The sequence below is a fragment of the Netta rufina genome (genome assembly GCF_964035555.1).
Source record: "Netta rufina genome assembly, chromosome: 8".
NCBI classification, from domain to species: Eukaryota; Metazoa; Chordata; class Aves; order Anseriformes; family Anatidae; genus Netta; species Netta rufina.
Window position 1 is genome coordinate 12,412,186 of NC_140131.1, and position 72,089 is coordinate 12,484,274.

The 72,089-nt window shown below is 36.8% G+C and overlaps 1 protein-coding gene across 1 annotated transcript; it reads left to right on the top strand.

Moving 5' to 3' along the window:
* Nucleotides 1-40,334: 40,334 nt before the first annotated feature.
* Nucleotides 40,335-56,431, top strand: PTGFR (prostaglandin F receptor; the record flags this gene model as incomplete). The annotated part of the gene is made up of 2 exons (XM_084291421.1): nucleotides 40,335-41,123; nucleotides 56,126-56,431. 2 exons carry the CDS (start codon nucleotides 40,335-40,337, stop codon nucleotides 56,429-56,431), a joined length of 1,095 nt encoding a protein of 364 aa, XP_084147547.1.
* Nucleotides 56,432-72,089: the final 15,658 nt, after the last annotated feature.

Here is a 72,089-nt window from a genome sequence, read left to right on the forward strand (position 1 = left end):
TATTTCCCAGGTGCTTGCAGTGAGGATATTGTGAGAAGCTGTATATACTATGATGTTTGCCTGGTGGAATGAATTCTTCTACCACTACAAGGCATGGAAGTGAGCAGCAAAAGGTGAAGCAAATGAACTGTGATCTGGCTTCTCCTCTGCTACAGGTGCCTTTCTGAAGAAACATCAACATGCTCTTTCTAAGTTTTGCACCTGATATTTGAATTACTTTTACATAATATTGTGTCCACTCCCTCCCGCCCACCCCCCTTTTACTTTTTTCTTTTCTAGCAGATATCAGAATGGAAAGGTCATAAGCCTAGTTCACTAGCTCATTTTGTTGTAAGAGAAATGCAAAGAAAAAGTGTAACAGTTTAAAGTTATAATTTCTATTGGTCTGTACTTCTTCATGGCCATGTATTTTGAGTGGATTATAGATGTCCATTTCCTGCTACATGCTCTTGTTGTTGAGTACTTGTTGCTTTCAATCCTTTTCTCTGTTCAAGTTTAGCTCTAAACTTTTCAGCACACAAGAGTATAAAGCTAGCAACCACCTTCAGTTCTGTTTCAAAACTTATTTGAGAAAGTTACAGTTCATTTACTAGAGGCACAGACTGAAAAATGGCTCGCCTGGTAGCAAACTTACACAACTGGTTATTCTGACCAGCAGCTGAAAACTTGAGGTGTTCTGATTTCTTCTGTCTGGGAGGATTCGAGGGTAAGGTTCTATGATGTAAAAGAAAGTTTTCACACAGACATGTTGCATTGTTTAAAATCTCTTATTTTTCTCCTTTTATTACAGCCTGACAATTGTGATTAGAAGCAAATGTCTGGTTTGAGAAAGCCAATTCAGGAATACAATTGCTGTCTGGCACTGTCTTCTGTTTTGCACAAACCTACACAAACATGAACATCCAGCTTCAGCCTTGTGCAGTGTGGCATCCAGACGGATGTTTCTGCTGAGTCTGAGATTTTGTTTACAAATGCTTCCACTCTAAAAAATAAATTAAAAAAATCCACATACAGTCAATTAGTAAAAAACATTCATAAAATTAATGCATTTTAATATTATATATATTTAATAGATACTATAAAGGTAGGGATGCTATATTTTCTTGTTAGGTTTTAATTTCATTCTAACCTTTTCTGTTTCTCAGTTTTATTTAGACTTTGAAAAGGAGTTTTGACTATGCTGTCTGAATGACTACTTTTTTTTCAGCTGAAATTTTTTCCAAGTATCCTAATTAAAAGGGCCTCCTTCTGCTTCACCAGTTTCATTTGTGCATTGCAACAAAACAGCACGGGAGGATTACATTTGTCAAACAAAATGAAAACATATTTAAGGGACAGATATTTTTTCCAAACACTAATGGGGTTCTTTGCCTAAGTCTACAATAAGAGATTTTAACCAATGTCAGTTCAGAAGCTCTGTAAATATCTAAAAGTTGGGCAATATAATAATGCTTAGTACTTTTTTACTGCCTTTCAGTTCAACTGCTTTATCACTATCAGCCAAAACATCTCAAGATTCTTCATAGGGAGTCTCAGTGTGTACCATCACCTCCAGCATATAGGTAAAGCTACCAACATTATTTGTTCACCCTTCCCTCCTACTTCCTGCTGCCTTGGCCACCAGGTTTCTAAGCAATGTAGTCAGCTGCAGCTGGCTGCTTTGCAAGCAGACATGGTGTAACTGAGGTCCATGGAAATACAGCAACTGCCTGCAGCAAACACTGTCTCAGCTCTCAGGTGACTTCTGTGCTCTGTAGGCTTTTGGAGTAAAACTTGTGATACAGTATGGAGACAGCAGGTGTTTCCAGACATTTAGTACTTGGTAGTATGTAGCATGCTTTTGACTAAACTTTTGACTAAGCAGAAACTATTTGTTGCCTACTCAGGATGCTCAGGTTGCTGAGTTAGGAAACGAGTGTAATTCCTGCTGCATACAGGTGGGTGTTTTCAAAGAAAAAATATTCACTAGCTTTTAACAACATATTGTGTGCATTTCTGTCTTTGCCACTTATATCCAGAAGCCATAAATCGTGTTAACATTTATTTTGGATTAGATTAATTTAAATTTGAACTTTCTCTTGTTTTTGTCTCCTTTTTCATCCTGTGATTTGGAATAACTATTTTCTCCATTGTTCCTGAAGAAATTCCAAAAGATTTATTCTTCTCAAGACAAACATGCCAGCCATATATTCTACTTTAATGTGGCTCAGATTGCCAGGTAATATCCCAAACTCAGAAATATCATATTTAAAGGGGAATGTTTTTATCAGATCTGCTAAAAATACTACATCTGAGCATGAGAAATGTTAAAATTTCTGTCTGCAAACCAGAATTAAAAGGGTCTATCTGAAATTCCCAGAATGACCTGGAAATATATGACTCCATATTTCCTAACTGCTAAATAGTACTAAGAATAGTTTGCAATACTTCATACATTGCTCAGCATGACATGCTGACATTGCTGTAGGACTGTGAACAGGTATCCAGAAGATTCTGTACCTGACACACCATAAGTAAAATTGAGAATCATCACACTTCCTCTGTCAATATTGCTGTCTATACAAGAAATGTAGCAAAGTGCACCCAGGTATAATCCAAGATCGTCTCTTGATATAAATTTGACTCAAAGGGAGTCACACATCTAAGTTATCTGAGGCCTAAAGACTTAGCTCATAATAAAAAACATTCATAGGAAAGATTGTCCTGTCAGAAAGGTTAATTCTAAAAGGTGTTGAAAATTTTTTATTCCCTCTCAAGTTGTGTTTGGATGAGGCATTTACTGTTTTGTAAGTGGCATTGTGTAGCATGTTTTTATGTGATGCAAGACAAAACACAGGAGGAGAACAGAAAGAGGAAATCAAAAGCTTATCAATGGTGAATAGAAGTAAAAAAATTAATTATATGGAAAATGAATTATAAAAAAAAGCTTAAAAGTGAAATTACTGGAGATATGGTAGTCAGAAAAGGAGAAAGTGTTTGAATAGAAAGGAATAAGCATTAAAGTAATTTTATATTTCATATGGGTAACGGTCATTCTGAATTGATGTGTGATGATCTGGGAATGGGTATGTTAAAACATGGACATTTATTTTTGTCATTAATGATTTCCTGCATGCATTTACAGTGAGACTTACTAACCATACTTTGATGATTTTGGGGGGTATTTTCACCACTGTTAGCTAATGATATTTACACAGGATGTCTACCCATGCTTCTGCTTGAAGAATGCATCCAAGTGTCTGTTGGAGACATCCCAACAGCCCCTTCAAGTGGCATATATTTTGACTAAACATGCTTTAGTTTTAGGTCATGAGATTTATGAGTAGATTGAGTGAGACTAATGCAATGCTTATGTTCAATTTTTGTCAGTGGACAAATGGGACAAATGATTCTTGATATAAAGCAGAGTCTGCCTGAGGTCTTATTTTACTTCACAGTTATAAATATCACTCTTGCCAACTCCTGTTCATTTCCTAGAATGGTCACTTCATTTGCAATTTTGAGTTTACTTTTGCAATGAAGAATTTTGCTGTGTGTTTTGTGATCTGTCTTTTGCATTTCCATCATCAAACTCTTAAAAGCAGAATTTCAGTTTGGAAAGCTGTGCCTATAGAATGAGAAGCTAAAGACCTATTGCCACAAGAGTATACACAAATGGACAGTTATCAAAGTTGTTAGGTAGCTACACATTCAGTAATCTTCTGTATAGCATAAGACAAATGCAAACTCTTTTTCTCATGTTTGTTTCTCTGATGTCTCTGACAAATATTTTTGAAATACTTCTTTTGACTTGGAAGTTCTTCACAGTTATTAGATGTGCAAACTATGTGATTCAAAGTCACAGTGTTTACAGTCAGTTGATATTATATTTCTTTATGCTGTGTTTCTTGAATACATTCATAAGTCTACAAACTATTGCATGATTTCTTAACTAGTTGTTGGCAGTACTTACTGAAATCTGGACAGGAAGGTCCTCTGGTCAAAAGACATAGTCTGTACCCTTTGACTTGATCCAGCCCACTGACTTCTGTAAATATAGGCAGCCCCTCCAAAAAATAGTTATGCTTGCTTTTCAGCTTTTTCAGCTGAGATTTGGAGAAAGGGGCCAGTACAGAATTAGATATCCATGCCAGTTGTTTTTTGGAAATGTATGAGAACATTCTTGGTTTGGTAATAGTTCCTAGTTGAGTGACTTCCTAATTTAAATTTATTTGTATTTCATTTCTCATTGATCTCCATTTGCTCAACTACAAAGTTTCTTGGTGTGCCATGTATCCACAGCTTGGCTAATTTGTAGCTCTGCCGTTTGATAGCCGACAACAACATGAACCGTCTTTCTGGGTCCTTGATGTGTCACAACATTGAATTTAGAAAATAGGAAAATGATTTTTATATCCAGGAGTGGATGACATATGATCTGTGTCTTTTTTATTCTGCCTTCAGGGAAAGTGATGAAGAAATGGCTGTATCTCATAGAGAATGAGAGGAGTTTTGCAGAAAATGGCTGGAGAAAGGTCAAATTTGTGAGTATTGTATATTGTGAAATGTACATTGTGAAACTAATGAAAAACTTGTGAAATTGGCTTTTACTGAGTAGAGCAAAAACAGAATCTGGCCTATAGGGAGAAGCAATGAGTATGGAATCAGAACAGTACAATAGCTTTATTTACATAAAAACTTAGTAAAACAAGCTGTGTTATTTTAGCTAAGTCTGCCCGATTTACTATCCAAACACAATAGTTAATGATACATAATTGGCATCTGATCAGTACCACAGAAGTGGAATGTTGTGCAATGTTCTGCGTTAGGAGCACTCCCAGTGCATTACCAGTGAAGCCTGCTGCACAATGCTGACAGAGAGTGCACACGAGGGAGCAGTAGCCCCAAATGTGCTTTTGGAAGATATGGGATAATCCTGTGTTGTAACAGTAAAATCATTGTGTTTATGACCGTCAATACTCTGCTCCAGAGGCTGCTGCCTCTGAGTTAGATTAAGGCCAGGGAGCAGTCTAATCTAAGGCAGCCCGGGGTTGCTCACAGGCATTGGATTGTCATAGTGCAGGATGCTCGGTCAGCTGCCATTCCCCTCCCTTCTCCTGCTGTTGCATCGTGTTCCCACCCAAAATAATGAACAGCACCAAGGAGCCTGGCTCTGACAGAGGCACTGCAGTTCTGCAGGCACTGCTGCCAAGAAGTAGAAAAGACCTTGCTTTGCTCAGAAAAAGTGGGAACAAACATCATATACAAAATACTTCATCTTCTGACCGTAATTTTCTTCCTTACTCCCTTGTTTACTTTGCAGTTTCATTTCTGTATCTTCATTTTATTTCTTTTCCCTTTCCCTCATAGTCCCATATTAATGCCATCCTTTTGATGCAGTAGAATTCACTGTGATTTTGAAATTGTCAGAATAGTTTGTTTATAGGTTTATATAAAAAAAAATCCTGTTCAGTAAAGCTGACACAAGAAACAACCCTGTCTTTGTGGAAGGACTACGTGCTGTTCTGACTAACACACTCAGAGCTTCATTTGCTTTTTTTTTTTTTTTTTTTTTTTTTTTTCCTGACACAACTGGTTTCTAGAAGTTGGCAGGCCCTCATATTTTAAAAGATGGAGAAATAGAAGGTGGTAGGTATAATTCAGCTCATGGCTGAAATTCTGTTTTTGAAAGCAGAACGCTTCAGTTTAAAATATCTTAAAATAAATAAGGTCAGAACTAATTTGTTCATGACTGGGATACCTTACAAAAGCAGTTCCAGGAGATGCTAGGAAAGTGTTGCGAGATGAGACAAAGCACTTTGAGGCACCATGGAACTAGTGCACAGGGTAAAGGACTAAATAACAGCTTGTAGTCCTCCCAAGCTTATTTAATTATTTATTTATAAAATATTTTTTTGTTTTCTTTCTTTCTTTCTGGACAGTTTTTGTTCTTAGATAATTGTATATCATTGTGAATTCATAGCAAAAAACTCTGTGTTCATGTTTCTGGGTTACTCTCAGCAAATCTGCAGAAGAAGGTGTCTATGTAGGAAGAGGTTTCCACAAAACCAATATTCTCTGAGGGGCATAGGTGGAGCAATGTTAATTTTCTTTTAATTCTCAGACACCAACCAACATGAGCAGTTTTGCTCTTCAGTAGTACAAATTTATGGTTTAGCTGAGATTCTGAAGCTATCTCTTCCCTGTCTCAGGTCAGGGGGAAAAGAGTGAAACTAAAAGCAACAATTTCAAGTGCCCTAGTCTATGAACAGTCAAATCTTGTTCTTACTTTATTTAAGAAGAGAGTTTCCACTTGGAACACAAATTTTACAGGTTCAAATGCCCTTTGTACATACAATTCTTCTATGAAATACATATAACTGATGTACAGAAGAGGATGCTGTCTTTGTTCTGTTACAAATGCAAGCAAATGAGCCAAAATCTTCTAGGCACCTGAATCATAGATGTAAAGGGAGGGAAGTATATGGCAAAGGAGATGAACTAATGCTTATGTGCCAGCTGTACAGATTATATTAAACCAGTAACTGACAGGAAAACCATGAGTAATATTTGTCCAAAAACTGTCTACATGCATCAGTGTATGTGTTATCGAAACCTTTACTTTTGGTCAAGCTGATGTAAGACAGATCACAAATAGGGGAGATCTTGAGAAGCATAATGAGGTATATTTGTATGTTTTGCTTTGCTTTTGTTTGTTTGCTTGTTTGTTTGAATAAATAATGTTGGGATAAGCTTGGAAGCCCCAGTCAATCCTTTTGTATCAGTGATGGCTGGAGGGTTGATAGGCCCTCTCAGCTGAGGTAACAGGTAGTAAACACAATAATAGCAAAAGTAATTTGCCTAGACCATGTCTTGGGGCTCTGGTTAAGGGAGAGGATTCGAACTGGGCTGTAGACTGCTTTAAAGGTTTGACAGCTGCAAATGGGTCTTTTGTTTTCCCCATTTTATCCTAAGCTGTGTTTAGCATTTCCTGGAGCTGTGTACCTGGGAGGCTTTTACTCCATGTTTATGACAGTTCAGCAATGTCAGCTGTGGTTACCTGAGACACAGTGGTTAAACCTGACATAGTCTGGGATGTGCCACAAACTCCAAAGCCAATAAGTTTTTTTTTTCTTTCTTTTTTTTTTTTTTTTTTTTCAGTGATATATTATAGACCTGTGGAGGGAGACTGTAGGCAATGCTTGAGCACTTGGAAGTACAGTTTGCTTGAGCAGTTAGAAGCTTGAAGGTACAGTCCATTGCATCAGTGGTAACCAGCATGCGCCTCATTGGTGTGCAGAATGGCATTTTGAGGAAATCTGCAGAATAATCTAGCGAATTCACACACACTTGTATATTAAAGCAAATATCAGTGCTGTCTGAATAATACCATTATTATTATATCATTATAATAACATAACAAAAGTTCTTCTGACCTTTGTGTCACAGCTTCCTCATCAGTGACAAAAATGTTTAGTTAATATATTGCATTCTATAATTTTGTGAAGGAAATAAAAATGTCCTGATCAAAAGGATTATAAGCCTGGCAGGTAATTGTGTTTATGCACCATCCAACAAAAAGATCTCCACTACTGATTAGTGCCTTTTGGCACTAACTTAACATATGTTTTTGATAACAGTAATAAACTCAATTCCATCATATTCCAGGCACAGTAAAAAGGTACCCTTGAGATGTCTTGGCTTGGACTGGCATACACTTCATTGGGTTAGAAACTGGCTGGGTAGCCAGGCCCAAAGAGTCGTGGTGAATGGAGTTAAATCCAGTTGGAGGCTGGTCACTAGTGGAGTACCCCAGGGTTCAGTACCAGGGCCAATTCTCTTTAATATTGATGATCTGGATGAGGGGATCGAGTGCACCCTCAGTAAGTTCGCAGATGACACCAAGTTAGGTGTGTGTGTCGATCTGCTTGAGGGTAGGAAGGCTCTGCAGGATGACCTGGATAGGCTGAATCGATGGGCTGAGGCCAACTGTATGAAGTTCAACAAGACCAAGTGCCAGGTCCTGCACCTGGGGCGCAACAACCTCAAGCAGAGCTACAGGCTGGGAGATGAGTGGTTGGAGAGCTGCCTGGCAGAGAAGGACCTGGTATTGGTGGATAGTTGGCTGAATATGAGCCAGCAGTGTGCTTAGATGTCCAAGAAGGCCAACGGCATCCTGGCTTGCATAAGAAGCAGTGTGGCCAGCAGGCCTAGGGAAGTGATTGTTCCCCTGTACTCGGCTCTGGTGAGGCCACACCTCGAGTACTGTGTTCAGTTTTGGGCCCCTCGCTACAAGAAGGACATCGAGGTGCTCGAGCAAGTCCAGAGAAGGGCAATGAAGCTGGTGAGGGGTCTGGAGAACAAGTCTTATGAGGAGTGGCTGGGGGAGCTGGGATTGCTCAGCCTGAAGAAGAGGAGGCTCAGGGGCGACCTTATTGCACTCTACAGGTACCTTAACGGAGGCTGTAGCGAGGTGGGGGTTGGTCTATTCTCCCACGTGCCTGATGACAGGACAAGGGGGAATGGGCTAAAGTTGCGCTAGGGGTGTTTTAGGTTGGATATTAGGAAGAACTTCTTTACTGAGAGGGTTGTGAGGTATTGGAATGGGTTGCCCAGGGAAGTGGTGGAGTCACCATCCTTGGAAGTCTTTAAAAAGACGTTTAGATGTAGAGCTTAGGGATATGGTTTAGTGAAGGACTTGTTAGTGTTAGGTCAGAGATTGGACTAAATGATCTTGGAGGTCTCTTCCAACCTAGATGATTCTGTGATTCTGTCTTTTGGCATTGGTCAGTTCTTTTGAATGGCCCTGCAATGATTTAAATGGTTTTATGCACTGAACGTTTCCTAACTAGCTAACCAGGATGTATGTACTATACACTTCTTCTCTAAGTGAATCAGGGCTACCTGATGGGTACATTGTGGACTCCGTATTGGTAAGGGCTAAGTGGAAATAAGTATTCTGCACCTTGAGCAGGAAAGGATATTTCTCTATATTGTGAAATTCTACCTGTAGATAGCATGAACTAGAGCAATGATCACAGAATCCCATGTGACTTCAGCTTCGTTGTAATAATTTTTTTTTTTTTAATCTCTTCTGCTGCTTATCAAGAGGATGCCAAGAAATAGAATGCTCTAATCTTGGTTTCTCACTAAAATTAAGAAATAGTTTTCTGTACGTCTTCCTGATCACTTTCTGAAACATTCCAGCTGGCACGATAGTTTTGGAGATATGCTCATTCAGCCACTAAATTGTTTGTAAACTGTGCTCTTTGCATAAATTGTGTTATGGTTTCCCAACTGGAACAGCTGTGGATGTATTTACACTCTGAGAAAGCTGGAGCAGTGGCAGAAGCTTGCAGTTTTAGTAGTTGCTCATCAGCTGATTTAAAGGCAAAGCCAATGTGGAGCATGTGCTTATTCCCTCTCCCTCTCATCTTTAACTCTACCCATGTGTTGCATTTAACTTGCATGGATCAGAGAACTCACCATTCAAGGCTTTTAGTAGTATAGGTCTGTGAGCACATGTTAAATCCCAAACAGCTTAAGGATAGACTGTTAAAGACTTCAGAAAATAAAACTCTTTATGGGAATGGTAAAATATAAAATATTTTTATATGGTGAAGAATTAAATGCAAAACCAAGGATCAAAAATTATCTAGTGGTGAGTCTGTAATTAAAAAAAAATAATCCACTATGTATTTGCAAGGGCCCTATGATTCTGTTGCCTAGAGCATTCCTTTCCATATATCCTTATACAAATACACTAAAGTTGCTTCTGAAATTTAGTGACTACAGAGAAAATGTTCATGGATTTGTATTTATATATATTTTATATTGCCTTTTATAGCAATAAACTCATGAATATCTAGAGAACACTTTACTCCTGTCTTCACTTTAGAAAGCAACTTCTAATTGATGGTGATTATGGTAGAGTGTAACCAAAAGATTGCAGAACTGCATTTTTTTTTCTAAGTAGGCAAGAGTTTTATTTACTGTTTTATCAGTTACACTTTCATTTGGAAAGGAAAGATGCTATAGGAACAGAGGTGATGGAAACAATTTGAGAAGTCAAAAGTGTTTCACAGTTTTTGTATAAAAATAGCTGCCAACTTACTGTCATTATTAAATTGCCATTAATTAGACACTAAGATGTGGTAAGCAGAGAATAAACCACATTGAGAGGAGACACTTGTCAGACCAAATGGAAGTGTGTTCTTTTAAACACTTTCATGCTGGATGATTCTCAGAAATAGATTTGCTTTATAATACACTCCCCCCCTAATATATATATATATAAATACATGCGTATGTATATATATATATAAATAAAATTAGTTTCCAAAAAGAAGGTGAACTGGAAAGAGGACAAGAAAGGCTGGTTGAGGTGTTCTTCCTTACCCTTCAGTTTGTTAGCTGTTTTAACAGTGAACCTGTCATTATTTCTGGTATCCTTATGAAATGAAATGTGCAATCTTAATACCTGTATGCTTGCATTTTCCTGATGACTTTCACAGGAGAGTTTACTAGATTAATAAAATAATCCTTACAGGCCTTCCCAAACCCCCCTGAGGGCAGGGAAAAGGTTCCCAGTGACTTCATTTACTTCTGAATCAGCTACAATATGGTGGCATCCCAAAAGTGCCTGAAATTGTGCAATGCACAAATACAAACCTTATGCTGGGTTTTGGATTATCAGTGCAGCCAAGGAGGAAATAAGAAAACAGGAACTACCTCTCTTTGGGGGAAAAAAATGGGGAAATAACTATTTATTGGGCTTACAGTGCAGAAAGATTACCAAAAAACAAAAACAAAACAATGTAGCACTCAAACAAAATAGTCTTAAATCCCACCTCCAAGCATTAAATTCAAACACCTCACAAACATCACGACATCTTCCAAAACACAGAAAATCTCTTAGGAAAAGTTTTCTCATAATCGGGAATTTTCTTACAGGAGATTGCTCAACAACTCTTAAGCAACATTTCCATTATGTGCAAAGCAAAACCAAAAGCTCATGGTGTTCCAGCATACATTCACTTGCTGCCTGAAACGGTGTGTCCACTAAGACTAAGGTCTATCCTCAGATCCTTTGTAAGGTGAACATGAATTAGGAATGTAATCCAGGAAGCTGAGCTTCACAGCTGTGAGGTGCTGTTATCACCTTGATAACCTCATTTGTATGTGTCATCAGGAATAATGCTTAATATTCAACCAGTGCAGAAATACTGAGGAGAGTTGAAGGCTTTCCCAGTCATGGACCAATTTATTAATTTATTTTAAATGATGAAAATCCATTTCACATTTTCATTTGACTTAGTATTTATTTTTTGTGGCTCAAGGTTCCCAGCTGAAGAAACAAATAAAGAAACAAGTTCAATGCACCATTCATATATTTCTGGCCTCAGAACAGAAGCAATTATTGCAAAGGAAGCAGAGTAGCTAGGACCTGCTTTTTCCTACAATGATTTGCAGTAAGACTTTAAAAGGAAAAGCTACAGGAGAAAAGAGTCACAAAGATTCCAATAGGGGAAATATCATGGCAAATTTGTCTGCCTTTTTACGGCTCTCACCTTTTTTGAGCCTTTTTACTTACTTTGATATTGGATAATTCTACTTATATAACTTGGAATTGCTACAGAATTTTATTTTGGAAGCAGAAAAAAGAATTTTTGCTTTGTAGCAGCAAAAGAAGTTTTAACCTCCTGCAAAGCTTCTAGTTCTTTCTTTCATCTGCCTGCTGTTATTTCTTAGGCAAGTGCTGTGTGTGAATGTGAAGGCATGTTTTGTCTTATTCGTAGTCCCACAACCTCACAATCCTTCTCAGAGTTAGTGCAGCGCAGTTAGTGGCACGCCAAATTTACAAGCCAGGAGAGTTTGACATCAGTGGGAGTCGTCTCATAAAGGAGCGTACAACGTGACTCCAGAAGGGAGATGTGAATTCCTCAGCTCTTTGTAAAATAAACAAAATGTTGATGTTTGTGGTAAGTTGAACATCTGCATTTCTCTTTGAGAAATAAGCGAACTTTGAAAATGCCATTTTCCCCCAGTTTTATTAAATTCAACAGTTGAGAAAACTTGGCCGCCAAAAGTATTTCTAAAAGGAGTGACCAATAAAGAGTGGTGCCTTTTATTGTATTGAGAAAACAGATGCACTAACCCTTTCCTTTATTTTACTTGATTTATTTATTTATTGTGGCTTGCACTTGTATGCCTCTTGCAGATGGTGGTTCCATTTCTGGTCTCACTGTGTTTACTTTTTGTCTCTGTGGGTGTTAATTCACTTATTACAATTTGAGACTTTTCTTCTCAAGGAAAAGTTGTATAGGATGAGCAAAAAAGAGGATCAATTTTGTATTTATATTTAAACTAAAAGATTGTTTTATAGAGTGTTTGTTTATTTTTTCTCAGGGGAGTTTCAGCAAGACCATAAGCCTTAAAAAAACCAACAAAAACAAACACCTAAAATATTATGGATTATATGTAAATTTAAATATCTTCTGAAAAGTATTTCTGCAAACCTGGACTATCACATTTGTTTACACCAAATCTGAGCAAAATTAAACATTAGTGTGATTTTTTATTATGTTTTTAATAGCTTTGACTTTACTTTTTTTTTTTTTTTTTTTTTTTTGAGAACATTTTACTTTTCAAAATGTACTATTTAATGCAATATAGGATGAGGAAAAAATATGTCCTGGGTAAATATTTTGATATATCCAAAGAGAAACATTTTTTTTCATAACTTGATTAACAAAGTGATTTGTATGCCTTTGATAAAACTAAAGTCCTCTGAACAGAATTTGGTCTCACAATGTCCTGGTCTGCTTGTGAGATGAAGACCTAAGCTTCATGGGGTGAACAGGGCAGTGTTAACACTCAAGTCACCTGTATTTTGGATGGCTTTCCCAACATATAGAGTGGTGAAACTTGCTTTTGTTGTGAGCTACGTTCCATATTTCACATAATCAAGGACAAGCACTGTAACTCAAAAGCTGAGGAGAGGAAACTCTGAAAGAAGTTCACAGGAAGGATCTGACAACAGTTCCCTGAGGCTGAACATGTCACTTGTCACTGATCCAGGCAAGAAGTGTTGGCCACAGCTGGCTCCTTTCTTCTCCTTGTGAAGGGTCCAACACTATTCCTACAAAAGCCAGCTCTGCTCCCTCACGTACCCAGGGCTGGCATGGGAGCAGTCCTTGGATTGCCTGCAAGTCAGTTCTGATCCAAGCGCAACAGGATTACCACCTTTAGTACATGGGGTCAAGGACATGAAATATATATTTTTTTCTTGTTTGCTTTTTGACTCTGGCCTGCTGACATTACTAAGTATGTCTGATTTGTTTCTGTTTGAATTAAATGTTTTGTTCAATCTCAAATGATCTGTTTTAATTGGCTGAGTATGTGGAAACATTTCAGCTTGGGATGAATCCAAAACAATAACCACTAACTTTTTTTTTTTTTTTCCTGTTGCTTACTGAACCAAAAAAATCAATTATTCAAATGATTTCATTTTTAACATTAGCTGCAGAGGAACTTGGTAAGATTCTGCATTTGTTTGAATCGGACAACCAATCTGAAATGTGAAGCTATGGATCAAAACAAAAGCAAGCTCAGAGAAGCTCCTAGGATAGAGAAGTGAAGATAGTTTACTCTTTTAGTTTTATTTCTTTCTTTCTGATACACCCAATTCAATCTGAATTAATATCAGAGTCTCTTAAAAGTCAATATTATTTGGGACTTAGGGTTTCCTTTCGTCTTGTATAGAAATAAAACTACATCAGTTCTCAATAATGAAACTAGTCTTTTTAGGTGATGCACCTATTCTAGCTCTGGACAGTACTTATTAAATAATGTCAGCAGTAGGTTTAGATCCAAATTTTGTGGCAAATTTTTAAACTTCTGATTTGTCAGCATAGCTTTTTGGATTTGGACTTCACATTTTAAGTCAGAATCAGACTTACAACTTCCATCCAGTGCAAGCTTTGGTAACTTCAGCTGCGATTTCCAGAACAGGTACAGCTATAGTTGTGAGGGAAGGTAAGGTATAAGGTGGAGGAGGAGACAGGCTGAAGGAATCACAAACATTTTTTCATGCTTGTCTTACGATAGTGTAGCACAGAATAGGAATGGAAGTGGCACTGTTAGAAACTATCCAACACAAATATGATTTAGGGAGTTGGATGAGAACTGAGAACTTTGGCTGTATTTTGTTGCAGAAAGGAGTCAGGCACATGATGGAAAGAACCAGTGTTGCCTTTCCTGTAGAGCCAAAAAGAAGATGTGGTTTCTTGTGCCCCTTATGGTGCATTTCCTTCTGACATGGTTGATTCTCAGATCAAGAAAAAATTTCCATTCTCCTCTGTCCAAGCATAGATTAAGTAACTGCAATTTGCTTGTCTGCAGCAGTAGAAAAGTGATGGAAATATCTTGCTTAGGTGCTAGCTATGGATGTGTGCTTCCTTCTTTCTTCTCTTCTTCAAGCCCGCCACTATCACAAGATGTTACTTGATATGTTGACCATCCACATAAATGTGTACAAATACATTATTTGCCCTTACAATCTTAAGAACAGTGTTAAAAAGTTTAACTGCTAAATTCAGTTTAGTTTACGTGGAGTTCATCTGCCAAAACAAACTTGGCTTATATGAAGAAAAGAGTGAAGAATATGAAATAAAGATAACAGGTGATGTTTCATGTGGGCTGGATGTATCTTCTTTATGTTAAGTCATCAGAGGTAGTACAGTGGCTGCTTCTGATAAATCACCAGTATTATTATTTTAATAGATTTTATTTATTTATTTATTTATTTATTTAGTATACAGGAATTACAGATTTCATAATTGGATGCTGCACATCTTAGAAAAGCCTGTATTGAAAAATTCACAGCCTTCCCATGAGATCAGTTTATGGCTGTCCCCAAGCCTATAATATGGCAGAAAGTCAGATCACACTCAGGTTTTCTTAATAGCAAGGAGGTATTGGGATGTCTCTTAAAGAAAACAAAACCTTATGCGCAAGTTCTGTGGAAAACAAGTGAGTCAATACCCACACTTTCTGGGAAACCTTTTATTAAAAAAAATAAAAAGTAAAAAGGAGAGATTAGTCAGCTAACAAGATCTTATTTGGAGAAATTTCATTTCTCTACAATATAATTGGGTCTTTGTGATGTTGAACATATTGAAATGTTTGAATGTACTTCTAGTGCAAATATTTCCTCCCAGTGCTGGATCATGGCCTCTTGCCCTTCACTGGCTTCATTGATGGTTTTGCCACAGAGATGCAAATCTTTTGCAAGAGTTGGTTTCACATCATTAATTCCAACTTTGTATAGGCTTCATAGTCTCTCAGATGTGAGGTTCTGGAACTGCATTATCCACTTTCCATTTGCCTTCCCATTCCCATAATTTTGTTGCACAGAGGTGCTGCAACTAGAGGCCTGGGGACTGCGATTTCTCTTGCTTCTCTGAAAATACCTGTTAGCTGATTCCCTCTTAAGCTTTATTACAGGCTATTTACAAGCTAATTTACAGGAGAAAGATTGTATTAAGAGTTTGAGTGGTAGTTTTTCTCTGTTATGCAAACTCATCTATTAGCTTCTTGCATGTAAATGGTTTTATAAAAAAAAAAAAAAAAAAAGCTAAGTCACCAACTTACTTCACGTACTTCACTCTGCACGTACTGTATAGATTATTTTCTCTGAGTTTTGGTACATGTAACATCACCATGTAAAGAGAATCAAAGAAAATAAATCTCTGGGAAAAAGCTGTGTTGAGTATCTGTGAAGATGTGTTTTCCTTCTCCTGTGAATAGTTAAACTGAGTTTATAATGGTAATGCCAATAACAATTGGGATATGAGCACAACATAATGACTTCCATTTGATTGTTGTACTCTGGTTTCAGTTGCCACTATTCTTCACTAGTATTAGTTGTATCTAGCATCTTTATTATTATTTCTGCAAAACATAACAATGATTGGAGTTGTAGAAGTGGACCACCAGCAACCTGTGCAGGTGGTCAGATCACGATTAGAATACACTTTCAGGGTAATGTGGTTATACCAGCTCATCCGCTTTTACTTGGTTATGATTTGCTCAGTACTAATTCCCAAAGTTTGCTGCCCTCAAATTACAAGATTAGTTTCCCTCTCTCTCTCTCTCCTTTTTTTTTTCTTTTTTTTTTTTTTTTTCCTTACAGTTGTGCTGCTCATTCAGATGAAGACTACCACTCTGCTTTATTTCCTATTTTCGTTGTCTAACAAAAGTAAGTTTATGACTAGAAGGCCAAACATGATGCAGCGGTAATAAACGTATGGGATATTTTTTTTTTTTCAACACTTGCAATATCTTTAAGTGCTCTGGTGTTATTTTTTCACACACACACAAAAAAGTAATAATAATTTGACAACTCAAGCATAACTTGTTCATCTTGTAAGTGGATTTTATTCTTAGTGAACAGAGAACAGAGTAACTTTCTAGCTTCATAGTTTCTCTAATATGAGACTGGTAGTATCTTGGAGGACAATTGGTATAAATAATTGCCTAATACTTTTAATTGAATTTGGACAGTTTTTTTTTTTTTTTTTCCTAAAATCTTTGCCTCTTGCAGCAAAGTTTTAATCCTGCATTAAAGTATAAACTGAATATAAATTTTGCTTTGAGTGAAATCATGCGGAACCAAATATAACCCTCCTGCCTACTAAAGTGAGTCCTGCAAAATATGGACAGTGGGATTTTGGTCAGAAAAATGGGAGATTAAGAATAGAACCAACATATTTTTGCAGAGGGAATAATTAGATTTTGTTGTTGTTGTTGCTTTTGTTTGTGTGGGTGTTTAATTGCTCCAGATAAGGAAGCTGAAGTTGTTCTTTTTAATATTGATTTAATGAAACATCTTAATTTAGGAACCTTTGGGGTTTCTTTTGGTTGGCATTGTACTCTGAATCACATTATCAAAAAAAAATGAGTGATATACGGTTGGTTAGTACCTATGCCTTGAAAATGGAAATGCAGTATTATATATATGCATCTCTTGTGGTAAATGTTACATGAAAACTCTGTGTGACCTTGCACACATTGCAAGCAAATGAGAATGGTAATACTCTAGCAATATATAGTTTTTATATTTTATAAATATAAAAACTATATATTTTTATATTTAAATATAAAAATATATTTTTATATTTATATTTTTATAAATATAAAAACTATATATTTTATATTTTATACTTTTATAAAAAGTATATTTTATATACTTTTTAGTAAACTATATTTATTTATGTTCACACCTCAAAACGTAACTGTTGAAATTCTGGAAGGTGATATCCTTAAACTCTCCTGGATTTTTCTTATAAAAAATATATTGAAAAAATAATCTGACCATCCTGAGGCAGAGTCTGAATGTGTTAATCTAATGTGGCAGGATTGCTTGAAAAGTTAACCATTCGTCTGAATCATCACTTTCCACAATAATTCTGAACTCCATTGGCATTAACCATACATACAGCCTTTGAATACTTGGCTAACAGATCTAACAGATAGAACAGCTTTGAAGCTGGGATTGGGAATGTGAAAAAACACCCGAAAACCTAGTCATACATGGACATAGATCAAAGTCTACAATGGAACAAATACGCCTCTTTTGAGACTGGATTTCTATTTGGCTTTTACAAAAAGGTGTTGAAGAATCTGTTTTGTTTCCCTTGTTGACTCAGAATGAAAACTAGTTGAGTTTATGAAGAATAGCGTCATATTTGGTTACAATATAAAAATTACTTTTTCTTAAAATCACCAGTCTGTTTTTTAATAGTTTGAATTATCAAAGCTTATTTCATTTTTCTTAAAAAAAATACTTTTAAAAATGCTAATTGCTCTGGGCATCTGTTCAATTTTGTCACTGTGGGGACACTTCATATGAATTCCCTTTATATTATATTATGAAATATATTTATTAGTAGCATATATAAAGTTAGTAATATTTAAAAGGATTCACTGTAGAGTGCAGCAAAGTGCAGCAGTTCTGTGGTTTACATTTTATGATGGCTTACAACTGCTTGTTGCATATTCTAACCATCTATTATGAATCATTTTTTGCCTTTTGTAAATGCACTCAATGTAAACTGTTATGTATTTATTTTTTAAAACTATGTTTTTTCTCCTATGTAACAGTCTGGAATCTTGTCTGGACTTTAAATTATCATTAAACTCAAAATAATTTTGAGTTTTAAATGGAAAGAAAATGCTGATGTTTAAAATACCTGAATTCTTCCATTTCTTTTACAAAACTACTTCATTACTTTTCTAAGACAGAAGTCACCAGGCAAACTGCAGTTCCGCCTATAGCCAAGGGGTGAGGAAGCATGTTGTAAGATGCAGATATCTGTGCTCAGGGCTGTCTTTGAAAGAATGTCTGGGTCCTAACATCCATAATGAAATGTGTGTTAAGTTGAATTTATGAGAGCGGTTTAAAAGACATATGTATATCATAATTCCCAGAAGCTTGTGAAGACAAACACATTGAATCATTTGTGTTGATTTGACTATAAAATCACCTGCTTTTGTACCTGAAAACAGTCGTCAGTGACAGGTGGTGTTTCAGAGAAGACACATGCAATGGGCAGGGATGAGGCAGTCAAAGATGTATAGTGAATAGAGGAAGACATGAAAAGGCTACTGGGAGAAATAAGGCAGGAAAGGCATTTGCTAAATGGTTAAAGATCAGTTCATAGAGGGAAGCTGAAGATGAGGTGACTGCATGAGCAAATACAGAATCCGAATAAGATTGAGTCAACTGAGCTGACAAATATTGAGCTCTTTACAGCTGTACTTCATTTTCCTCCATCTGCTAACCAGAGAACAGGTATTACTTCATTTTATATATGGGGATCAGAGGCAGAGAGAGATTTATTTAAGGTCACCCGGGAAGTCTACAGCAGAACAGGGAACTAGACCAGAAATTTCTGAGTTCCAGACCAATATGCTAACTATGGGACAACTCATTTCCCTTCTGCGTGTTTCTACTGCCAAATTGCATTGGATGAGCAGAAGTCCCCTTTGTTTATGTTTCTTTAAAACAAAAGTTCATTAAGACCAAATTCAATACATCACAAATACATTACCAAGATTACCATGAAATGTTTAATAAATCTCTAAATCCTAATGACAGGATTGGCTGGTGATGCAAATGAAAATGAGGTCACAAGATTCAGGAAAAAGACAAATAAGAGTTATCTGAAGAGATAAGTTAGGTTGTTTTATGTTGCAAGAAAAAAAGAATTAATAAAACTATAAGAAGTTTTTCTGAACTGGGAAAAACATCTTTGTTTGATTGAATATACCAGAATAATTTAAAAGTTTATTTATTATGAAATCAATTTTTCTGTTTGAATACTCTTGTCTCATCAAATCTCTGGGGCTTTTTACATAAAAGAAAACAATCTGCCAGTGTTAAAAATTTTACTCATTTCCCTCATTTCCAGTTCTTTCTTAAATGTATCCTCTGAAAAGGATGTTGCTCAAGTCACTAGTGGGAAAGACCTGTGCTTTAAAAACAAAGAAAAAAAACTTTTTGCTGAGTGTTATGGATCCGTATTAGATTATAAATATTGTTTAACCGCTTCCAAGCACTGATCTTTGTTTTCAGAGAGACAGTGCATTCTGCACTTCAGCTTTGGGACAAATAACTCTGTGTTTATGTGTCTGTTTCTAGTCCTGAGACATAAGCTAGGTTATGATTTAAACATGGTAGCTGCATAGCTACCAAGCTATCTTCTTTTTTCCTAGGTACTTATATAATCCGGTTATCATCATATCTCTGCACCCTTTAAAAATGTTTTCTACCTTTTTCCTCATTTTAAATAAAGCTTTTTTTTTTTTTTTTTCCCTACTTGCATTTAGGTGCACATATGACAGCCTTCCATAGCTTTTGCTCTAATGACAGCCACGCAGTCTGCTCTGTACTTCTACTATAAATGAACAGCCTTTCACTGATTTCAGCCTGGCCCTGCTGAAGTTGATGGAGGCTCCCTTGACTTCCCACGACATTTGAGTGTCAACCTGTTCCTCAAATGAGTGTCAGAAAGTTCCTAGTAACAGCAGCTAAAGCCTAGACATTTGGCTAAATGTGTGTGCAAAGCTGGCACTGCTGATGATGCAGCCAGCTCTACTTACATGATGAGGTGGGCGAATATGCCTTATGGTAGTCACATATACTTGTCTCTAAAAGCAGGATTTAATTATAAACTGACTACAGTGAAAGATAATACCTTTCATTTAAATGTTTTACAAATTTTCTTGTCTTTTTTTTTTTTTTTTTTTTTTTTTTTTTTTTTTAATCACAGGTTTAATATTCAGCAGCACATAGGATAGAGGAATGGGTGAATATACTTCATCTCAGTACTGTATTGCACTTTTATGTAGTCATGACAACATGTGAATTTTATAAAATAGAAGTCTGAGTTTCTCTTGCCGCTCGAAAGAACTTTAAGTGTTTGCTAAAGTCTATCAGGAAAATACAGACATAAAACTTTATTTACATGTTCCTTTCTATCCAACACAGCAAAGTGGTGTGCCATTTTGAATCTATATTAGGAAGGGAAGGCACAGTATTTTTAATCATCTTCGGGTTTAATGAGCTTGAGCAGGCAAAGAGTGTAGCTGTGGTGAGCCCCCAGAATAGGCTCTTTCATCTCCCCCCCAAATGAAACTGGTTCATCCCTGACCTAACTGGACTGCAATCAGCTTCCTAGCAGCTGTATTTTCAGTTTGATTGAAGCTCACTATTTTGCTTCCAGAAGCTCAGTAACTCATAAAAATTTATTTGTGTAAATATATGTATAAATTCTATTGTCTTCTCCCCCTAAGCCTAACAGTTTCTAACCATTTTTATTTAGTGGTACCAAGTGCTGATACTTAGGTTTCCTGAAGAAGCAATCTCCTTTTCTTTAACCTTTCACTTCATAGCACATGGTATATGGAGTGTGCTGTTTGTTTACTGCCTTTATGTTCCAAAACATTTCTGCATTCTTCCTGGTCCCTGTTACTCTTCAATTCAATAAAAGGCAATAGGATACCTTCTATCCTATTAGTGTATGCACTAGCTCTACTCTTTACTTCCTCATCTGTTTTACTTGGCAATGATTTTCTTGTCTTTGCCAGGCTTTTCATTCCATATGCAATTCTTCTTCTTTTAATAATTGATAAATTGTATTAATAAGTAATTAATTATAAACTGTAAATTTAATATTTTTATTTAATAATATTAATCATTAAATTATGTTTAATAATTAATTGTAAGTTATTTTTAATGTGTCCCCAAAGGGCATGTCACAGGGGAATAGTATCTGAAAGCTTTTCTCACAAATCCTTTGGGAAAGACAGGATGATGCATCAGGCCAACATATATACTGTTTTATCTTCTATCAGGTAAGTGGTAGTTATTCTAGGTCAGCTGTTTTTCCTTGTTTCCTTATCTACAATTTTGGTACTTGCACAATTTTTCTCTCTCAGCACTTTAACAAAGAATATGAATTCTAGCCTTGCGTCATCAATCTTCAAGAATAAAATAGGCTCCAATACTCAAATGTAATTTCTGAGTTTTCTGAGTTATATACATCATCTTGTTTTATATCAATCTTTTCAACATTTTGTAGAGCTGCTGTGTCTGTTGATAGTAGTCTTCTGCTGTGTTTAAAGGTGATAATTTTATTATCTGAGTGGGAATGTTGTTTCTTTGTCAGTGGGGGAAAAAAGGAAAAGCAAAAATATATCCAGTCTTGACCCTCCTTCTTATATCAGATCTTTCTGTAGATTGGTCAGGGCAAAACAGGTGCTCATTGCAATGATCAATTATCAACTAAGATGCTGATGTAGTAACACTTTTTTTAGTTGTGTTAGGAAATGTCATCTCATACAAGGGTTCTTCTGTATAGCAGGAAAAGCTGTGAAACAACACTGGCTGCGAACAGGTTGGGCAGGAACTGAATACCTGCATTTTTGATTGGAAAGCAAACTATCTTCCACTGATAATCTGTCTTGTGCTCTTTAGCTCTGTGAACTCCCATGCAGTGTATTGTAATTTGGCTTCTCAGAATTAGGGATAGAGTGGATATGGGCACATACTGCAAACTTCACTTGATAGAAAGGTATGATTAAGCTTCCTGGAGTGGGGCTGGAAAAACAGTAGGATTTTTCAAGTATTTAACTGATTTCACTGCTTCATTGATATTAGTTATGATGAAAGTCAGGTCCTTCGTCTACTCAAGCACTTTTGAAAATTAGCCTGCTCTTTTCTGCTAAGACTGGTATGGAGATTTTGTATCTTTTCTTTGGTGCTGTGATGTTGATGGAAAAGTGGAGATTCTGCTCAGGTGTAATCAAAGTTAGACTGAGATCATGGCTAATCTTTCAGGATGTCCTAGTGCACAGGTTTTGGCTAAGTGGTGAATAGTCACTTCAGATTATCTCCTCCTAGAAGAACCAGTTTAATACATCAGGAGTCTAGCAATGATCTCCAGAGAGCCACTAGAAAGCCACACTGCCACACAAGCAGTTTGAAGGTGAGGTCTCAGTAGATGCGTTTTCTATTTTGGAGTTTAAAGAAACTTCTAGGGAAAAGAGGTTCTACTGAGGCTATCATTAAAGATTTTCTTCTCTAATCCCTTTTTGTTAAGGAACTTTTCCCTATCAGAAATAATTTCACAGGAGATACACTTCTCATTAACTCTTAGTAGAATTAGGTTCTCACTTGTGTACACAGAAAATTAATGGTAGAATGAGATAAACAAGGAAGAAAAACAACAGTAGCTCTTACTGCTGTTTCTCTGATCATCCAAGAAAACACATTTTTTATTAAAAAAGGTTTCGTTGAAAGCAAGACTATTTTGAGGCTTGTTGGGGAAATCTCTAAGAGGTATCTATTATTTTAAAGCAATAATTTAACTTCCATAGGATTCAAGGAGCCATGCTAGATCCAGTGATGATGGTTAGCACTTCTGTAGGCAGGTGGTGATGAGAACCATTTAATATCTCTTGAAATAATATTTGAGGAATTGTTTCATGTGTCACAATTTCATTGTTAATACTATGGAGGGGAGAAATTTCTAAAGAAAAAAATTTAATTGGGTAGAGATGAATACGGTTGCCTGGTGCCTGTTACTAGACTGTAACAATTCTGTAAATGGGAAGCACAGTGTTAATTCAGAAGCTGTCTCAATATCACTGAAATTGGATTGCAAGGAGGCAATATAGATATTTAAACCCAGAAACAAATGAACATGGGCCAGATGACCAATGGAAACTGCAATTTGTTAGTCTGCAGCCAAGGCAAAGCAATGGATGTAACTTCTTTCCCTCCAGAAGGGACAGAACCAGACAACTGTATTTAATCCAGAGGACCTCTAGTTCCCTTGATAGAAGGTTTAAAAGTAACACATAAGCACCATTTTTATGTTTATAGAAACTCAAGTTTTGAAGAAGAGCAAAGGCAAGCACATTAAACAACTTTAACTTCTCAATTTATGGTAACCACCTCTCACATTTTTGGGATAAATTTAAACTTTGACTACACTTGATTAAAACTGTGGGCCTAAGCACAACAGAGATACGTTTGCATTTAGCTTTTTGTGAAGGAGACCTAAGACTGCCACATACTTTGGTAATCAAATGTTTATTACACAGTGGTGCAAGAATACCAGTTACTCACATGGAAGTCCTTTGGTTTTAACAAAAATAATGTCTGGCAGGCTATGCTGAATTGGTTCTGGCTGCAAAAGTTATAGCCTGCTACACTGTGAACTCCCGTGGAGGTTAATTTTATTATCAGTAGAGAACACCAAAGACCATGCACTTTTTGACATTTAATCAAAATTTAGTGTAATAGGATGAGATGTAGACTATTGCTGCTCAAAGCTCTTGGAAATACACTTTTTCAAATTCAGTAATGGTTCTCTGATGAACACCTGGTTCATGATACATTGAATTTGATTCAAGTGTTTAGGTTCTTTGCAGTCTCTGGGCTAGGTCTCATCTGAAAACATGAGAAAAATTTGCATAAAGGAAAAAAAATGAGCATGAAATATAAATTCGTAGCAGTGACTGGTTGCAGCAATATTAAGACTGTGTTAGAACTTTAATTCCTTCATTCCTGAGTGAATTACTCATTCAAATTCAGGACCACTGGAAATCAAAAACAACAACAACAACAAAAAACATACAGAAATTCAATTTCTGATGCAGATATGCTCCTGTCAACATTAAACACATGGGAAAAATATGTAGTACCATGAATCTGAGCTTGAGTTAATTACATTTCAGAATAATTGCAAATAGTATGATCTCATTTAGGTATAATCTTTCATGAAGACTTGCCATTTATAGTTTACTAAAGCAGGTAACATTATTTACAATTTCCCCAACTATTTTTAGATAGATTTTCTGACCAGGAAGGATTTTTGGTATGCAGCTTCTTATACGTGATTTAAAAATTTTTCTTTTTCTTCTGAGCTTCACGCTTGAACTCTCTCACTTTGCTAAGAAATTGTTTCTCAGTGTTATAATAGTTACAGGCTTGGTAGCTTGCAGTTCTACTTTGGTCACCCAGGAGAATGTGAACTACTACATAAGTAGTATTTCAGCTTGCATGAATTTAGGATCTATGGAAACAGATGTGGGCCATTTTATAGCTAAATGCAATAGAGGTGTTCTAGGTACAGAGCCTGCACAGAATTGTGTTTCACTGTGGGCAGTCAAATCAAACAGGAACATGTGGTTCCCTTGCTTATATTATTCCTGATTTTCTCTTCGTGCAGTCTTCTGCCTTAAGAAATATTTCTAAGTATTCTTATACTGCAAAGCAGGTAGAGGAGTTTTATTTTTCTAGTCATAAAAGAACATATTTAACAAATGCTCTCATTAATAAAGGAGGGTCAGAACTGTTTTTGGAACTGGTGGCAGAGTGAAACCTATCTGATGCTGGGAGAAGTGTTGGCTGGAGCCTGGGATAAAGCCAAGGAAAAGGTCATTTGAACGGCAGGGCTGGAACACTGTCTTTGGGGAAACCCTGGTCCAAAATCTAGCCAATAAAATCCTGCTGCAATCCTGTAATTTATCAGGGCACTGCAATCATAGACACCTCATTGTGTTATGCGTGAAAGTGTGAAAAACTGCGACAAAGTATTTGCTGCATTACTGAATCATTGTAATTAGACAGGACAAACCTAGTTATGAGTAGGATTTTCTAGAGGATAGACAATTAAATTCCAAGCAATTCAATATGCCAAGCATTTTTTGCCTTTAAAAATAAATAAATAAATAAAGTGGAATGGAACATTTAAATGAGAAAATTTGGACAGATAGATGAATTTTATACAGCCCATAAACTTTATTTTTCTTTGTTGATTTACTGCTTTACCTAAAGGAATGGTGTTATAAAATGGTATTTGATATCCTGTATTGTGAAACTCAATTATTTCTGCAAGCATCACTTAATTGTCTACATCACACTTGAAAGGCTTAGCAAGGCTGAACTCCTTGCAAATGTTTCAACAAAGAAAGTACAGATTCTCTCTTTTACCTTCTGCACCAGCAAAACACTTGAGTACACTTCATCACCACATGAAATGAACAGTGATTTTCCTCTGTTTCAGGGAGGGATGAATTGTGCAACAACAAATAACTTAGTGGCTTGGTTGACAAAACTTAAATCAGTGCTTAAATCAATTGTTATACTGTTGCATTGGAATATTCTATGTTCCAATCTCTTGTTTTTCTCTGAATCAGAGAGGCACTAATTCTGAGGAAATTGATTCTTTAACAGATCTTCATATTTTTAATATTTCTCCTTTTTTTTTTTTTAACTTTTTCTTTCTTTCCTATTTTCATTGTTAAAAATGCAGCAATTAACCTGAAAACATGAGTCAGCTGTGTAATAGTGTGATGGTTTGTTAACAAGAGGGCTGTGCCATCCACAAAACAAGCTTATTGCTACTTGGATGAATGCTGTGTCCTGTTGTGGGCATTGTTTATTAGAAAGTGCAGACTAATTCGCTGTTTGCAAAATATGATGAAGCAAGAACATGGACAGTATGCTTTGTGATCATTAGTTTTTTCTTAACTTTTTTTTTAAAAACCTTTTTTTTTTTTTTTCTTTCTGTCCGAATTCTTTTGCACGAGGGTTGTCCTATAACCAGTTAGAAAAACTTCCCTCTCTTTTAGGATTCCATTACAATTTAGGTATTCTCGAGAAAGATAACAAACGTCTTACAGAGATAATAATAGCTCACAGATTCAGATGCATTGCATTCACAAATAAATGTGAGTATAATTAAATTACTATATTTTAGTTAACTATATTAGTTAACTATATTAGTTAAATTAGTTAAAAACTATTACTATATATACAGCAAAATAAGGCCTCAGTGATTTACCTCCAGTTAGTTATTCTATTGGCAGTATACCTCAGCAAAAAAAGGACAGAGAACTTGAGCAAAACTTTAAATACCACTCATTGTACACAGGCAATGAAAAATATCAGATCACCCTGAATGTCATCAAAGGATACTGGCGAGAAAGGATACTGTGCTCAGTGCTCTTACCAAACTCCGAGACACTTTGACCTATTCTTTCCTAATATTGTATATTGCTTATGATATGTACTGTGACGTTTACTTCAGTCAATAGGGTTGCTGGGATATGCTGTTTTCACATTCACACTATTAAAAGAAATACTTTCAAAATGAAACATGGAAATATGAGATTGGAATACTGCAACTTTTCCTGGACCTTTCACACTGAAGGTGTCATGAAACACGGAGTGATTTAACACAGCTGTAGTTCTTTGTTTTATTTTTTTAAATTCAGGTATGGAATTTTTAAAAATAATTATTGAACATAGGTCTGTATAAAGTATGATGTTTGATGTTATCAGTATGGGGTATGCTGTCCCATATTAATCTGGGACTTAATAGTACACAAAAAAACATAGCTTAATTCAATCAATACATTTGAAAAGTATAGCTGCTAAGGAAAAATATTACATGCACTATAGTTTATAAAATTGGTTATTTACTATTTGTTTTGATACTCTCTCAGAAAAATGTACCAGTCTGGTAATCAGTCTAACAGAGTTCTATTGTTGTTGGTGACTTCTATATTTCAAACTGAACTCTGTTTACACTTGTGCACTGTGTATTTTACATTTAGGATGTAGTCGTTACTGTTTAATATGTAGATCCTTAAAAAATCAATAGTTTAGCATTAGAAAAATAGCAATGTTAAGTAAAAATCTAAGACACTCATCCTTTTTTGAAGCACTGAAAATTCTTGTCTTGTCTTTCATAGCTTGCTAGAATCTTTCCATAAAATGCACTGGCATGAGTTATTGTCACAAATCATGCTGTTTTTCTATAAATGTTACCTAGACATTCTCTTATGAAGAAAAATCTATGCTTTCAAACCTTGCCTGCAATGACTCACTATTTTTTTTTTCCTTTATCCACAAGAAGTTTTGGAGATTCGATACTATTTTGTTGATTATGAATAAATCTATTGTATATCAAATGGTCAAAGCCTAGATTTTGTTCTAGACCTTGCTGAATACGATAAATATGAGCTGGAGATCTGTCCTTTAATATGAAAACAATGATGTAATGGAGAAAACAAAGCAAATAAAAACAAACTCTTAAAACTTGGTAAAGAAAAATTCTACTAAATAAACTTTGTGGTTGACCCAGGCTATCAGACTTGGCGATCCTATTCAAGGTTGCATCAGTGCCCTTACCAGAACACTTCACAAGCAGTCGCCTCTCACCTTTAATGCATTCTTCTGATATTTTCCATTGTTCAATTTAGTCCAGATAGCACTGGCTATGTTTCCTTGGGATTCACCCTAAACAGTTTCTTTTCCTCTTTTTTTTTTTTTTTTTTTTTTTTTTTGGTGCTTATGCTTGTGTAGAAGATAATCACATCTCCTACTGAAATTTTCTTGGCCAAACCACGTTGATTATAGCATTTCCTCAAAACTACGTTACTCATTCCAAACCTTTAATCATTTCATCTGTTTAATTCATTCCACACTATTGGTCATCTTTATGGTAGCAAGGTACAGCAATATACACTTTTCTAGCCACAGTGTCATTAGTGAGGAAACAGTAACATATTTTCCTAGATAATTCCTCTACCAGTCAGCTTTTATTAGATATCATGGATGATCTTCAGAGGGTTTCAGAAATGTGTGGATAATTAACTATGAAAGCTAACAAAAGATAGCTGCTAAGACAGACCCTTTTGAAAAAGACATCAAAGAACTCTGAACTATTCAAAATGGAAACATGGAAATGCACTGGCAGCTTTTATTCCTTAAGTACAGCTCAAGTGCACTAAGACCTGATGTGACAAGAGCTAGAAGTTTGGCCTTCATCCTAAGGGCTAAGTACTTCTCAGAAGGGAATACATCTGACATCAGACCGGCCAATTACTTAATGTTCAAAATGAAAATAAAAGAATTAAAGCCATTACACTGATGAGATGAAATGTTCTCTCATAGATGTTCTGATATTAAATCAGAGTTAGTCAAAGTTCTAGAGTAACTGTATAGACTCATCCATGTTCAGCACTCTTCAAACTTGAATCAGGCTATGCAAAAGCTGTCTTGTTTTTGCTGCTGTGCTGCATAGTGCTAGTATTCATTTTGTACCTGTTTTTCCATTTCCTACATTTCTCATCTGTTTTACTTCTACTGGGTAAACAGCTTTATGTCTACTGCAGTTTCCCAGGCTAGAAAGTAGAGATCTCAATCATAATTTCTGGGTTTACCATTAACTATTTATGACCTCAGGCAATCAGAATGTTAAAATGCTACTAATTGCTTTGTTACTAATTAATGCAAAAATTAAAACCCTCCAAAATTTAGTATGTTTTAATTTGTGTGCATTTTACATTTCTAAGCACATTCAACTTTTCTTTCACTAGCTGTATGCCAGGTGTTTTCTCCTGTATGTGAATCTAATTCAGCCCATTTTAAAGTCAGTTGCTGTTCCTTGCATGTACAGATTAGTTTCTGAATTACTCTATCCTGAGGTAAAAGCTGATCAAATTCAATCTTAAGCAGTCACAAGGTGAGGCTGATTTTTTTTTTTTTTTTTTTTTTTTACAACCTGCAGTGTTACTAATGGAGTCACAAGCTGCAAGAGAAAACACAAAATTGTTTTGTCTTTAAACACCAGAAGTCAGACTAGCTTTTTGTGCTTGTGCTCATATATATACTGGGCCTCATATACATGTGGCTAGCCTCCAAGATCCTTTATGACTTCTGCACATGCTTCTTCTTTGAATATGCAATGCTAAACTTCCTGCGTAAGCACAAATATGTGGAGAGTGTGGTTGCAAAACTAATTGACAGATGTTTTGTCTCTACTACTGTGTCTTAAGATACACATGCACCCATCTGGTTATTAAATCCTTGCATCTGAGATTTGTTTGGTCAATCAAGTCATGCAGAAGTCTGTTACCAAAGTTGAATGCTTTCTTTGTTTCTCTAACAAATCCAGCCCTCTACTTTTCAACACACAAAGCCACAGAAAATCAGTGTACAGACATACAGTATATGTAATTCTTCTTTGCTCCCGTCCTTCATAATACACTCTCAAATCTTGATGGTCTGCTCCCTCTCCAAACACCTTTTTTTCCTTCTCTCGTCTCTTCTCTGAAACTCTATAAATGCTATTACTGGAAATATCATTATCTTTCATTAGCTCACTGTTTATCAAACCCTGCTGTTTTCAAAATTGACTGGCTTATTCAGATTTCAGAGGTAAATTTTCTGCTTGGCTTATGTCTATATTTATACAGATTCTATTAATTTAGTAAGAGCTGTATGGCCACATGGCTGTCCATCATGATGAAAATGAAATTTCTTCTAATTAAGGATATAAACTTGTTTGACACCTTTCTTTAGCACAGGCTTACTTGAAGTAAGCCAACACTGTGAGAATTACTTATAATAAAATTAGATCACTCTTAATTAAATATCTCCACAGAGAGACCTCTTCACATCATAACTGAGTGCTTTTCATTTTCATTAAGATGAATCTATTTCTCCATCAAAAATTATTTTCTGCCAGGAAGTCTAACCACTTTCATTTAGTTGGAAACCTTGAGGCTGAGTTCCTGCTTACAATTGCGGTTTTTTGTTGAGTCTAAATTTTAAAAAACACTCTGCTTTAAGATACTAGCAATTCTAGGGAAAACATTGCAGAAATACGAAGCCCTTTCTGAAATTAATTTTCCTTACCTTTTCCTTATTGCTTTACTTTAATTTCATTTTGTTTACTTTGGTATATATGAACCAAAATTTATTTCTCCTCACTTTTAGATAATAAAATACAGGGATAACTTTTTATCATTTGTCCATAGCAATCACAAGCTCCTGCATCTCTGTTGATCTCTATCTGTGTTGGTACAGCTCAGGGAAGGAACTGTATTCTGTGATGTAATATTTGGCCATTCTAAGACTGATTTTTGTGCTAATCAGGTTGCATTTATATTGCTTGTAATCCAAAGCCCCTCTGAAGTTAATGGAATCCATCCTATTGCTTTTTAATGGACTTTGAATTTGTATTTGATGATATACTTAAAAATAACACTGAAGTATTTTTACTTAAAAATATGAAAAATGATAAGAGGAGAATCTGGTATAGAAAATCAAAATGAAGTTGCCTACTTGCTAGTATATATTCTGGTTTAGGGAAATTTCATCCATAATTAAGAGCTCCTTTGAAATATTTTTCCATTTGTAGGAAGTGCACAATTTACAACACGTTGCAATAGAGCAACAGGGTTATGAATATTCCACTACATGGTGTATGTTAAATAACAGCATCCAGACTTTACTGAGTTGAGTTTATAACTGAAAGCACTTAGTAATATCTTTAGTAAAAAGGCACAAAAATACTGCTGCATAATTCAATGAGAATTGCCTTGGTGATTATGTACATTAGGTACAAGATCATATTTTTGGGGTTCTTACCATCATTCTGTTTTCTTAAGGAAAACAATGTTGTCTAAGTTTCTTTGACTAAAGCTTGCAGAAACTACAGAGTATTGCCAGGCTTGTGCTGCCAGGAAGCTCAGTGCTGTGCACTGTAAAGCAGATGGGTAATAATTACTTTTATAGATTCTTTTTTTCCTGTTATTAAAACATAAATAACTTCTCTACCACTCAGAACATTTATTACATTTGAATTTTGGAAGAAAGAGGATAAAAAAAAATATCTAATGGTATAAAAATGTAAAGGTTACAATGGTGATTGATTTCAAGTTACTCTCTTCCATTATTTTTTACCACCTTTTATAGAAATTTTCCTGTTATGATCTCAATTTTATTTTCTCTATCTGGAAAGTAACTTTAGAAGTGGATGACCATTTTCAGAAATGCTTGTTTCATACTGATTTATTTTAACCAATTATATTACTGCCTAAACAGTTAAAAAATAAAATAATAGAAAATTGGCAGTATTAGATTTGCAAATATTAGCATTTCCCATTTCAGAAATGAAAAACCATTAATTCATGGATAAATGATTACAATAATTCTTTAACTCTTTTCTATATATGGTGTGTTAAATGCTATTTCTGCCAAAAGTTTGACTTCTCTGTTTTTTGATGTGGAAGAAATGGTAACTTATTGTAGAGCACAAATACAAAGGTGAAAACAGTGGATACAAGATTCCAGGATCACAAAGATGTAAAAGTTAGAAAATCTTAATAATCTAGGAAATATATGATTAGAAAAAGTAATTTAAATTATTAACCCATAGAACTCATTCGGTTTGTCACCTTTCACATCTGCAAATGCAAGGAGGTTGTATGCAACAAAAGAAAAGATGCTTTTGTTTTTGTTATTAAAGGCAGCTGTGTTCTGTTTCCTGAGACTTTTGATAATGGAGAGCTACTGATAATAATCTGACCATGGTTTTGTAACAGAACCAGAATCTGGAAAAGCATGCACGTTTTGCAAACAGCAGCATTAATTATGGGTTATTAAACGGAAAGGAAGAATTTCTCTCAGTCATGGCTTTGATTGCCCTGTCAATATCTGCTCAGAATAAACAAGAGATCGCATTCTTCATTTCTCCATGAGTTATTAGTTTCAAATATCTTTTTATTCTTGTATGAATTACAATAGATACATCTGAAAATGAGAGCATTGTATTTCATCCTAATTGCCTGAGAGCTACACTTGTCCAGGGCTGGCATGGCATATTGGATGATGACACTCGACAGTGAGTCAAGTGCAAGGGCTGCTTTTATGTTTCTGGGAAGAAGATCACTTCAGCCTCTTCTATCTGTTTATTTATGTAGATTGTAAACTCATCAGGAGCAAGGCCAGTTCTGTTACTATTATTACTGTCCTCAGAGTAAACTGGCTGTGAAATAAGATTATTGTAAAGCTGACAATCTTTCTCCTGTTATCTGCATCCCTCTCATATATTCTCCGTCATACCCTTCAGCTTTTCCTAAACTAGCAATGAGTAACAAACTTTAGATGGATTATTACGTAGGCTGCAATATACAAACTACTTCATGTGCAAGTTGGCATGGAGCAGGATTAGGAATCCTATTATGACCTTCAGCTGTACCATTTGCAGGTCTGAGGCTGCTAAAATCTCTGCCAAATTGCTGCAGGCCACTGAACCTGCCTAGCAGTAGGTGTTGAGATTCTTCTTCCACCCTTCTGCCAGAGTTAATGGTCCACTCTTCTGATAAATAGTAAGAAAAATAGGATATGAGTCCTTCTCTGTGGTGGATTGGGGAGATATTTCACCAATAGCATGAAGCTAATTAGCTCTTTTGAAGGAAAAACAAAACAAAACAAACAAACAAAACAAACAAACAAACAAAAACACTCAAGTGTTTTTTTCATAAGTTCTCATCAGTAAATGATGAGTAAATCATCCCTGTTAGGGATAGAATTGGCTCTTGGAGAAGCAGAAAAAAGAATCCAGCCCTCCAGGTAATGAAATTTTAATTTCTGTGGTATGTTGGTTAGGTATCCATTATAGTTAGTCAGTGGAGAAAATTTTTCAAACAAAAATGATTTACAATTCCCCCTTTTAAAAAATAAAATGAAATAGTGAAATAGTATCTCAAACGTGATTTGCTTCTCTCCTTAACTAACTTTTAAATTAGAAGTTTGCTGGATTAGTAACTGATTTCCTGAACTACTTTTATCGATATCACCCTTTACCATATGCCTGAGATGAAAACTTGTTCCATTTAAAAAGAATTTCACCTTTCATCTGAGCTACAATTAAAATTACCATGTAGACCACATCTCCCAAACAAAGGTATTCAGAATCACATGTAGAAAGAGGTTAAAGTTTCTGTAAAGCAGCTGATCATAACTATGCATTTAGTGTGTGGTGTTTTAAATCTGCAACTATTTAAATTTTGAGAAAATGTGATCTTTTCAAACTCTTTCTTCTGAAACTGATAAAGTCTGAAGACATAGTTCTCTATCTGTTGCCTAGACCAGAGACTACATGTATATGGTAGGTAATATAGCACGACTACTAGACCTCTTAAAGAACTCAATGAACTGTGCATCATTTGTTTTAAGTAATTTAATTCTTTGAAGTCACTATGGAAATTCTGTTCACAACTCATAGCATAATGAGTTAGTTTCAAAATATTCTTTAAAAGTGTTTAAGCTGTCAAAACTTCACCTATTACATCCTTGAACATGTGTGCAAGCAAAAAAATCAAATAAATAGAACCACAAAACTGGAAGGCATAAAACAGGCATATCCCTAATGAGATTTTTTCATGTAATGGACTTATTTTGACCATTATGTCACGTGGCGTAAATACAATAGGTTAGGACAATTCAAAGGAAATGATTTCTTTATTTCATTTGACCTGAGCAGAATGATTGAAAAGAATAGTTGATGAAAGATGTCTTCTGACTTGGTTTTGTATTGTCTCCATTCTGGAAAAAGGAAGAGGAGAAAAGGAGTTAATATGGCTCAGTATTTAGTATCACTTTGTAGATTGTTTGTTCTTATGTGTCAGAATATTAAAGAGGTGACTCATAAGAGAGAACATTTTGTCCCACATATTTAAAATGAACAAAAGAATATTATGCTGTTGTTGTTATGAGTAGAACAGTACTATGAGTCTTGATTAAGCCAACTCACTACAAATTACCCCAGCCTGAACAGGCAAGATTCATGTCAGCAGTGGTGATGTGTCTGTCCTCTGGCCATGTAAGGATCTGGGTCTGTGGTAGAACAAAAAATAGATACTCCATATAATCATAAAGGAGACATCCTTTGATTATGAACTCTGAAACATCATATTAGACTTTAAAAAATACCTTTTTTAATTGGTAAATCTAGTATTGATGAAAGCCAGCCAAACGCGTACTACCTTCCCAGAATTTCTTGAAGGGAATGCTTCTGAAATCACTGATTTATAGGAAGAACAGCCTCAGATTATTCTGTAGTCAATTTTTAGAAAGTAGTTAAAAATGTTTCAGTGACACACCTACTAAATAATCCCCCTCCCGTTATTCTACTCTTGCCTCATTTCTAAGGGGAAGGCTTCTACAAAGTATAAAAAAAAAAGCATAAAAATATATGGAAGAAAGAACTGAACTATGCCCAGAGAGATTTGCACCATCTCCTGTGCATGCTCTGTTCTGATATAATAGAAGAAAAAAAGTGTCAAGAAAGTACTAGATACAAAACGTTTGCAAATGAAGAAGAAAAAAGAGGAATTATCGTTCTCCAGTTCTTCCAGTTCTAACCAAGTTAGGTACTGTCTGTAGTAATCAAATAATTTTAGAATGACGATATGTGATAAGATGAAAGTCTGTCTCTAAGCGGGAAAAAAAGTAAATCAATAAAATGATGTAATGAAAGGTTTTAGCAGACAATTATATTATTTAGTATTGACTAGCATGATCTTGTTGGTGAATCATTTGACCAATAACTAGCATCTTCATTTATGTGTTTATATAAACATTACTAAGAACAAATGTAAGAAAGTATAGAATCAGTTATTATTAATAGTATTATTTTTTTGTATTGCATATTCTGGCATATCACAACTATCCTGTCTTAGGCTGGAAACTTCTGGGTTCAGTTTTTTTTTTTTCCACTTGAAGTTTTGTCTGGATGTTGGATGCTTTTGTCTCCTGGATGATGGATGCTTGAGCTCTGTGCTCCTGTGTTAACGTGGTTTGGCTGTGATGACATGGTCAAATTCATCTCTTTCAGAAACTTAGCTCGTGTTTTTGGTCTACTCATCAACCAATTGCTTTGCAGGTCTTTTGGTATCTCAGTAACAATCTGTTTATTTGGTATCAATAGACCCTTCTGTCAAGACCCTTCATTGCCAAGCTCTTTGGCTAAGGGAGTGGCTCTGAATGGACTTCTTGGCTACTTCTTGTGACAGGATCAAGATCTACATTAAGAGAGAAAATCTGTCTTTGCTTTTCCTAACAAAAAGAACCACAATGCAAATATGGTCCCAAACTACCAAACCTCTGTTCCCTGCCCCACTCTCATCAAACTTCACTAGGGAACTGATATTTCCTGTTTGTTCTGTCTACAGCAACTTTTACCTCATTTGCCAAGGGACATGTCTCATTATCAAGAAGAAAAGAATTGAACTTCCTTGATGATAAGGATGTTTAGAAAACAATAGTATCCAAAGTTGTACTTCCAGTAAGAGCAAACAGTCCCATTTTAGATATCAGCAGGTGGAAATCTCAGCAGAAGGATGCATATTTGTTGTTATGATTCCTGATGACGTTTCTTGTTTTTACTCCATTCTGATAGTGAGTGCCTGCTGGCATGTTGGTGTTCTTAACCTCCTTGAATGATTTAGGGCTTGTTACAAAACACTGTTAATTTATATTTAACTACCTAAGAATTTCCTCCTTTAACTGCATTGGACAGTACACCAATTCAGGAAATACTTTGGCCAGAATTTGTGACTACTTTATGAACTACTTGATGGTGAAGCATAAAGGCCAGGGTGGCATTTATCTGAATGGCAAAGCCATGCCTGATCTTTTCAGCACATTCTGATGAACCGTACTTTTAAAAAATAGAAGTGTTTTAACATATTTTAAAATGAGTATTTTGAATATGCCACAATTCTGGGAGTATGCATTTTATCCACTTTCCTAAAAAATCAAGCAGACCCAGCATCCCAAGACCACATTTTTGAAGAGAAATATTACAACTTCCACTATGTACTTCATGTAGCTATATGGTCTAACTACACACCAATATGATAGTGTATGTGAAATATGTTGTTACAAAATATATATTTTCTAGCTTGGGTAGAAATTCTGCAATTTTGTCTTAACATTATAAAGCCAGGACATTAATCAGAAATTATGCCTAATTTTGAACAGGTATTGAACAGTTACACAGTGGTTTTTAGAAAGCTTTATTTGTTAAATTTATATATATTTATATATATACTATATATATATATATACACCCTTTATTGTGCACTTGTTGCCATTTTACTATGTACATTATTACTTTCAATATAACTGACCTCATTTTCTGACTCTATTTACAAGGCATAATTTATAATTAACTTCTAATGCAAAATCAGTGTTCATTGATTGTAAGTGTTTCATGGAATAGTACTGTGAATTTTTCTTCACTTGTATGTGACTTAAAATCAATGCCTTTGAAAATCTGCTGTAAGACCTAGTTAACACTCCCCTCAAACAGACATGTAGATTATTGCTCATTTTCTAATACTAAGAATACAAAATATTACTACTGAAAGTACAACAATAACTAGTAACACTTTTGTTTAAGAAAGGACTCAGACTTGTAGGACTGCTATTTTCACTCCCACATTTATAATGTCTGCTTATTAATAACTTTCGAACAGAGCAAAATTCTAGTAGTAGGAAATGGAGAAAGCTGATCCTCAGTCAGTATGAAAAGCTTAGTTCTGCTGGTGTCATTACTATTTCTCAGTCTTCCAGCACTCTCCAAAGTCAACACCCTACCAATCCATAACCCCACAAGGCACCTAATTATCACAGAAGCCATTATTTCACTTATGCCAGGAGGTCAGAAATGTTTATGGGGGGCACATGTCCTGCATTAATGTCCTGCTCTGGTCAATGTAACATTATCACCTAACTGTTACAGATGCTTAATAATGCCTGTGGCCATTTCTCCTCTTCAGGCTGTACAGAAGCTGGAGCAATCTCCAGTGCCTGTTGTCTGAAAAAAAAAAAAAAAAAAAAAATTGGTAGTTTATATACTCGCTTTCCCAACACTGATTCTTATCCTCCTTCACCATCTCTGCAGCAACTGAAATTTCACTCTGCCTCCTTTTGGCAGACCAGAGCTTTTTTGGGGATGAACTATCCAAGTCTTCCCCCCCCCCCCTTACTCTAGCCACAATTTTAGCAGCATGCTGAAACATCTGTCTTGAGGTTTTTCTGCTCTTTTCTTTGGCTTGATAATGGTGTTTTAACTTCTGGTTCCCAAAGTCTTGAAGTACCAGCTTCATTGCTTCCCTTCAAATGGAGTTGCCCACATTTTAGGAGAGATGGGTGAAGAAATCTGGCTAGGAAAGAAAGGCATGGTGCAAACTGTTTGTAGTATGAAATCTCCATCTCTATTTCTGTCTGGAGGAGGAAACATAAAATAAACTATTTTCCTCTGAAATGTAATGTCAATAAATTGCTTTGAGATGTTTTTATAGTTTATTGTGATCTTAAAAAAAAAAAAAGAGCTTCTGGGAATTTATAGGTCTCAAACAGAACAATTTTTTATTTCTTTTTTTCTTTTTGCTTGTTGCATGATAAGATGCCAAAATGTACAGGCATATTCAGGGAGAAGGTCACTGCATAGTGCTTTTAATTATTTTTGTATGTGACTTAAGGTACAATTTGAAAGAATGTTTTTAGTTGGCCTGTATTACCTCAGTGGTGAATTAGGCAGAGGCGAACTGTATCCATAGTATTCAAGGCATGAAGGAAAGCAAAACTTTAACATGTTTGTGACTTGTCATTTTTAAACAATTGCTTTGTGGAGCTAGCAGTAGTACAAATCAAGGCTCTGTCTTAATGTAAGCAGATACACATTTTCCATCGTTCTTACTCATGAAATATTCTGTAATATATTACAATTCGATTTTATATTTTGACTTTAATTTTATATTTTGGTTTATTTCTGTAGTAAGAGTTTTCAATAAAGATTCCCATTCAGGCCTGCTTGGTAATCCTGGACATGGATAGATGAAAGAGAACTTAGATGTCATCTGTAACTTCAAGCTGAGTATGTGATGTGAAACCAAGAATCCTTGGATCTTGTTCGTCACTAACTCCTCATCTGGCCATGTTGATGTCATATTGCACCAGTGGAGAAATGCCCCCAGGAACACTGTCAGCTCGGCGTGATCTGGTGGGTGTGAGGGCCGTGTGTTTTGTAATGTGCACATCTGCATTCCATGGCCGACTTCCTGGGGGCTGCCCCCTCCTGAGCTCCCTGTGCACCGGTGAAAGGGATGGTTGGGAAGAATTGTGTGGAAAGTGAAGGGACACCTCGCTGGTAACAGAAGTCGGTTGCCCCATGAGCTGTTGCTGCTGTGGCTGCAGCACTGCTGGCAACACCTCCTGTGGTGATCTTGCCGCGTGGCCTCGTCCCCTGGTGCTGTGACATAACAAGGCAGCCCGGTCCCCGTCACCGGAGCCCTCTCTGCAGCGGGGCACAGCGAGGCAGCACCTGCTCCGTGCTGGCTGGCGCAGGAGGGCCGCTCTCCTCCATCTGCCCTGCTCCGACCTGGGGGCCGGTCGCAGCCTCACAGGGGTGAGGCCTGAGCCGAGGGGCTCCCGGTGCCCGGACGAGAGCAGGGGCTGTCAGAGCAGCCCAGAGGGGCTGGGAAACTGCAACCCTGAGCTGCTGGGAGGAAGGGAAGGAGGGAAAGGAGGCCGGGAGGGGAGGCGGAGGGAGGGCGGGAGGCGGGCGGCGCCGGGCGGGCGGCGGCGGCGGCGGCGGCGGGCCGGGGGGCGCCGCGCTGCTCCGCCGCGCCTCTGCCGGCACCAAGGAACGGAGGTGAGGGGCGGCAGCACCGGCACCGAGACTGGGACCGGGACCGGGATCGGCACCGGCACCGGGATCGTGTAGGAGCGGTGCGCGGCAGTCGGTGTCGGGGACGGCGGGGAGGCGGTGGCGGTGTCCGGGGCTGCCTGTGGCGCTGGTGCCCGGCGTGGTGGGCTCGCCCCGCCCGGGGGCGCCGCGCACTTAAGGCGCTGCTGGGGGCGAAGGGGCGCTGCGGTGGGAGCAGCCCTTCCACGTGCTCGGGAGGCTCGCTGTTACCGCTGTCATTGCTGTCACTCTGTCACCTCTGTCAGCGGTGTCGCCACGCTGGCAGGGCGCTGCGGGGAGGTAGGCGAGGAAGGCGCTGGGCTGGGGGGTTGCCGGCTGCACCCCCCTTGAGCAGCCTGTAACGCCGGAGACGCGGGTGCCGTGGGCTTAGCCGGCTTCGTCGGACTGGCTCAGTGACTGAGATACTTCGCTGCCTTACTAACGCCTGCTTTTTTTTTTTTTTTTTTTTTTTTTTTTTCTCCTTTCTGCGTGGGAAGTTTTTGCCATCAGGAATGTCCTGAGAGTAGAGATGAGAGATAAGGCGTAAAGTAGCTCGCAGAATTGGCTTCGGTATCAGAGGTCGGCTGCGGTGCACACTGGTAATTCAGCGAGCAAGCTGGGGACTTCAGGACCGGTTATGTTAAAGCTTTAAAACGTTGAGTTGTGAGAGGAGAATTACTTGGAAGATGTTGGGACATTGTTTTGAAAATAAATGCTTAACAGTGAGGGAAGAAAAACAGAGTGTGATTAGCATCTCATAACACTCTAGTTGGAGTATTTCACTTTTGACTGTGGTTGGGTTGATAAATATTTTCATTCTAGGAGTATGTTACAAAAACGTTTCTTTATATATGTAGTTTAACCACAGTAATGTATTGATGATTTCTCGGATTACATGTACATGTGCATTATATATATGGCATACATTATCTGCATAATAGGCTTGCAGAAAATACTGTAAACTACATTTGTATTGTATCATGTGTGCAGAGAATTGTTTTATCCTGTGGCTGCTGCACTAAAATATGATGATATATCATATCACTCAGAAAACAGGAAAATTAGATTCGTACCACAGACTAACATTATGGATTTTCTGTTTCAAATGTCATTGGAACAGTGGCATGCCTCTTACACTCTGTGTGTATTTTTTTTTTTAATATTACAGATGCCTTTTGATTGCAAGACTGCTGAAATGTTTTGAGCACTACCTCTCCTCTCCTAACCATGAACAGTTCAAAATCACCTGGGCTGGCTGGATTTGGAATCTTAAAAAACACAACCTGCCACACGGAGAAGAAGATTTCGGTTTTCTTTTCAATAATCTTCATGACAGTGGGAATTTTGTCCAACAGTCTTGCAATAGCAATTCTCATGAAAGCATACCAGAGATTTAGACAGAAATCAAAAGCATCCTTTTTGCTTCTTGCTAGTGGCTTGGTCATCACAGATCTCTTTGGCCACCTCATCAACGGAGCCATTGCAGTGTTTGTGTATGCATCGGACAAAGACTGGATTCGATTTAACCAGTCCAACATTCTTTGTAGCGTTTTTGGCATCTGCATGGTTTTCTTTGGTTTGTGCCCACTCTTCCTGGGCAGCGTGATGGCTGTTGAACGTTGCATTGGAGTCACTAAGCCAATATTTCATTCTACAAAAATGACTTCTAAACATGTGAAAATGATGTTGACTATGGTATGTCTTTTTGCTGTTCTTATAGCTTTGCTGCCTATTCTTAGGTTTAGAGCCTATCAAATTCAAGCATCGAGGACCTGGTGCTTCTATAAAACAGAACATGTTGAGGACTGGGAAGACAGATTTTATCTCTTACTTTTTTCTTGCCTTGGGTTACTGGCCCTTGCTATTTCATTCTTGTGCAATGCTGTCACAGGAATTACCCTCTTAAGGGTCAAATTTAAAAGTCAACAAAGACAAGGCAGATCTCATCATTTTGAAATGATCATTCAGCTCTTGGCTATAATGTGTGTTTCTTGCATTTGCTGGAGTCCATTCCTGGTAAGAGCCTAATGTGTTTGCCAATTTTTAATGCACATCACTGTCTAAAACTTATACTTTTTATCTCCAGGTTTAAAGGTGCTTTAGCTGCGATAACAGATCCATTCACATTTTAATGTATTAATTTTACAGCATATTACCCGTGACATATGTACCTATGCATCTATAATAATATAATAATAATAATAATAATTATTCATCACTTCTGATCAAGAGTAGAATAGATTGAACAAACAAAATGTGCAGGGACTCTGAAGGCTTTATTTCCAGTGCTGTGAAGCAGACAGTGGTAGCAGAGTGGTGGTAGAATAACTTAAAGCAAATATTGAGGTTGGCCAAAAATTCAGTGAAATCTTGGAGTGGTAATTCTGTTTAGTCTTCCTATCATTTTTTTTTATTTATGGTAGTCTATTCATTGTTATTATTACAGTTTACTGCTACTTGTGAAATGTGTTACAGAAGATAACAGTTCAGAACATAAAAATCCTCCACTCTGTTAGCGGGATATTAAGAACTTTGTTTAAGAGTTATGTTAAAAAAAAAGGGGTTGGCAGTGGGTTAATGTAAAAATTTGGTTTAGACCTAATCAAGCTGGGTTTGTAATCTGGATAGATCATGGGCAAAACTTCTCTGTGCACTTAGGGCTCTTTCTCAGCTGTCCCGGTTGTAACTTAGGACTGCTTGCTGGTAAATGCTGTGACTCTTCCAAAGTGGTAAGTGTTGCTCGGGATACTGTGTGCTCTGTCAGTGAGTAGTGTTAAAGGAAATGGGATTATGATACGGGAAAGAATTTGACGGCTTCTGTGGTATGATGGCATTATGAAGGTGGTATGGAAAAATGACTGTTTACTCTAGTAAACCTGACTGAAGCAGTTTGATTTTTTTTTTTTGTTTGCTTGTTTTTTTTTTTTTTTTCCCAGAGTAAGAGAGGCTAAGTCACAAGTAATATTAAATCTTAATTTTGTTTCCTAGAAACAGTGTCCCATAGTTTTCCTCTGATGTGAACGAGGAGCAAATTTAGTTACAGATTTACAAAAATAGAAATTTAAATTTGAGATCAGAATCAGCTCCAGCTGTATCTCATCTACTGACTGGCTATGGTATAGTGTGGAGGTACCTGAACTGGTTCTAAATTAGCTACTGATAATGGCTTAGCTGAAGCAATTGGGTATATCTGGCAGGTAGTAGCCAATTAACCCAGTACCAAGGACGTGAAGGTGAGTGTTGGGATATGTCTGCCTCTCTGAAATGCACAAAACCTCTGTCACTCATGTTGAACAGCGACAGAATTGCCCCTGCTTCTCTGCTGATTTTTCTAGACTTGCTCTACAACGTAGTTTAAATTCACGTTAGCTTTTGTCAGTGTCCTGACTGTTGGATACACAGGATAAACAAAGTCATCTGAGCAGTGCAGAAAACTTATGTAATGAGCTTTCTTAAAGTAACTTCCAATACTCTGAAATTCATCTGTGGCAAGCCACAGAATGGTTAGGTTATCAAGAAAAGTGACTCAAGGGGTGGCTTTACTTTTCATGGCAAAACAGTATTTTATCCTCCACTGACATTTATTTTCCTATAAAATAATTGTCCTTAAAGGTTGCACTTTGTTTGTCAAAAGAGCTATAGCTGTTTTTCATTCAAAAGAGTTATTTTGTTCAACATTTGAAGGAACACAGAATTGTAGCTACGCAGTTTGGTTTTGGCAATTTTTTTATACCTTTCAATTTTTATTAATTATAAAACCATATATTTTAAATCTTGACGGTCTTTAATAAAATCACAGTGCAACACGTTGGATTTAGATCTTGAAACAAAGTTTGGAGGAAGCAAACAAAGTGTTAGTCGTAGATTTGGAAAGTCTGGGAAATGCAACAACAGTGAGCAAGTCCTTTGTGGTATTACCTTTCTTAGCTATTAGGATCGTAGAGTATGCATCATAGCTAAGTCTCTGAATTACAAATTTTACTTGGTTTTGATAGCATTCTGATCACTGAATAGAAAGAGAATTGTAAGCACTGTGCCATCAGAGCAAGCTTTACTGGACAGGAGTGGAGCATGCAGATTCCGTGGAATAAAGTTTTGCCAAGAACCTACTACAGCAGAGATCTAGAATTTGTTAAGGCATATAGTTTATGATGGGTTGCTGATCCAGATCTACACATCCTATTTATATGAAATCTCTCAGGGCTTTTGATTTGTGAAATGAATGGTTTAGATTCCATAATTTATTCAGGATATACCTATATAAGTATTTCTTGAAAGAAATATGATCAGGCATCCATAGTTTCAATTATTTCTCAAAGTATCTAAATTCATGTTAATTTTACATCCATTTGCTTGTATGATTTTTTTTTCAACGTGAAATCTAGAAGTTAGTGTCAATCTTTGAGAATTCTACCCATGCTCTCTACAAATGGAGTCATCTATAATAAAATATGTTTATATACATATATTGTTTATGTACAATAAAACCTTATTTGAGAGTGAACTGCCTCAATCTAACCAAAGCTATTAGAAATCAAACAAACATTTGGAAGAGAAAGCAGAGGAAGGCAATACAGTTTATGCCACATGTGGTTTGCAGATACAAAAATTTAGATTTATTTGGTGTGATTCGCCATCTGACGGGGGGTTGGGTTGTTTATTTTCCTTCTGTTTTTAATCTAGTCTGGTGTTGTGTCAATTTTCATATGTGCACGGCTACCAAAAGTCTATCCAATATTGTAATCCAGTGCAGATTTTCTTTACTGTTACATTTTATTTTATATGTATTTTTTTCAAGTGGAGCTATGTATTCAATCACTGCCCTGTGCTAAAATCACCTTTAAATAATGTTAGACCCCGAATCATCCTTTATGGTGTCTGGTGTGGAACTGAGCTTGACTTCTGCACCTGTTCAGTGGTGATGAACTTGTTTTGATGTTTTGGTATTTTAGTACTTTCATATTTAAATATAATTTAATATTATATGTTAAAATATATTATAATCTATCACCACCTCTGTTTTAAGACTCCTGGAGATCTGGAGTATGTTTCAGAAATGGAGCCCATTGTATGGGTCATGCGGATCTCTGGCTGGGCCTGTTGGACAGGGATTTCCTTCTGATTTATTTTCTGAAGTTTTCTCTTGTGTTGTTTGCATCTCAAAACAGACAGCTTTCTCAAGTTTTCTGCCACTGAGTGGGAATCCTTCCTTAATGGAATACCAAGGTGAGAAGAGGAATGTCCACAGAGTCAATGTTACTCCTTAATTTCCTCCATAATTCTTAAATGCAGACAGTGAGGGATCTGCTGGCTGAGGTTACCAACCTGTTTCTTCCTTTACAGGGAAACATTTATCTCCTTTTGAGGAGTTGAAAGGGGCAGGAAACTGACAAAGAACAGCTAGTGAAGTTCATGAGTTTTCTGATAGTCCGTGTGGTCAGTGTTTCACAGAGGCACATTTATTCTAACAGTCCAAATCATTTAGCTTTGTGATGGGTAATTCCAGGAAAATATGTTCTGAAGATAGTGACATCAACCTCTCTGTGTAGTAAGCAATCGTTTTTTCATCCTTGCTAGTCTTAGTCCTTTGCTAAGGATACATGAATTTTGTTGGATAGATGTAGTTCCTAGGGCTTGGATTCCCAAAGTGAATAGCTGCACTGGAGTGTTTTGTGACAAGCATTGCTGATGAAACAGAATGTTTTATAAATCCGATCTTTTGGCAATGTTTTGATGTCTGGCCTGTCATGAAACAGCTTGGTTTTGGAGCTACGTTCACATCAGCAGATTCTGACTTTCGTACATCAAGTTCTGTGGGGCTCAAGGGATAAACACATTTTAAGTTTTGTTTCTGGGGAAGCAAGATGAATTTGCTGTAATTACAGACAGGAGGGGTTTATTTAAGAGTGAATTTGTCTACAGGAATAAATTATGATATGGAGAAAATTCTTTTTCATGTTTGGAACATAGCCTGAGAAAATTAGTATTACCTTTAAATTTAAATTATTTTTGTTAAGATCTTTTTTTCTATGCACCTACCTGAATCATTTCTTTCTAGTTTTACCTCCCCTCTAACTCAAAAAATAGCTGCTCCTGTTATTTTTTTTTTTAAAGATTTCAGCTATTTATTTCATATGATTATATCAGCTCTTAGTCAGTTGCTTTTTTGTTTTTTTACTGCCTAGATTAATTTCTAGCCATCATTTCTCATGTCATCTCTTACCTTTCCAATTTTTTATTCTAATTGCTTTTCTCTAAACTTGTTCTGAGTTCTTGTCTTCAGATTGTCATATGCAATGAGGCTTGGTGGTTGTGCATGTAGGGCTTCATTTAGCTTCTATTTTTTTGAATCAGTCCAACCTAGGTGTCCAGCCTTAGTGGTCATGCTGCTGGAGGAGGCAAGAAGGGCAGTGCTGCGCTAATTAGCACTTGGTGCAATATCCTTACCCTGACCTCACAGCCCCAGTTGCTCCACCAGGTATTTCAGGTCCTGAGACAAGCTCAGGGTTGATACATGATAAAGGAGGCTGATGGGTTGCAGGTTTTATACTAACTGAATTCTAGGCCACATAGTTACATATAGTGTAAGACACTTTGCTGTACATGGCAATCCTCTGTGCATCTCATCTTAATATTTTTGTATGTGTAGTCATATCTATATATGCACAGTGACACTACTGTAGGAGTTTATACCTATGTTACCCTTGAAGTATCCCTTATTCTCTTATAAATTGTCAGTTTGAATTTCCTTTATACTTAAATGTAATTATATACACAATGGAGATCATTTATAGAGGCTTGTTGCTTTATTAATGCTGTGTGTTTGCCTTCAGTTATTTCTAATTGTATCGTCTCCACAGCAAAATATTTACATAAAAGTTCTCTTGTGCTCTCTGGCTGGTGATTTTCATAATTGGGAAATGCGGCCAAGCAGCAGCACACACAAGTCCCAAGATGCAGGTCCGTGCCCTGCCTATTGGCTGTGCATGGGACAGCTTGCTGGATCTCCTGGGTGGCTGCTGTGCGGGCACTCTGTCTTACACAGCCACTGGCAATATAAGTTGCTGGTCAAAGCTGCAGCCACCATGAGCTTGCTGTGTCTGCACAGGCACTGTGAACAAAGAGAGTGGTCATTGGAAGAATAAATTAGGCTTTCAATTTTCAGTCATCTGTTTCTGAAGACTGAAGGAGATACTCTAAAAGACTTTCAGCTAATTTTGTAGCTTTGAATGCCATTGTAAAAGTTACAATCTCAGGGAAAAACATACCACATGCTAGGATAAGGGCTCTCACTCTTCTTGATATTGTGATGTTTTAGTTGCTTGCCAAATTTTTCAATATGTCTTAACACTGTGCAAGTTCAATTACTATTCTTGCTTGAGTTTTTCTGAATGACTTTCTGATACTCAAGGTTGTATCGCTGAAATGTTACTGTGCCATTCCAAACATTCTGGCCCAAAATATATTCTGGAATAAATTGCTGATTTAGAGATTAATGAGATTGTGGGAAAAGGAACACTGAAGAGTCGTCATACTGAAGAGTATGCCCACATAAATGATACTGGATTTGAAAGTTACTATTTCAGTGTTCAGAGTTGGTCTGTGCCTGTGTTCACCTTTTACAGTTTGTAGAGCTGTTAAGGTCTTTGCCTTTCTGAGAATTATGATTCATTTTTTAAAAATGTTTTTAACTGTGGGCCGAGGCTTAGTTTATCATAGACACTTAGAAAATGTATTAAATGTGGCTATGTTTGTAATGCAAATATAAATGTTTACCTCCTTCTCGCAGAAGTCAGGGAGTTGAGCTGCTGAAATATTCTCTCAACAATAAAGAAGTTATGGAGAAGAAAAGGAAAGTAGACAGCATATTGTCCTGTGGTAGGGATGGGAATGAGGAAAGGAAGAAGGCTGACAGATTGTCCTTTACTAGAGACTTTTGGAGAAGCATAATTATAGTTTTTGTTATTTATGTTTACTTGTGCTGTTTAGAAAAACTTATGTAAAGCCTTCTTCTGAAAATGCAATGCCATCAGAATGCAATGAGGTTGATTTGCTTTGGAGAGATAAAATACAGAAGGCAGGATTCCAACTGTGTGAAAACATTGCATTTTCAAAACAATGGGGTACTGTTTTGCTTTCAAAATTGCTTGCCGCTTGATTTTTAAATTAATATTATGTATACAGTATTAAACCATGAAGTTTAAGATGGAAACATTTAATTCCAGATAGATGTCAGTGACTATCACAGATTTTTATTTTTTTTAATTTGCAAGTTGCCATCTCAGAAAATCAAATTCTGAAAACCTCAGCCCAATTACTATTCCTAATCTCCCCTTCTTTATTCAGTTACTAAAGTTTTCAGATGCTGTGATTGATACTGAAAAATAAGTCAATCTGAGATACTTTCCAGTTTTGTTTGATATGAGTGGATTCTTTCTGTTTCTTAGGTATGACACTTATTCAGGCCTTTCTTGCTCGAAAATATCGTGCACTGCATAACCGTTTTTGGAAAATATCATACACTGCATAACCATTTTTGGATTGTTATTTTAGGAAAGGTCTTTCTCCTGACTATCAGAAGCCTTTAAATGGTAAACTTGTTGCTGAAAAGTCTCTGGGACAAATACACTCACATGGAAAAACTCCAGAAACTCTTCTGTACTCACCAGGTTTAACAGGACAGACTTCAGTGTCCAATATACATTCTTGTATTTGTGAGATATTTGTTGTGTTATTATGGTGTTAATTCAAGATGTAAAGTTCTTCATGGTGATTATATATGCTTTCTAGCATAAGTTATTGGGATATAATATTGGGATATAAGGGATTTCTGTGCAGCTGGATGACCTTTAAGGTGGAGATGGAAGAAAAAAAAATCTCCATTTAAGAGTGATTTATTTCTCACTATGTCTGCAAACCCCCTCACTACTTCTGCAAACTCAGTAGTGATACAGAACCTGTTGATGTCTGAGAGAATGCATTGTTCGGATCCACTTCTGGGAAATAGGCTGTTTAGCATGAAAATAGAGCAATTCTAATTCAGGTCTTTTCATTCTTGTTTCGCCTGCTCTTAAGACTTAAATTTTACATTTAAATATTCAGAAATAGCTAAATTACAGCTGGTTACTTAGGTTATAAACTCCCTGAGGAAGGAAGGTGTATGAGTGTATAGTGCCTACAGTTCACAGAACAGGAGCACAATACCATGTTGGGATCTGTGAATCTTGCATATCGTAATGGTCAGGAAGCAGAACACTGCCAAAATCATTTACAACAGTAGTTACAGTGAAGTTTGAGGAATTGCAGTTCATTCTTTTGGATTCTCCTATTGAATGAGGTGAAACTGCTGATGAGGTGAATGAACCTGAGCTGTCTTGGAGGTAAAGCACTGCCTCCTGCTGAAGGATTCCTATTTATCTTTTGCAAACAGAGCAGGAAAGGAGTGGAGAGCAGCTCTAAGCTCTTTCTTAGTGCCTCTTTTTTATGAACCCCATGAAGAGCTGTGTGTGCCAAAGCACAGGTTTCAACAGCACTGGAGCTGTTTCTGCATGATTGCCTGCAAGAAGCTGAAGCTTCAGATGCTGTGAAATATGTCCAAAACAGTTTTTAAAGAAAATAGGGCCTCACTAGTAGATTCCCAGACACTAAGAATTTGTCACTGGAGAACCAGAAGTTAATGACTGATCTCCAGCTGCTTGCCATCCCAGTCCCACGTGCTGCCAGCTGTCTCAGGTGGCTTGAACCACATGCTAGCTCACTGTGCCTGTGCGGCATGGCCAACCCGAAGTTACGGGAGTGAGGATGTAAAGGATGTAGCAAGTCTGCCTGTGACCAACCTCAGCACCCAAGTTATGACCAACATTAAGATGTGAGGATGTGGGGAGGAAGACTGTTGCTCCAGTGGGGATGTGGACAGCTGCATTCCCATCTTCCTCAGTGTGCAGAATGGTGTTAAAACAAGGAGATGAAGCAGGAAGTAGGTAAGGGTCCATATAAGTGATAGCAATTTGTTTTAGGGTTTGCAATATATTAGTGTGTTAGAAATATAAATGATTGTACTTAATAGTCATGTATGTTTACCAGGAGCGTGGGTTTGCAGAAGTAGTGAGAAATAAATCACTCTTAAATGGAGATTTGATTTTTTTTTCTTCTATCTCCACCTTAAAGGTCATCCAACTGCACAGAAATCCCTTATAATTTATTTGCAAAAAGTAAAAATAAAAATATTCAAAATTAAACTTTCCAACTTGGTAAATGTAATACTAATTCATTAGCACTGATATTTCAGTTCATAGCTTGTCAGTGCACTTCTACAGAGTGATACATGTATATAGAATAAGTTGCTTTAGTAAAGTTACATATTTTTTTGTAGGAATAAGGGAACATATCACATCTTCTTTTGCCTCCAGCCAGATCTGCAAATATTGCAAATCAGATAGTACAAGTCATTAAACAACAAGTACTCCAGTCTGTATTTAAAATGATCTATTTTTTCTCCACTGGATATGCTGTACATATCGTAAACATAAACATGCATAAAATATAATTACAAGTTAACATTTTTTTTTCTTTCTTTTCCCCAACACCTGTGTAATCAGCACTGTGATTTCTCAGACTATTAACCTGAAGGTCTAACTTAACTGGTAGACAAGTTCATTTCTTTCTTAGATTTGTCATTACTTGAGGTATTGCAGGCATAATGACACTTCAATGCCACTGCATGTCCGAGCTCTAGAAGAGGTGAAGAGGCCACTGTGTGGTGTGACTGACTCACTGTGGAATCCCTTCTTATCATGCTTCTAGTATGTATGGATATCTTTTGTTTTAGTGGTATTTGCCTTGAAAGCCTGTGTGTATATGCCATTCCTCTGAAACCATGGAGTGATGAGTCCAAGGAATCCTTGGAGAATTCAGCCTAATTCTTGGATTGTTAGACAAAAGTAACAGTGTAGTAATGTTTGAAACATCAGTCCGCTTCTAAGCCATGGATTTGATCCTGTGCATTATAGTAGTTAAATGCTGAATTCATTCTATAATTGTGAATCTCTGCAGCTCTTTTTTCCTCCTATAGGTTGTATACTGTCTCATTTTTCTGTATTTACACAACTCTCTCCCTCCTCCACAATATTGTGTTGTCATTCTTCCTTCCTTCCTTCCAAAACAGAATATTTATTTAACCAATAAAAATGTGATTATTTTCCAAATGCATGTGAAAACTTGAAAAAGCAGAGAGTACAAAAGAAGTGATATGCTAGTTCCTGGCTTTGAAGCTTTTCCCAATTGACCCTAATGGAATAAAGGCTGGATTTTGAATACATATAGTCTTTACTCTAAATACTTATTTTGTTAGAATTTTTTCCCCTCAGGATGGTCTTTATTAGAAATACTCTATTGTTTTCTGGTCCCAGAAGACATAGCAGTTGTCCTGTAAAGTTCCAGTGTTACTGAGTAAAGAATATTTTCATTTTATCTGTAAAATGTATTTTCTGTGCAAGAGATTTTTGTTATATGTCTTGTTAGGCAGCGATACATTATTTGCCCTATGGAGGCAGGCTTTTTTGTAGCTTTAAAATATGCAGCTCAAGAAACAGCTTGTTTATTTGACTTTGATATGGATACTATGTCTTTTCATTATGAAGTGAAATTTCATTTTTCATTATTTTAATAATAACGAAATTATTATTAAAATTATTATTCAATTATTATTTAATATAATAATAATATATTCATAATTTTCATTATTTCATTTACTCTTTTCAGTGCTAAACTTTTCCCTATCCATATTCATTGTTCTCTCTGCTCAGATAAGTTAATCAATTAAGCTGCTAGAGTAATTACATTGTCAGCTAGTTGAAGCAAAATATTTGTAATTTTGAGGAGGAGGAAAGGAGAGAAGGAAAAAGAACCATCAATCCCAGATTGAAATTATCTGGATTCTTTTGGAGAAACGAAGAAGTGGCCTGGAATCTTTTGTTCGAGCCCAAGCTGAATATATATTACTGTAAAACAGATGCAGCCTCCAAAGGAAAAGTTGTCAGAATATAAAAGCTCAAACTTCAGTTAATGCTTTCTAGCTTGTGCACACCAAAATCCTTCTTTTTATGAAGCTTACTTCATAATTGCATTTCTGCCTTATATAGGACATGATCATGCCAAAGGCAGTTAATAAAATATAAAGAGTGAGTATAATGTCATGGCACTTTATATTTTGTTCAGTAATTTTGATAAAGTCTTGCATACATAAAAATCTCATTTCAAATGATGTTTCCAAATGTTTACTCAGAAATTATATTGTCATACATAAACATTTTGCATGAAGCTGTAAAAACACAGATGGAGAAATTATCCCACTGACTCTAATGGCACAGTAATAGAATGTGATAAACTTGTAAGTCTGCAGACCTGAGCCTGATTGAGGAGAGTGGAAAGCCCAGAAGAACTGAATGTCTTCAGCAAGGAGTGATTATAGAGCAAAGTCAGATGGAGCTGAGCTTCTGGATAGCAAACATCCACAGTGCATGTGTGCATGTATGAATAATGGAAGTTCCAAAAACTTCTGGAAGTTCAAAATTATTATTATTATTATTTACTATTTTTATTTTGTTATAATTAAATACAAAATTAAATATGCTTTTGTATCCATGGAGAGGAACACAGTCAGAATACCACCTGTGTGGTTTAGGAGAAGGGGACGTGCACCTCTGGGTTCAACATAGGCATTGATGGCAGTGATAAAAGTACTCTGCAAATACTGGGAAAAAAAAATGGACTTCCCTACATTGATGGAAATTCTCAGAAATGCTTTAACTGGAATCCAAAGAAAGAGGAAGAGGTTTAGGAGGGTCTGCAAGGTTCCCACAGAGAAATGGAGACTAGAGGTTGACCTACAGAGGAAGAGAATTTCTGATATTTGTTTGCAAATAACAAGAATTGCCTGTCTGCTCTGCTTTCCGTATCAATCTCTTGGTGACTGTTTTTTATCCAATTTCCTGAAGTCAAGGATGGAACATGGATTTAGAGCTTATGAGCTGAAGTGCATCAAAGTAGTTCTACACTTTGCCTTATTTCCTAACTAGCTTTAAAGTCTGCTTCTTGTTTTGACTGGCTGTCCTTGAGTATTAACAGGAATGTGACTAAGCAACACTGCCATTTAGTTTGTTAGTTGTTCTCATCTAATTGAAATCCAATTGGAAGGGAAATTAAAGACATTCTGTTTATATTTGGAGAGTGGTGTGAAACACTGGAGTTATTATTTTTTTTTTTAAGTTTGTTGCACTGAGCTCTGTCTCTAAGGGAAGTGACAGTTCTCTGATGGTAGATGCAGTTGTAGAAGTCAATGATTTCAAAATGTTTTTAAAACTTTTCCATCTGACTTTTTGGAACCTGCAAAGTAAGCTTTGGTTTTAGTGAAACCTAAGAGGTTAAAAAAAAAAAGAATGGAGAAGTTTAATGTCAAGTCCTTGCCTGACACAAATTTGGACTTCTTTATATTTATTTATAGGGATAGGGAATTCTCAGGTCTTACCTTAAACTAGCAAAGACCAACATGAATCAGAGTAACTTTGTATCTTACAAGCTGGCCTTGGTTTAAAAAGTCAATGTGTTTCACTGATGCTTTCATTGTTACTTTCCTGAAGAAAGTTTTTGAATTGTATTGGTTATATCATGTGATACTTTTTTTTTTTTTCTTTTTTTTTTTTTTTTTTTTTTTTCCATAAGCCAGGGAGAAGTATTACAGCTGTATTCATATAAACATTGTATAACTCAGCAAAACGCTATTTGGATTTTTACAGTTCTAAATATGTTAGAAAATGTCATGAGTTACATTTATTATTTACCATCCCAGGATTAACTTTTTGAGTCATGCTGCTGGATCTGCATGGATATTACAGTCAGCTGTAGAGATCAAAGGCAACCAGATGTGATGCTATCCTGTTGTGCCTCTTCCTTCTTCCCACTTGTGTAGTGCTGTCTACAAACAACACAATTCCTTAATCATACTAACCTGATGGACCTGCAGAAAAGGAGAAAAGCACATCATTATTTGAATTGGTTTCTCCACTTTGAACTAATTATTGAGTGGTATTAGTCAAATAAGAAGAAATAATACATTTCTGTGCCTTCAGAGGAGGTCCTGCTCTCATAAATTGGCTTAGCATTGCAGCAAGATCTGGTTCCCATTCCTGAGCTGGTGACTTGTGCCAGTTCAGTAACAACTTTCTCGCACCCAGGGAGCAAATACAGACTGTCTGAATGTTTTGATTCAGTGAAACACTTTAAAGAGATGGTAGTGTATTAAGCCTTTTTATCATTCATAGTTTTAAAATGACTTGAAAGTGAAATTAAATAATGATGAATATGAAAGTGTGATATAAATAATTTATATTGACCTTGCTCCATTCTAACCCTCTTCAGCTAGAGTTTAGGGTTTGTTCTACAAATCATCAGATGTTTTTTTAGAAAAGCTGCTGTAGCAAGACATGTTCCCCTCTTTCTCCTCTCTTTGTGTGCAGTCGGCTTTATTTGACTGGAGTCTTATGTGTTGTCTCAGATGTGGAGGAGCTCCCAGGACAGTGCAAGTTGCTTGGAGGAACAGAAAAGCTATTTCACTTCATACCCAGAGATGATGTGATGGTGACATCTCTGTCACTGCTGCTGCTCTGGCACAAGTGTTTTAGGATAAAAATACTTAGGAATCACCCATGCTTGGAGCTTGACTGAGATTCTCTGTCTTATTCCAGGCCTATATAGAAATGTCAGCCTCACAGAACTTAAAAAGTTGGGATAATATTTTCTATTGATTTTAGTGATAGAAATAAAAAAGGAAACAGTTTCTAATTTCTGAATTACACTCCCAAATAATTTTAGAAAAAACTTACTGTATGAAACAATTTTTTTTTAACATTTTATCTCAATACTTCCAGTACTGGGATTCACAGCTGACTTGCTTAATCATTAGCTATGTAAATAAGCTGTAGTTTCTATTTTCTACATGTACTCAAATACATTGTTTTGTGCACATCCAGTATTCACAAGAAGTGACTTAAATGTCCTGGATGAAGTTTATCCACTTATCAGAATCCATAAAATTATGTATCAAATTTTCTTATCATTAGATAGCACTTTAAGGTAATACATAATCAAGTTGAACAGAAAATGAATAGATTCATTTAGAGGTGACAAATACTAAATAGAAAGGAATCTCTCAAGTTTCCTAGAAAACATGTAAGACGATGATAGTTTTTCAAATTGCAGATGGAGCTACTCTTAAATGGCCACTTCTGCTGCTTCCTCTTCTAGGCACTGAAATTAATTCCAAATGAATTCTAATTCATTTGGATTTGGCAGTTATTAAGTTTGCAGAATGCAAGAGAAGAAGAACAAATGGAATTTTGAAGTACCCACAGAAACATCAAGCAGCAGATTAGGAAGCTAGATATCTGTATTAAACCAAGCATCCAATATATCAGATGAGGATGTTGGTCTGAACCCTGTTGTGCTGTTATTTGCTGCCCAGTCCTACTTTCATGAGAAAGGAGTACTCCGTCTGAGTTTGGTTTGTGGTATTGGACCTCTAATAAATAAAATGCAGGACTGTCCTGAGAAAGCATCCTGTGCAGAAGCCAAAGGAGTTGTCCAAGTTTGGGTGGTCTGCTGATGTCAGAGAGGAATGCACCCAATGGTTGTGGGGTGAAAAGCAGATTCAGGGAACTGACTTGTAGCTGTTTGTGTTGGCATGGTGCTCAGACATTCCTCCTCCTCCTCGCACCGGTTCCCAGCTGTGCCTCTGCCAGTCTTACCAGCTTCCCTAGAAATATTCTGTGGGCTCTCTTCTCTGCCATGACAGATGTCCATATAGAAATGCTTAACCAAATCCTTAACTAAGTACAGTCTTTTATGCATTCACTCTACTCCCCTATGGAAGTTTATGCCTAGATGTGGTAACCTGCAAGCTACAAACAGGACCTAGAGAATCATTTTAAAGAAGTAAAAATAGGTTTGCTTAGCAAAAAAAAAAACAACTAAGCAATGTTTTTTTCTCTTTATCTCTTCATTCATTTTTTTTCCCTACGGTGTTTCTTTGGGAAAATAGTATTCTGCACTTGTACAGACTGGCCCTACCTCTTGTCACACAATAAATCAGTATACTCATAACATCAGTTGTAAAATATCTAATTTCTTAGTTACTTAACTGTATCACTTTAAATGCTTTGGAACTGAAAGCCTCACAGCGTTTCATCTTTCTACCAAAAAAGTCTTCTTGTGCTTTTAACATTAATAATAGAGAGAGATAATTTACCATTGTCTGGCAGATTCCTGGCATTGCACAGTCAGGCTTTCTTCATGCATGAACTCAGGTTACAAAACCTCAGTGGTGGCAAGTCTACAAAAGAGGTCTCTGTGGGGCAGGAGCCCCAGTATTGTGTGTAGGGCTGGTGTTTCAAAGATCAGGCTGCAGCCCCGCAAAGGTGGGTGCCAGACATGGCTTACAGAGCTGTACTTGGCTGGTGTAGCTGTTGGGTATCCTCCGCCACAAGTAATCCTGCTGAGCAGGGCTGGGAAACTAAAGGGGTGGTGGATGTCTGTCCGTGTGTTGCAGCATTTTCTTTGCCTCTACAGGTGAATGAGACCCTCAGTAGCTCCATTGGAAGAAGAGGGTTATTGGTAGTCTTTGTCACCATGGCTTAAATTTTCCTAGAAACCTCTGAACCTCGTATTTCTCTGGTGTAAATAAAATTTGTTATGTTGCAGCTTAAAATGTATGAATCTTCTTGATAAAATCAAGGTGCTGCATTCTTTATGCAGGCTTGGAAAATGTGAAAAAGTAAATACCATTTGTAAAAACGTCCTGATCTAACAGTGGCCTCTATCCTTGAAAAAACCCAGCCCTGGATCAGTCTTATTAAGGCGTGAATATTAGAGATAATGTTGAAATTATTTCACTTATTTGCATGCTCACTTGATGTATTTTTTTATTTTATTTTTTTTTATATAATTTTAAAATGTTCCATTTTCAGGTGACAATGGCCAGAATTGGGATAAATGCAAGTCGTTCAAAGGAGACCTGTGAAACAATACTTTTCGCTCTCCGAATGGCAACATGGAATCAGATTTTAGATCCCTGGGTGTACATTCTTCTCCGGAAAGCTGTACTTAAAAACCTGTACAAGATCACGAGGGGATGTTGTGGCATGCACATCATAAACTTACACATGTGGGAGCTCAGCTCCATCAAGAATTCTTTAAAGGTTGCAGCAATATCTGAGTCACCAGTAAGTTCCAAACAAATAAATCTACAGCCACTCAGTTCTACAGGGCAATAAAGTTAACTATGGTGTAAGAAGAGATCACACACACAGAATCACACACACAGAATTTCTAGGTTGGAAGAGACCTCAAGATCATCGAGTCCAACCTCTGACCTAACGCTAGCATGGAATTAGTGCTCATACACGGGCAATACCTTACAATGAATTCTAAGGCTCAGTGGTTTGGCATTTGTTTTAAATTGTAAGTGATTTGCTCTTGTTGCTTACCAGTTTGACATTGTTACTCCAACAGATATGCTTGAATGTTTTAATTCACTTTAGCATACATCCCTTCCAAAACTGGTTGTAGAATGATAGATCATCCTGGATTTTTCACTTCCAGGTACTAAAGTGAACAGGGTTCCTTATAGTGACGCCTACCGAGTCCTTTACCTTAGCAGGATTCTTAAGAAAACATAAAAGTGAGAAAATGATCTCCAAGGTGTTTTTTTAAAGGGGGTAGCTTTACCTACCAGTAATACCCCCAAATCCTTTGCAAAGTCACTGCTTCCTAGGGTAAAGTGTATCATCCTTTTACCTAAGGGTATTCTTTGCTTATAAGCAAGGAATTTTCCAGTTGAATGTAGAAAAGATGTTTTGCTTCTGGCCAGTGTACTAAATGATCTAGTTTGCTTGGTTCCTTGACTTGACCTCCTAATTATTTACCGTTGCGTGAGTATTTGGGAGAGCTGCAAACATCATCAGTGTAAGTGTTCCTTTCCAATCACTGATAAAATTTTAGGTTCCCTGTGGGAACACAGTTAGAAGCAGATCAACTCAGCTTGCTTGCAGTTACATTTTTTGTTTTATCGGTGAGTTTTAAGCCTTTTCAATACATTTTGTTGAAATTAACAGAATAAAGCTGTGGTTAGCCTGTATAAAGAGTAGGGCTTTTTTTTTTTTTTTTCCCTAAATTGAAGAAAATTTCTTGAAGAGTTTTCATAATATGTATATTGAAATGCTCATAAGGGGTACCTTGTAAGGCTCCATTAGTAAAAGGTCATGTGTGTCTCATGTGAAATAATTGTGTGAACAAATGAGCAGCTCTACAGGGAACTGCGCTGTGATTGTGGTTTCTGTTTATGAAAGCAAACTGCGTACTCAGTGTTTGCAGGGTATGTGTCTGAAGTGCTGAGTACATTTAGTATATTTGAAGGTGTCAGAAAATTACAAGGACTTTACACAGGACTATACCCTGCTCCTCTAATGCTGCTAAAAGAAGTGTTGGCTTTTGTGACTGTACTTTCTTTAGAAGCAAAATTATCAGTATCAGAGACATTGTAGCAGAAGGATTATTTTCATATAGAAATGTCTAATGTTATTTTTACCTACTTAACTTCAAGTAACAACATTTGCAAATTGTTGATGTATGTGGACTAAGTAGTTAAAAATTGATTCACCAAGAAGACGGTTTGAGAGACCAAAACTATTCACTAACTACAAATTCATGTTGTTTATGAGAATAGTTTGAGTCAGAAAATAAATGATTTAAATAATTCATTTTTTGTTTTAAAAGTTATTTCCTTTTTATTTTAAAAAGGTTAAAAAAATATGGGTGAAATAAACATGTAATGAAATGAAATGGCTTTATTTACCCTAAGGAATTTGTCTGTGATTTATTTTGTCAATCACATAGTTCATAAAATGTGTACACATTTGATGCTGGTATAAGCTCAGCACTGTTGCTTCTTGTGTGTTCTGCTGAAATCTGGGAGTATTCAGTCAGTGCTCAATTTGGCCTTTTGATTTTGTAGAATGTGATGCCAGTGTATCTATTGACATAAATTATTTGTTCTTTAAGGAAGATAGTTGTTTTAGCAGCTGCAGAAAAATGTTGGCTCGTAAATTGTTGAGGTGTTTGATCAGTGAATGAAGCTCATCAATGTTCCATTTTGTTATGTGAATAAATGTAGCTTGTGTAGTCTGTAATGGTTAACTTGTAAAACAAACAAACAAAAAGTTTATATGTATATGTGATTTATTATATTTTGTGTACTATAACATACTGAATGTAAATTGCAGAGCCTCATTAAAGTTATCAAACTGTATCTTGAGAGTTATGATTTTTTTAATATGACAAAAAGAGAACCTATGTTGCTAAACATAAGCTTTACTACAACCCCCACCTACAGTGGATTCAAGCTGACCAGTGCCATTCGCAACTTTGACAGCAGAAAAACTGTGAAAGTAGAACGGAGGACAGTGAGGATATAAATAGGAGGCCTGAATGTTCATACATTTCATTTTCATGTAAGTAGCCCAGTGCAATCAGTGGTCTGAGGTAAACAAGGTCAAGTTCTGATGATCCATACTTAGAAAATGCAAATAGAAGTGTTTGTATTCAAATTGCTGCCAACATGTTACATGGATTGTGATTAGTCTCACGTACACTATGAATCCTGAAAAAAAAAAAAGTTAGTTTTGCTGCTAGTGTTTTGTCTCGAAGTTATATATATATATAAATAATAAATGTTTATATATTATAAATGTTTATATATTATATACGTATAAACAACAACAAAAGAAACAAACAAAAACCCCACACCACAACAACAAAAAACAGGACAGCTTCACAGTAGGGTTTGAGTATTGCCCAGGAAGGAAGAAAAGGGCAGGCTGCCTCACAATGTGCCAATGATCTCTGCAGTGGCTGGCTGCCGATGTGAGCAGTTGCTGGCTGCCTGTTCACTGCTGGGCAGTAATTAGTGCTTCCAGAGCAGGCAGGGGCAGTCTGCTGGGTTGAAAGTGAATCGTATTTCTGACTAATGACTGAGGAAATCCTCAAGGTGGGAGAATATTTTAATCTAATAGGGAGCTTAAGAAAGGGTAGGCTATATAAGGCAGTACATTATCCCGAAACAAGGTCTCAGCCTAGGCTGAATCAGCCTGCTGAGGCAAAGAAGGCATCAGTAACAGGTTGCTCATCACTGAGATTAGACAAATACCTGTAGCTTGTTTGTGGTGTACATAGACAGAGAGCAAGTTTCAAGGTCTTAAAATCTGATTCTTGAGGCAAAATATCCACCTTTCTATATCTTGCCTTTTTTTTTTTTTTTTTTTTTTTCTTCTTTTTTTCCCCCAGATATTTGTATGTAGGTATTTTTATTTGATTGTTACCTTAGTCTGAAATGTTAGGAATTATTTCAGGATCACTAATAAACAATAGGTACTGATTCTGTAGCTGTGGGGATCCTTTAGGGCAAAGTGTTAGGACCTTTGAGATATGCCTCACCTGCTGGTATGCTTCTCCAGGGTTGTACTGGTAACACAGCACACCTCTGATCAACTGTAAATATTAGCATATTAGCATGATATTTAATTCTCAACACTTGGATACTTAGGAAAGCACCCAAAGGAATTTACAACACCTGTGATGATGTATTTTGCTTCCTAAATACTTCAGGTGCTTTTTTTTGTTTTGTTTTTATTTTCAACTTCTATGATCTGCCAGCACTGAAAATGACAAAACTTCTCTGATTGTGGTAAATTATGACTTCCAATTCAATCTGGTTGCATTATATTGAAGGAACTGTTTATTCATTCATTCATAATAATGTCATTATTATTCATTCACTGGAACAGGCTCCCCAGGGAAGTGGTCACTGCACCGAGCCTGTCTGAATTTAAGAAGAGATTGGACTGTGCACTTAGGCACATGGTCTGAACTTTTGGGTAGACCTGTGCGGTGTCAAGAGTTGGACTTGATGATCCTTAAGGGTCCCTTCCAACTCAGGATATTCTATGATTCTATGATTCTATGATTCATTGGACAGACTATGTTTTCCTGCTGAATGTGAGTTAATTTTAATACTTGGTAAGATCTCTTAAATACTGCCAGTGTAGTGCTATTACAAAGATGAAGATGGGCTATTCAATATGAGTAGTTTCATTCTTTTTCTTAAGATAACAGTGAATTTACTGCTTTGTGATTTGGAATAACAGCAAAGAAAAAAATTTATGAGTTCCAAACCCATTGTCCAAATGACGATATGAGTGTGTACCTCAGGTGGAAACTACTGCATGTTAATACTGTTTTGAGTGGTTCAGTAATAACATGCCCATTGTTCTCAAATAAATGATTTTTCAGTAGTGGGTTGCTGCTTATCAGTGGATACAGCAATGTGGGAACTGTTGGTGACAGGTATTGTGTGTCTTATGGCTTCTAGGCTTAGACACTGGAGCTGGGTAAACAATGGGGAAAATGTCATATTCAATTTGGTACATGGAGCAACCACCATCACAACACAGTCTTATGTGATCGCTTGTACCTCCAGATGGATGCTTCAGTGGGAGGTCTTTTCTGTTATAAATACAACAATTCAGACTGTCAAGTAAGAGATTACCTCTGCCCCAAGATATTTGCCAGGCTGCCATTCTGTCAGCTTCTTGGGCTCCTGGAGCACTTTTGGAGTAAGCTGGCTGAGCTATGGCTGGGAAGATGAGATGTGGCCATGTGCTGCCACTGCTTCCTTTGCACTGATACTTAAGCTTCGACTGCACTGTGTGGTGACTGAACTTGCAAAAATGACAAAAAAAAAAAAAAAAAAGGAGTAGCTGTTTACAGGCATAGTGATTTGAATTGCTCTACAATTGAATTCTACAGTGAATTGCTCTGCACTACTAGAAATAGTGCAAGGGAGAGGTGAAGGGTGTGTAGGGGGAAGCCAGCAGCACAGGAAAGGGCTATGAGACTTCCCCCACAGGGCAGATGTTCCCTGTTTTGTGAACCCATGCCTTTGGTGGGAGGAGATCAGGCTGGTGAGCAGGTCCTATGTTTACTTATCATTGCAAAATTCTTAAATTCTTCACACGTTCATTAACTCATTCTTTCTTCAGGCTTTTCCAAGCTTATTTACACTAATTAGGTGATGATTACTTTCTTCTTGTGGAGGCCAAAAAAGGCAATTACTGTTGCAGACTTTCCCCATTCATTTTACTTGTCCTTTGTCTTGGGCTTATGTGGCAAGATTTTTGGGGGACTGCAGAGGTGGCCTCTGTGAGCAGAGCCCAGCAGATGCCCCATGTCTGTGCTCTAAAAGGGACCCACTGCTCACTATCACTGAGTCAGTGAGTGACACTGGTTGCATCGCTGCAACCAGTGGAGACTGCAGCCCATGGAGAGCCCCTGCAGGAGCAGGCCCCCAGCCAGAGCTGCAGTCCGTGGAGAGGAGCCCACGCAGGAGCAGGGAGTCCGGGGGGAGATGCTGCCCGTGGAGGACCCGTGCTGGAATAGTTTGCTCCTGACGGATGGACCCCATGGTACTGGAGCATATTGCTCCATAACTGCTCATATTGGAGCAGTTCTTGAAGAGCTGCTGCCTGTGGGCAGCCCCTACAGGATCAGTTCAGGAAGGACGGCATCCAATGGGAGGGAACCCACTTGGAGCAGGGGCAGAGAGGGACCGTGAAAGAACGACAGAGATGAAGTGTTATGGACTGACCACAGCCACCATTCCTCATTCCCCTTGGGGGGAGGATGTAGAAGTGGCTGGATGGGGGAGGAAGGTGTTTTTAGTTTGCTTTTAATTCACACTGTTCTAGTCTGTTAGCACTAGGCAATAAATTACATTAATCTCTCTTATGCTGTGTCTGTTTTGCCTGTGACTGTAACTGGTGAGTGATCTCTTTGTCCTTATCTCAACTCATGAGCTTTTTTTCATCATTTTGTTTTCCCTGTCCTGCTGAGGAGCGTGTGTGAGAGAGCAGCATGTTGATGCTGCGCTACCTACTGATGTGAAAGCAATACACCTTCCTAGTAAGTAGTCCATACTTTTCCTCACTTTTTCTTTTTAATAGTGTCTGGTGAATCGAAACAGTTTGTGGTCTGGCCTGTAGTGCAGCTGGTGCACTGCTTTTATGCAGATAGATACAACATATGTTCATGGCCCACAGTTCCATATTCAAGTAACTTAAATGCTATGGATGAGTACACACCATTACTAGCAGGCTTCCCTTTAAGAGATCTGAGCTATTGAACTGACAGGGAGTGTGCAGAAAGGATGTGATCTTAGCAGGACAGCAGAACATAGACATGAATATTTCCCTTTCTTCTGTTCTCCATGCTCTTTCCATTACAAAACAACATCAACATTTTTCTGTCTATTTATTTATCTGTAGAGAAATACCATAGGAGAAGAACTGCATTCAGCTCTGGAGAAGTGTAGAAGTCTGATGACTTTTTAGAGATGATTTCTATTTAGAAGAGGTAGGCAGTGCAACTGAGAAATGATCTGTTATGATCAGAGAAAGGGCTCTGATCAGAGAGCCTGAATACTTATTTAATATAATAATAATGAATATAATATATAAGAGATAAACCAAAAACATTTGTAACACCGAAATACCAAGTAACTAGTTAATCACAATTGTTTTGCAAGCAGTTTGTAATACTAGAACTGACCCTCCTTCTGAGGGGAAAATGGCTGCCAGTAAACATTTCAGCAACTCCAGATATTGAGACTGGATGTTGAACACACTGGATGTTGAACCTCACTTCTGCTTTTTTTTCTTCTGTTTACTGCAAACAACATGATGTCTGAAGTGATTCAATAATGGTTAAATATGAAAAGTTTCATTTCAGATGCAATTAAACAAAAAATTTATAATTATGATAAGTTAAAGACAGCATAGATACATTAAGGCTTTGTTTCTTAGTAACACTTCAATGGAGTTTTTTTTTCTCTCTTTTTTTTTTTTTTTTTCTTAAACAACAACAAAAAAGTGTGAGGTCACAGGAACATAAACATGTATCTGTCTAACTGTTTAATTTCAGCACCATGGTTGCAAAATAAATACTAGCTACAGAAGTTTGCAAAGATAATTCCATTTCTTTTCTTTCTTTTTTTTCTTTCTTTTTTTTCTAATCTACTGCCAGTAGTAGTTTGACAAGTTAAAATACTTGCAGCTAAAATTTGTTATCAGAAAAACTTTACTACTATGTCTACAATTCCCAGCAAAAGTTTCTGTGTATCTTTACTTTCTTCTGAATCCAGCATAGGAAAAATGCTTTAAGTTCTATTATCATCAGTCATAAATTCAGATACTTGTAATCTGAAAAATTTTCTTCTTTGGATTACATATTTCAGTTGTATTTTTGCTTCAGACACACTGAAAATACCTGTGTAGAAGCAAGGACTCCAACAGTCCAACAGGAGAGTCTATGCCAAAGCAGCCTAGAGTGAAAATTTTGTATCATTAGTCGGACAACTGGTAAAGTCTAAATATCATATCAGGAAAAAAAAAAAAAAAAAAGCAGTAAACTGTAATTTCTAGTGTGCCTTAGTTTTCATCCACTGAGTTCCCCAGATGCCTGAAATACCACATTCTATCTGCTGCTCCTTCTGGTCTACAAAACAATCATGAGGGAAAGATGAAGAAGGCAGAACTTTAATCCACAATTGCCTGAAGCAATTCATCACCCAATTCCTAAAATACTAAATCGACACCCTGACACCCAACATCTGTGAAGATATTCTGGTTTACACAAACCAGTGTGACTGAGCCCACAGCAGGGCAGGAACATGATTCTGCAATGTGTGGCCAGAGTGCTCATTCCTCAACAGAAAATCATGCTGAGCCCTGGGGTCTATTTATTGCTTAACTTTGACAACAAAGCCCATTGGTGAATATGAGACCTTGAACTTGGTACATTCACCTGGTATGTGAGTGATGTGACCTCTGTTGTTATTTGCTCCTTTTTTTCTCTGGTATTTTTCCATTGCAGTGGAGACAGAATATCTCATGCCCTTGGCTGTTCTGTGTTGGCTGTTACCAGCCCCTCAGTGGTGGGCAAGATTTCTATTGCCATGGTGTTAAACTCCAGGATGCTGTATCAAAAAACATGTTTCAAAAGCACAAGGTGATACTAATCTTCAAAGCATGGCTTGCTCTGAATAGAAGGTTGGGCACAATGACCTCCAGGATCACTTCCAACCTAAATTATTTCGTGTTGCACAACTTCTCAGCCACGTGTCCCAAGTCAGGCTCATCATCAGTACAGCTTATTCTCTCATCTATATATATGTCTGATGAAACTGAATTTCTGGTTGCTGGGCTTACTCTGACAACAAATTTGTTCATTCTAATAAAATCTTTGGTATTCTCCATAACTTCTGATGTCTGAAGTTCTTTGTAGTTATCCATTATTTCAGCCTATGATGTCTGCTACTGTGGGAGATGAGCAATTATCTCTTTTAATTTCAGTTTAAAGTGGTCCAAACCCAATATCTTTCTTGATTGCACATTTAAGCTTTTAAAACTTAGCAGAGGCCATTAAAATTGTTTATTTATAGTTTTGCATTCTCTCCCAGAAGAGAAGGGGTGATTTTTAAGAGAATGTGGAGGCAATATAAAATTTTATATGCTGTAAAATAAAATACAGGTTTATCTTCCCCAAATGTGTCCACATGTTGTATGCAAATACATTTAATCAGGAGATAATTTCTCCTGCTATGCTATCATCAGTAGAATTAAAAACTAGCAGACTAATAGCATTTGGAAAGGTAATGGTGAAAGCTTGGTGGGAAAAACTGTAATAAAGAGATGTTTTCTTCTCACTGAGAGCTTTAGAAAATAGCCATCAAATAGTCCTTTGGCATCTCATTTAAAAGGTCTGAAGTTTATGAATCTGACAAGATATAAATAACATCTTACTATTTCAGTGATCTTCCATCTCCTGCTTTTACAGAAACATGCAAGGCCTCATATTGTACAAATGGGAAGGTGTCTTGGAAAATACAGAAAATCCATGAAAAAATATGCAGTTAATTTTAAAGTAAAATTATTTAAGTTTAAATATAAATTATAAAACAATCTATTTAAGAGGAATGACTACTTTTGATTATCTACTGCTGTCTGTTTGCTAAATCAAAACATTATAATTGCATCTCAGGGATATGTTTTGTGTGTCATATCAACATTGCCTCTGCACCTGTTTGTGGGTAAGCTTTCTATTGTGCATAAGTAGGGGCTAATGACCAGAAGGAAGGATAATGTTTTGGATGATTTAGCCTTCAAACCTGAATAAACTATTCTCATGCATGTCTTTTATACAAGTATTTATATTTTTATAAAAAAATATAATTCTTTGTACACATCCTTTCAGTAATCTCCTCTTCCAAGAAACCATTAAACCACTTGAGTGAAAGACTATCATTCTTACGTTTTGGTGTTTTATTGGTTCAGTTCAACAGGACCAGTAAAGTGATTTTAAAGTGTTTATAATGTTTAATACTACATTTTATTTGGTATGCTTACTGTAGGCCTGTTCTTGAATTTATTGGCAAAGTTCACACTGAATTTGATGGAACAGTTTTCAGTTCTAGAAAGTTCAATAGAGCTACAGTAAATCATTCTGTGTTTGAAGAAATACTAATATATTTTTAAATGATTTCCACCAAATAGCTTGCAACTTGACACAAGATAATCTCACTAAATATCGCTCACTACTTCATTTCACTTCCAAATAAATGTTCACATTTCACCATATTTGGCTGATGTATTTCTGCTCACATGAATGTCTTCTTGGGAAATAGCTTATTTCTCAAGAAATTGTTTATATGCTTTCAGTGATATGAAATTAATGCAGTTGATGATTTGCCAGTACGTATGAGGGAGAAACAGGTTTCTCATATGAACCCTTAATCTTAATTCCAATAATTTCTATTTTCCAACAAATGAAAGGTAATTGTCAAGTGAAAGTTAGCATCATTCATATATAAAAAATGGTTGCTTTCCTTTCTAAAACCCTTCAGTTCATCAAGCATGAACTGTTTTTTGCTGTAATTAAGAAGGAATGATTCTTCTAGCTTGCATACTTTATTAAGAATTATTCTTCTCACTGTAACTAATTTAGGAGGGTGATGTTTTGAAAAAGGAAGAGAAAAAAAAAAAGCCCTACATGACGTATGGAAATACCAACATCCCAATGATGGAAAATCACTTACCACATCAGCATACTATGTGCTTGGTTTTGGTTAGTAGTTTGTGCTGTAAATAGTTCTGCTAGTGTTATAAAGTCAGTAATTTATCAGAATGGACTTATTTTAGTGTGTGAACTTGTAGACAAATAACAGTCTGAGTCAAAAGTCTTTTTTGAAGTTATACATGAGTGTAAGTTATCACAGAATCATAGAATAGCTTGGGTTGGAAGGGACCCTAAAGATCATCTAGTTCCAACCCCCTGCCATAGGCAGAGATGCTACCTACTGCATCAGGTTGCCCAGGGCCCCATCTAGCTTGGCCTTGAACACCTCCAGGGACCAGGCATCCACAACCTCTGGGCAACCTGTTCCAGTGCCTCACTACCCTCTCAGTAAAGAACTTCCTCCTAACCTCTAATCTAAGTCTTCCCTCTTTCAGTTTAAAACTGTTCATCCTTGTCCTGTAATTATCTGACTGAGCAAAAAATTGCTCTCCATCTTTTTTTACAAGCCCTCTTTAAGTACTGAAAAGCTGCAGTAAGGTCATCCCTGAGTCTTGTCTTCTTCAGGTTGAACAGCCCCATCTCCCTCATCCTTTCTTCACAGGAGAGGTGCTCCAGTCCTCTGATCACCTTTGTAGCTCTCCTCTGGACCTGTTCTAACAGACCCACATCTTTCTTGTGCTGGGGGCCTTTTGTCTACTAGAACTTTTTTTCTTGTGTGTATGTGTGTGTGTGTGTGTGTGTTTGTGTATGTGGTTTGTTTGTTCTCCAGAGAAATGCATAGAGGTAATTGCACTGTGATGGAAGTGCCAGTGGCTCCTGTCAGTGCACTAATTGCACTGCCACAGTTGGCTTACTTCGTTTCACTTTCTCATCTGTGAAAATTAGAAATGTGATTTAATTTCAGAGTTGTGGAGTCAGTAACAGGACTCACACTAGTGCATATGTGTTTGTGCACCATGTGTTTTTCATACAAATACAGAATTACAGCCATGTGACTGCAAATGTTGAGCAGTGAATAAATAATGAAGCAGTCATTTCAGTGAAATTAATAGGAGCAGCTGATGATATTCAAAATTATGATTTGCATGTTTTTTTTTTTTTTTTTTAAATAATAATTATTTTATCTTCTTCCATAGGAAAAGCTTGGAAGATGTAAATAAAATAAAATCACAAATGATATTAGACTGTTGTAATTATGTCTCTGAGTGATCTCAGTGTTAGTGCTAGGCTTGGATCCTGGATATGTTAATAAGAAGTGAGGTCATGAAACATTTGGAAAAATCCTGGGTGACAAAAATGAGCCAGTAAAACTTCATAAAAGGTAAAAATCTTGAGTGTGATGTTGTCTAGCATATTTATTTCCAGTGGAATTATGCAAAGAACAGAGGGGGAAAGATGCAGATGTGGTTTTCTTGGATGTCAGAATAGCTTTTAGTAGAGGCCTGTATCGTGGCCTGAATGGATGAGCCTAGTCCATATCTCCATATCTCCATATCTTAATCCATATCTTTCTCCAAACAAGGAGAAAAATTGGCTGGAGATATGAAAAAGTGTATAAAGTGGGTTAAATCATCATTGTCATACACATGCCTGCAGAATCCCAGCCAGAAGAGTCACCATTCATAATTGTGTTCTCTCCAGTAGAGAGGACGATGTGGCAATGCTTCCCTGACTTTATGCTGCAGATTTCTCTGGAGAGATAAATCTTGCTTGTCAATGTTCTCTGCCTTTTTTCTGGGTGGCACTGCCGTGGCTGGAATGTGATACTTCAGCAGTGCTGGTGAGCTCTATGCATGAGGACATCGTTAAGGCCAGATGTCACACAGTGCATGACATGCTGCTTCCACAGAGAAAGAGAAGCTGCTGGGCAGGATGGAGAAGACACAAGCCCTGACAGCCTCCAGCATCAGCAGATTCACCATGCAGTGTCTGAGGTAGGTGAAATCTCTTGTTTACTCTCTGGATGGCTGGTGTGAGAAAGGTGGCTCTGAAGCTATGATGGTGAGTAGTACATGGATTCTTTTCATTGCAAAACAGGACAAACAAACAAACAACAACAACGACAACAAACAGTACAGTAGTGGATTTATTTATTTATTTATTTGAAGAATAAAACTTTTCACCTGAAACACAGCTCTGTGTGAATATGCTACCCAGAGGGCAGCTCCAGTAAGGTATTCTTCTTTGGACCCTTATTCCTAAGGGACATTGAGATCACCTGAGAGCAATAACTACTTATACATTTTCCCACTTAAGTCAGGTCTTATTGAATTTGAGTAGTCAGAGCAAGCAAATCTTTGAAACAAGCTTCTGTAGAAGGTAGGTACAGCTCTGAGGAGCAGATCAGGAATTCCTCCTTCACTTGTGATGCTTGGATTTCCTGCTCTGGGTTACTTCAGTAAAATCATGCTGTGGTTTGGTCAGCAGTTTTGTATAGAGCAACAGACACTTTCCTTGATAATTTCCCTTCAGACCTTCGTTATTTGCTGATGAAAGGCAACCCATGAGGTGTCTAAAGAAGCTTAAGTAAATGACTTGACTAAGAATCTGTAAATGAATTTGACAGCAGTATATATAAAACAAGATTGTGAGCTAGTGTAGAGCAGCAAACTCATACTTAACAAGGAACTCAACAAAAGTTCTGGTCACAAAGAGAATTTTAGAGACTATCAATAAATGAATTAGATGATTTTGCAACAATAACATAGCAAAAAATACACATTACAACATAAAACCCACACAAATAAAAAGATCATGCCTTTCCAGCATAATTTTTTTGTAAAAATGGAAGGACTTTCCGTGAAGTGAGGGCTACACAATGTGTCTTGTTATGAAGTAACATAATAGAAATAATTAAGAGCTTTCAGTGGATCAGGATGTTTATCAAAAAGTGATTGTGGAATTTTTATGAGATCCAGAATGTCAAGGAGTTGGGTGTAATTCCATTGAATGGTTCACCTCATGTGAGTAGTTACAGAGAAAGACGAGGACAATAGTAAAAAGTTTGGCTAAACAAGAAACATTATCATTTCATTTGTGTGGCTGCTGCCACATAAATGCATGTGTCAGAGAGGGTGCAATGGCATTATATGCAATAGACTATATCTTTAGCACAACAAATTCACAGTTGCTCTTCTATCAGCCTGCATGCTTGGATGAGTTATACTAATTGTGCTGCTGTGGTAAATGATTATTCTGGTACTAAGTAGTGATGATTTACGTTGCAGTTTTGCATTAGTGCAATGTGACTATTATGAAGGTCTGCTAGTCCCACTCTAATTCCTCAGTAAACATGAGTCTACATCCACATGGCCTACCTAAGAGAACAGTAGACATGTGAATAAGGTTAAAACAATGGTGCTCAGTAACATCAGTGGTGCTGAAGACATTATAGTAAACTTCTGCCATCAAGGGGAAAGGAGATCATCATGAATTCTTCACCCTGGATGAAAGGAGGTCATCCTTACTAGTTGTGACTCCATTCCCATTATAGTTACGAGGGAAGTTGCTGCTTATCTGGGGAACACAAATAAGTAGTCTTCCCACCCCCTGAAATTTTGCAAAACTTGTTCACTGTTAACTAACTGCACCATGTGTGAGGCAATGTGCCTCTGTTTAACAAGCTATTTACTAGAACAATATGGGCTATGTGGGAGTTGCAGGAATAAATGTTTTCAAAGTCTGCACAGGCTCTAGACTTTTCTGGCTCTTTCTTTGTGTGCCATTAAAAACGAACACTTGCTGTTCAAAGCTCAGCCTGAGCAGAGCTTTTCTTTTCTTTTTTCTTTTTTTTTTTTTCTTCTTTTTTTTAATTACTCAGTTCCATATGCATCTAAGCACATTTATTTTGTTTAAGTGGATAGAACTGTATATTTAGCATCACTTTTTATTTCAAAATTCCCTATGGCTAGAAATACATGATAAATATTTATCAAAATCTTTGCAGTAATAACTTTATGAATATGTAACCAAAATCTCTGATTCATTAAAGATCTATCCTGATAAATGTCTTATTGAGACAAAGTGACAAAGCATAAACTTAGTTCTTTAAAAACATCCCATAGCTATAAAACAGCCCATCAGGAGTCTGTATTGTCATTCACCCAAAAAATAAACAAATGCCTTCTTCAGCATCAAAACAAGACATTTTTATTATGCAAACCTTGTTTCTCTGGACTGCATATCTTTCTAATTTACTCAAACCTTTTGGCATGATGAATGTAATTAGCTTTTATCTCCCCTATTAAAAGTGTTATGGCAGTCTAAGCAGAACGTAAATGTTGGTATTGTGAAGTGGTTAGGAAAAGCAAGAGAATAAGCATTAAGTAAGAGAACCTGAAAAAGAATTAAAATGTTCATTTTTATTGAAAACAAAAGTCTCTCTGTCTCTCTCTTTAAATATTACTAACAGGTATAAATAGCTATTCAGTCATAATTAAGTGGCACAAGTTTCTGTTTTCAGTTGAAGTTGAAAAATTTTTCATTTAGTACTTTTTTTATAGGTCGTATAACCATCACGGTAGTCCTCAGGACAAAATGCCAAGCACAAGATGTTTGCTATCTATCTACAGCTTTGATTTTTGTGGAATGATGGGAATTGCAATAGATGTAAAATGAGACACAGTTTAGAAGGCACAATGAGAATTCTTTTGAGCTATTTTATTTTAGGAACACCTAGTTCTCATTTATTTGTATTATATTTAACAGAAAAGGTTGCCTGAAATAACCTTAAAGATGTGACATGTTTATGTGGAGTTCAACTTTCCATTATAATTCAGAAGTCAATGACTGCTGAAATATACTTTATTATATTTTTCAACTTATAATTTGGTGTGGAAACTCAAAGAACCTAAGAATGACTGGGCTCTAAAGGCCAGATCCAGGATTCATCCAACTTCCATCAAAGCCAGCTAGCCTCTTTGCTGCCTTTTCAAGCAAATTGTGTGCTACTCAGTGTTTGTTTGGTGACTAGAATATTATTTATTTTTCATTCCTGGAACGTAAAACTGATGTTTTTTATATCTATATATATAAAACAATATATATATTTACATTTCAGACCTGTATCTTAATTATTTAATTTGTGGTTTCTTGGAAGGGAGAGGATGGTTTGTGTTACAGCAATTTATAAAAGTTCAGAGTCCAAATCATAAAATCCATAAGGAGCTGGAAGAGGATCCTTTATCTGGAAGTCATTAGCAAAACGCTGCCTGACTGTTGCCAGCAGCATTCATGCACCTCAGCTACAGTTGTGCTTGCCAAAGGAATGGTTTATGCTTTTCTGTCTGCTTTGTGATAATATGTTGAAAGTAAGAAATTAGTTCATTTGAGCTAGCACAATAAAGACAAGTATATAGATAGGTATTACTATGCTTTTAAATTGTAATTAAAACAAGGGAAGCATTATTAAATCTACAGAAAGATTCTTCAGTTTGATTCTGTTTTCACAGGATGAATATAAAAAGCACTTAATGGAGGAAAAAAAAAAAAAAAACAAAAAAACAAACCAAAACAATTTAAGTATATGCCAACATTTCATGTTGTGGTGTGCAGTGTAGTGAAACCTCATCTAGCTTCAGATAACATCAAAGGAGTAACGGAAACAGCATACATGCTGTGTGGAGCTTTGCAAGGCAGGCACAAATGGTGTAATGGAATTCCATAGATAGCCTTCAATTCAAGAAATAGACTCACAGTAAATACACATGGTTCAAATGAACACGGTAGGAATAAGTATACGCTGATACT